The following is a 72,089-nucleotide window of genomic DNA, read 5'->3' as shown; positions in this document are numbered from 1 at the left end:
GCTGCCCCTGCCACGTGAAGGCACTCGGCAAAAGCCTCGGCGTGGTCGTCAACGCCAACGGCATGCTGCGGTGTCGACGTCGTGGCTTCCCGAAGCTACCATGCCGACGTCCCGGCCTCCCGCGCTGACGTCCCTGTCTCCTGCGCCGATGTCCAAGCTGTCCGAGGTGCCCGTCCCGGCGCCTCGTCGCCTAGTCCCCGTCCCGGCGCCTCGCCGTCTGGACTCCGGACAAAGCTGGCGATTTCTTTGGCGATGTTACCACAATAAGAATTGTCACCTTAAAGACTGGCAAACGGAGGGTTAGTTGCGTCACCAGCGTTGATTTCTCTCTCAAGAATATCAGCTGTGCGTCTGTCTCGGGGCAAAACAAAGAAACTCCTGCGCTGTCAAAAATCGTATTTCGAGCATGTTGTCAGATGTAGAAAAAAATGTCGAGTCAAATTTTACGTCGGATGTCGTAAAGATCATGTGTCGAAGCGATCGTGTGTCGAGGTACCACTGTATATGACAAATTCAGAAAATTCATCTGAAAAGTTTGAATAGTATATTGACAATAGACATGGAGTAGGTAGAGATTCAATCACACTTGTCTGTGCCACAGTCAGTCTGAAGTCATGCATATTGCGTCTTTAATTACAGTGTTTGATTCTAATCTCCATTAACCTGTCGAGCAGCTTCAATGTTACACATTTCACAATGTCACATTCCACATGCAATTACACAATAGTGCAATTTAAAACAATCTTTCAACACAGTTTTCCTTGAATTTGTCATCCATAGATACAGTCTATAGTAGGCTGATTTGATTAGAATTGCAAGCTTGTGATGTGTAGCTGCATTGCTATCTTGAAGATATGTCTAGGCTCTTTGCTCCCAGTGAAGAGAGATGATGCCGAGATAAGACATTGAGGAATACGCTCTCTTCACAGGAGCACGCAGAGAATTAAAGGTGTCCTCTCCATCTAAAAAAATGGCCCCTGCACCTGACACCACGCAGCACCTTTACTCAAGATAAGACCTAATCTGGACTTGCTTATATCTTTCTCCATTTGAGTCAAGGTTATAAGCACTCATGGCACAGAACATCCTGTCCTCCTTCAATCATACTGGGCAACACTAAGGTAGGGGTTGAAAAAGGAAGCTTAAATTGTGATACTTTTTAATTACAGTAACATTTCTAAAACTTAAATTTTAGCTTTCGAATTTTAGCAGCATTTTGGGAAATACAGTAATACCTTGTCCGATATTCATGTCTGATACATCATTAGAAAGATTAAAATCTTCATTTTCTGGGGGAAGAAAAATTTTGAACAGGACGACATTTAAAAAAAAAAAAAATCAGCGAAACCCTTTCTGGAGGTGAGAGCACGCGGGAGCAGAATTACAGACGCCATGACTTTAACGAGATATTATCGTGTACCTACCTTGTTTCGATCCCAAAACTCCATGTAGCATGTATCACAGAGTGTCAAGACACAGCTGTGAATGGCCACAGCTGGATTTTTTGGGGGGATTATATGGGTAAAACATGGTAACATAACAAGAGTTGCGATGCAGAAATCACAGACATCGAGGCGTGGTCGAGATTTTCTTTTTCATATATTTGCCCTTGTAAATGTTTTTTTTTTTTAATTATTATTTGTTTGGATTGATTATTTATCATCTAACATATCAGATAAAATGCGACAGTAACAAAAAAAAAAAAAAAAAAATACAATTAAGTGATAGTTATGAGGTAGATATCCGGGACTTTTTTGCAGACGCCATTTTTTTCATTTTTCATTGTGACGTAAAAATTTAAAATATGCGAGTGAATCATTTTTTAGAGTCGTTTTTTCTTTTTTAAGCGAAATATTAGACATCAATTAATGATTCTAAGATAAAAATGACAGACACTTTGAATAATAAATATAATTAATTACCTTCGTTTTATGGCTGGGTTGAAACAAAAGCGGTTGCACAACGTCTGTAAACGGGGGTTTCCAGGGTAAAATGGACAAATTAAAAATAGTCCAGAGGCTTAATGCGTCATGAATCTGCTATGGCAGCATATAGACATATTGTTCTATCAAACACAACAGTTGTTTTGGCTTAAAATACAGCAGTTTCTTTTAAAGAGGAGGGCAAGAGCAGAATATGCTTTTTCAGTCTTGTCTCTGTTTTCCGCCATATATATATATATGTGTGTGTATATATATATATATATGTATATGTGTGTGTGTGTATATATATGTATATATATATGTGTGTGTGTATATATATGTATATATATGTGTGTGTGTGTATATATGTATATATATATATATATAATATATATATATGTGTGTGTGTATATATATGTATGTGTGTATACAACATGTTTTTTCTAGGGCTGTCAAACGATTAAAATTTTTAATCAAGTTAATCACAGCTTAAAAATTAATTAATCGTAATTAATCGCAATTCAAACCATCTCTAAAATATGCCATATTTTTCTGTAAATTATTGTTAGAATGGAAAGATAAGACAAGATGGATGTAAACATTCAACATGCTGTACATAAGTAAACATGTTACTGTCCCACCAAATTATTTTTAACCAAGAGTAAAGTCGAAAAATTTTTGTCTTTTTTAAATGCTTCATTGAGTGAGTCCACTCAAATCCGCTCAGGCTGCTCACAATGAGTTGCCACAGCAACTGCTAAACAAGCTAAGCGATGACTGATGCATGTGGCGCTTTGAAGCTTCGGCTTCCAAGCGTCTCTGACAAGATCAAACCTTAACGTCTGTCACTCATCATTAACTTTAATAAGCAACTCCAGTGCACTGCCAGACGAAGAAAAGCAGCAGGAGGGAGCGGGAGACTACGTGATCTGATCTGTATTTATTTTTTTCAAACTGAAATAAAAAAATCACGATGGACTGAGGGCATGAAGTTTGAAGCGCAAAGTAGCGTGGGATCACTGTATTTGGTTCCAAAGCCAACCAAATTGAATTAAGGACATCAAATGACTGCTGCACACTTCACCAGACCAGGAAAATCAAGCAAGACTGAAGCGACTCTAGCAACTCTCTCTTTGAAAAACCGGTGATGGCTCATCTGTTTGTGAAATTTTTATGGAATTGGAATGTAAATTTACTGTATAGCATTAAGGCAAAGCAAGACAAATTTTTTGGTATAGCACAGTTCAACACAAGGCAACTAAAAGTGCTTAACATCACATGAAGATCCACAAGGATGAAATGATTCGTAAAAATCACATTAAATCAAAAAGTAAGTTAAAAACAGATAATTGAAACAGGAAATAACATAAAAAACACCATTAAATCATCAAGAGAATTAAAAAAAAAAAAAAATTGAAATCGGAAATGGAAATTAAAAGGTTACACATACAGTATGGTACATATTAGTACAACCCAACTCTATACCCTCACTGCTCAGTAAGTAACTACAACATCGGTAAAAAGCCAATATCCATAATAAGATTGATTTTATTTTCTACAGAAAAATTACAATTCAAATTCTGTCAACAGCAGAGATCATCATCACTGAACAATTTTTATGCACTGCATCATACTTTGTGAGTCAAGTTGTTTTGTATCAAAGATGCCCTTCAGCATTCCATAGACTTCTAATTAAGAGCTCTATAGCAATGACAATGCATTTAAAATTCAACATTTTGTAGGAGCCCACATTTCCCATTGAAAGTAATATTCATCAAGCTTTTATCTTCAGGGTGACTGAACAGCATCTGCCAAGCATTTTTAATGACTTTTTCTTCAGAAAACAAATGATCTTGATGTGTTTGGTTTGACACAGTTAATGATGCCAGCTGTCTACAGGAATACATGCATTCCACCAGGTAACGATACGCATTTACCAAAATGGCCGAACCGATGTTTTACCTTCCCTCTCACTGATTTGCTCCTTAGGAAACAATGGCTTGTTACATGTAGCAGTGATGACAGTATATTTAAATTCCCAAGGATTGTTTCTATAACCTTTCTTCTCAACTGAGTCATAACAGAGATGTAATCCCGGCACCACTGCTCTTTCGATTGCTCCCTTGCTGTCACTTGACACAAATAAAATAGTGACGCCTGGGATGTGGCATCACTTACCTCACCAGTGAGTGGGGAAATATGCCATCTTTTGACCTCCTGATGCATTTCAGAAAAGGTCAATCTGACAAACGTCGTTTCATCAAACTGTTGTTGTGATTTTGTCAGTCTTCCAGTGGGACCCTCCTGAGGTGGGGTGGTGGGTGGAATGTGGTTTTAGAAAGAAAAAAGAAAATCAACATTCTGATTCTCCACCACCCACCAATTGCTTGCCTTAGAGGGTTGGACTAAGGAGGGGGGTGACCTTCGCAGCTACCTTATCTTGTGGAAAGGTCACAGTGAGGCCTCTTGAAAACCGGAGGGGTGGGGAGGATCGATCTGGAGGCTTCTTTTATTTATCTCGGTAGACATGCTGCTCCTGGTGTTCTTCCAGGCCAATGGTGAGGAGGCAAGATAACGATCTATTAGTGTTGCAGATATCCTCATCCCTACCGCTCTCCCCTGCAGCTCCCCTTGTCTCTCAGTCTCCCTCCCAGATACCCCAACACTAAGGTGGACCCTGGTCCTAAGCCAGGAGCTCTCAGTGTAAAGAAACTTGGAGGTCATCAGAATGGGGTGGGTTACATCCTGGGGTCAATGCAATCAAGCCGTGTCATAGGTTAATGTGGTGTATATACAGTTGAGAAATAGGGTTGTCTTGATAGAAGGTGCGAAACTATTAGGACTCCAGTAACAAAAGGCAAGAGATAATCAAAAGCACATGTACTTGTCTGTCCCCATTGACTTTTACAATTCAGTGTACAGTACAAAGGCTCACTCTGATCACTATTTATCTTTCAAACTGTGCAATATCTAGGAAGTGATTGGATCAGTTAAGAGATACGCTGATAAAATAGACATCTTATCTGACGAGATGTTGCAGATAATCAGATAATTGAATTACTATAAATACTATTTGTTTTAGACTTAGTTTTGGAACATAAAAAATGTAATAAATTACTCAGTGGCTAAGATGCTGACTCATTCATAGCGCCTTAACACTATTTATATTGGTTCAGTAAAATAGCAGCATATGTACAGTGGGGCAAATAAGTATTCAGTCAACCACCAATTGTGCAAGTTCTCCTACTTGAAAACATTAAAGAGGCCTGTAATTGTCAACATGGGTAACCTCAACCATGAGAGACAGAATGTGGAAAAAAATCACATTGTTTGATTTTTAAAGAATTTATTTCCAAATTAGAGTGGAAAATAAGTATTTGGTCACCTACAAACAAGCTGTCTGGTTGTCAAAGAGGTCTAACTTCTTCTAACGAGGGCTAACGAGGCTCCACTCATTACCTGTATTAATGGCACCTGTTTTAACTCATTATCGGTATAAAAGACACCTGTCCACAACTTCAGTCAGTTACACTCCACTATGGCCAAGACCAAAGAGCTGTCGAAGGTCACCAGAGACAAAATTGTAGACCTGCACCAGGCTGGGAAGACTGAATCTACAATAGGTAAAATGCTTGGTGTAAAGATATCAACTGTGGGAGCAATTATTACAAAATGGAAGGCATACATGACCACTGATAATGTCCCTCGATTTGGGACTCCACGCAAGATCTCACCCCGTGGCGTCAAAATGATAACAAGAACGGTGAGCCAAAATCCCAGAATCACATGGAGGGATATAGTGAATGACCTACAGAGAGCTGGGACCACAGTAACCAAGGCTATTATCAGTAACACAATGCACCGCCAGGGACTCAAATCCTGCACTGCCAGACGTGTCCCCCTGCTGAAGAAAGTACACGTCCAGGCCTGTCTGCGGTTCGCTAGAGAGCATTTGAATGATCCAGAAGAGGACTGGGAGAATGTGTTATGGTCATATGAAACCAAAATATAACTTTTTGGTAGAAACACAGGTTCTCGTGTTTGGAGGAGAAAGAATACTGAATTGCATCCGGAGAACACCATATCCACTGTGAAGCATGGGTGTGGAAACATCATGCTTTGGGGCTGTTTTTATGCAAAGGGACCAGGACGACTGATCTGTGTAAAGGAAAGAATGGCTGGGGCCATGTATCGAGAGATTTTGAGTGAAAATCTCTTTCCATCTTCCTTCAAGGGCATTGAAGATGAGACGTGGCTGGGTCTTTCAGCATGACAATGATACCAAACACACAGCCAGGGCAACAAAGGAGTGGCTTCGTAAGAAGCATTTCAAGGTCCTGGAGTGGCCTAGCCAGTCCCCAGATCTCAACCCCATAGAAAATCTGTGGAGGGAGTTGAAAGTCCATGTTGCCCAACGACAGCTCCAAAACATCACTGCTCTAGAGGAGATCTGCATGGAGGAATGGGCCAAAATACCAGCAACAGTGTGTGAAAAGCTTGTGAAGAGTTACAGAAAACATTTGGCCTCTCTTATTGCCAACAAAGGGTACATAAAAAAGTATTGAGATGAACTTTTGGTACTGACCAAATACTTATTTTCCACCATGATTTGCAAAAAAAATTCTTTAAAAATCAAACAATGTGATTTTCTTGGTTTTTTTTCCACATTCTGTCTCTCATGGTTGAGGTTTACCCATGTTGACAATTACAGGCCTCTCAGTGGGACAACTTGCACAATTAGTGGTTGACTAAATACTTATTTGCCCCACTGTAAATGTGTTCACACAAATAGAATGATAAGTACTGTATATATTACAGACAATAAAAACATGCTTGATACACTTGCAAATATCACTTCCTCATGTTGTAAAATCGCCTGTATGTAGCCCACCCAAACTTATTCCAAATATTTCTCCATTACGCTGCCAACATGGTCAATTAGGCCCCACCTTTTATCTCCTTAACCAGGGTCCTCATCTATTGCTTGTGTCACAGGGCCTACACATAAATAATTCAGGAGAGAGGGGGATAATTTACAGTTCCCGTCTTACACAGTCAGGCTGTAAATTCTCAATGAGGGGAAATGGGAGAATATAGTTGGGGGAAAGGAAGGTAGACGAGGGTGGAGAGGGGTTCTGGGGAAATGCTCCCAGGGGGCCCATAGTCTCGCACAGGCAACATCATAAAGTCACCATTAGAATGCTGTATTTATAACAGAGGGTTTCCCCAAGGCTGTGCCTGTGATGCTAAATTCCCCTTCAAACACATACACACTTACTGTCTCTTCCACTTTGGAGCACACTTATCAAGCTAGTATATTCATACAGTATACACAAGCATGTAGCATGACATTTCCCATGTCCACATAATAATGCTTTTACCGGCAAGTATTAGGAGAGTTTCCACATAAAAACACACACTGTGTTCTACTCCTAGCACTACTGTCCCTATATGGCATTCAGCAGGGCGCCTGCATCAAAGAATATCAATGGCTTAATGAGGCGAGTGCTCTTTCTGATGTACGCAACATTGCCTCTTTGGGGGGAATATGAAGAGTGAAACGGCTTTGCAAAGAGATAACAACGCCCCCCAATGGACTGCTGGTCAGCATGGAGCATGCTCAGGAGTGCCTGACATGCTGCCTGAAATGAAAACAGCTAGCTTTCCAATAATCCTTTAAAGTGCGTACGACAGGAGAAAAAAAGTCTTGAATAGCATTATTATGTGAATCAGAATAATATTTTGAGACGATTCGACTATATACAACAATTTAGCAAAGCGCAGATGACTAGAAATGAGTTTTTTAATCTGCCGGTTAGCCATGCCTACCATTATAGGGCTCTAGCATCCCTAACAGGTGGATGACGTCAGTGGGGTAACGATTTCATCTGATTTAGTATGCAGCCCATTGAGGGGGAATTATTCAGAACGAGGAAAACGCGACGAAGAGAGCCGCAAAATGTCATTGTTTCAGTCTCTCTAATCCAATATTTTCACAGGATATTCTTTTTATCCAAGTATTTTCCCCCAATAGCTAAATAAATGGCATGGTCATGACAAATAACAGTCTTGTGCTAAATGGAATATGAAATAATAAAAATGCATTTATTCAAGACAACATGGAAAAATTACTCCATAATGGTCAAAACTGTCGACTTCACCTTTACTGTCGCACCTCCCGAACGATATTTTATGCCACCTAAATCGGGCGTATGTCATTTCCCTTCCCCGGCTTCAGAGAATGTAAACAAACCAAGAGGCATGACAGCTTGTTCGTGCTGCAACTGTTTTGTAGATACAGGATTATGCTTTTATTGAGATATTAATTTCGAGCGGGGACGTCACTCGTACTTTTTTCTTAGCTAAGATACCGCAGCCAATGGAGCATACCAACTCTCTCAATAACAGAGGGGTGTCCTAACAACTAGCACGAACAGAGCACAAAAAAATTCGGGTCCATTTTGCTGTAAATTGGGGGGCTTGAGATATTAATTTCGAGTGATGACGTCCCTCTAAGCCCCTCATTTACTGCAAAATGGTTCCGGATTGGTGCCATTCGTTTGTGCTAGTTGTTAGGACACCCCTCTGTTATTGTGAGAGTTGGTACGCTTCATTAAAATAACAGAGGGAGAGAGTTGGTACGGCCCATTAACATAACATAACAGAGGCTTTACACTCAATTGGACTTACAACACATCCCAAAGATTCAAAACGAACACGTCACCTCACGGCACAAATGTACAACACGAATATGATGTAAACAATGCTTGCCGACTATGAGTGATGACTACACGTCGTTGCAACAGCAAAGCTACGAAGTGGCCACGCATGTAGTGGCTTCAACCTATCGCGGGAACCCTCCAGAATGAAGTAAAAATACTCACGTTCATTTATGGACACACACAAATCAACATTGCCTCGCCACGCCTTTCTCAGTTCCAAACACTTAGCTCGTGTGACTCAAGACCAAAACAGGAAGCAACTATGAGCGGCTATCATGGAAACGAACATGTAATCGGTACCTTTCTAACATTTTCTCTCCAAAATGCTCTTCGTACATGACTACAATATTCTTGATTCTTCATACATTATAAGGGAATGACAAAATAGTAATGCACAGACACTATTGAAACTAATCAGATTACTGGTTTGGAAAAAATGAAGTTACTGAAAGAAGGTAATCTGATTACAATAACGCATTACTTAGTAATGCGTTAATGTAATAACACTGTTATTGTATTGTGACATTTGTATTGTAACAATTTGAATTGCAACAACAATGGTTAAAAGTAGAGATGTCCCGATCGATCGGGTCTGATCACGTCATTTTCAAAGTATCGGAATCGGCAAAAAAATATCGAACATGCCTTTTTTTAATATATTTTTTAATTAAATCGTTTTCTAATTGTATTTAACGTTACAGACAATGTGTTACAGTCTTCCAGAGTCTTTAGTTTAAGCTTAAGGTAGGGTTATCAAATTTATCGCGTTGACGGCGAGAATTAATATTTTTTACATTTATCACGTTACAATATTTAACACAATTAACGCATGTGCTGCACGACCCACTCACTCATTGTCGCGTTCAATCTATAAAGGCGCCGTTTTACCCATACAGTATATAGAGCTAAAAGGCAGCGTAAAATGAGTAGAGTGAATTTTGGCCGCCTTTGGAGCGTTTTTTTAAATAGTTAAAGCCTTACAATTCCCCTCCCAACAATTAGAATAATCGTGGTAAGCAATGTGGGGAAGAAAGTTAGTAGTTGATCTTTTTCTTAACACCCTCTGTTATTTCCCAACGCAGAGAAGATATATCAATTGGTACCACACCGCACAGTCATGGTTGCACTTCCCATCATTCATTTGGGCAGAAGTTAAATGGCTACAGTATCATTTACTGAAAGCTCAACAAATACAATAGATGGCAATGTTTAGTCACAATTTACAAAGTCACATTTATCCTTTCAGAATTTCAAGTCTTTCAATCCGTGGATCCCTCTCACAGAAAGAATGTTAATAATGTAAATGCCAGCTTGAGGATTTATTGTCATAATAAACAAATACAGTACTTATGTACTGTATGTTGAATGTATATATTTGTCCGAGTTTTATTCATTTTTTTCTTAATGCATTGCCAAAATGTATATGATCGGGAAAAATTATCGGGAATGATTGGAATTGAATCGGGAGCAAAAAAAAAAAGCAATCAGATCGGGAAATATCGGGATCGGCAGATACTCAAACTAAAACGATCAGGATCGGATCGGGAGCAAAAAAACATGATCAGAACAACCCTAGTTAAAAGTTACATTTTCTGCCCTTGGCTAGCATTGCCAAGTCAGTGTTAACACACCTGTCTGGGCCTTTTGCCCCAAGTCCACTCATGTAGGCTCCAGCTCACTCATGACCCTAATGAGTACAAGTAGAATACAAAATGAAGCAGTAGATTGGCGTTTTGCTCTTGTACTGTAACTATGGCAAAACTACACTTTGAAAATCCCAAATTTATACCCACTCCATTGGTGGGTAAAAAAATTAAATGTAAATGTACATTTATCTAACTTGTATAATATGTTGCATCTGTGGTACAATATGTGAGTCATGTAAAAGATATGACAAATATTCAGTTGGTCCAGGAAAAACAAGAACATGCAGAATCTCTAGAGCCTTTTCATACATTGTCAAAAAAGCAATAAGGGGAGCTGCAGTCCCTTTTGTTTATCCGTCCCACTCATGCGTTTATTGTCAAATCTTGTTTGAGAATATAATTTCCCTTTAACTGGCCTTTTGCCTTCCTGGCACTCATGTCAGCCGTCTACAGTGGGGCCCGTGCATTGGAATAAACTCCTTTTATTTAAAGCTAGCCAGAGGGGTCGGAGAGCCTGATCTGTCATTGGCAGTGTAATAAACAGAGAAAGAGAGTTCCACATAAACACCTCCAACCAATATGAACAGCCCACTACAGGAAATGAAAATGTGGCCACGGGAAGTTAACCCTTTACACGGCTGGGGGTTGTTGAAAGGCAGTGAATGCCTCATCTCCTTTGTGTGGGTTATTTTAAGGGGGCATTGCCCGAGGGTGTCTGAACATGCATTAATTGGTTGTCATGGAGAGATACGACTAAATGCGGACAGGGTGGCGGTGTCGAATCCCATTTAATGAGAGAATAAAACGGACTCCCATCGAAGGCAGATAGGGAGAATCATATTGACCCGCGTTGGTGCTCGTGAATAACTAGTTGTCTCCCTCAATCGATCACAGCACAATGAGACACAACAAGGAAGGAAGGGTGTCATGATTTGTGAATAACACGCAAGGTTAGAACATGTGCAAGTTGACATGATTCCTCCTTTGTCATACATCAGTAGTTTTGTTTTTGATCCCCCGCTCACGCCCAACTGGTGTGACAGTGTCCTTTCGGCCACATCATCCCAGCTTCCACCTCTCACCCATGCATGGTCATTAAGCTCAACTGCGCAATTCCCGGAGAGACAGAGCTAGAAAGAGTTGACCCTTCAACGGCGCCACTCTGACTTGTTACTCCATCTCCTTCGTCTTTCCTCTGTTCTCACTCATCTTATTCCCCACAGTATGCCTGTCAAAGGGCCAAAGCTTTGACTGCTTGTTGCGCATGCTAACTTTTAAAAATGTGAAAGATGGTACGGAGAGGAAGAGGAAGACAGACAGAGGCCAACATTGTTAAAGCTACAGTCTTCAACTAGAGACACACTTTCAGAGTTGAGTGAATAAATGCCCTGTCTACTTGGGACTGGGTGCACTCACTCTTAAAACCCGGCACGCATGCATAAAATCCTCAGGGTCGGGGGCTAGGGAGTGGAAAGATTCTGTGCAGAGAGATTGATAACGCCCCCTGCTTCAAACGGCGGACAATCCAAGTGAGCCCATGAGACTTTTAAAAACCCAGATGAATTGTGGCTGTAGATGGGTCAAGGGCAAAATGGGTGATGGGTGGGCGAAGGAGGTTTTCTTATCAATCAGGGAGTCATGAGGAGAATGCGAGAAGACAACGGCCAAGCTGGGATCGTTTGGAAGAAATTATGGGAGCAGGATAAAGCTCCTTCGGTAGTTGTGAAATATACAAACAGATGCAGAGAAGCGAGAGGAACATTTAAGTTTGGTGATGGTAAAAACTCGAGGCTACAGACTACAGAGGCTCATAGATTTATGTCAGGTGCGTCGTGTCAGGCAGGCGTGCCTGCTGTAGCTTTCAAAGCACAAGGATATGAAAATGGTACTTTTCCATCTAAAGCACTGGCTCTATTTATGGGCCTGTAATATATTTCATGGGAGGTATTTTTGCGGTAGTTCAAGAAGCATATTTGCAACCTTTTTAATAAATTTACACATAACAATTTTAATGAGCAAACCTGTACTTAATAAGCAAAATGGTGACGTTTTGATCAGCAAAAAACACTAACAATTGCAGAAATAGGCTTTAAAATTCAGAATTGCAATGAATTGTATGACAGGAATCAGTGTTGTTTTCGTCAACGATGACTATAACGAAAATGTTTCGTCGACAAATAATTTTTTCATGACTATGACGAGACGATAACGAGGTACAAGCATGACTTGGGAGACTAAAATGTAAGGACACAAATGCCAGTTTTCGTCCGACGAGACGAGAATAAGATGAAAATGTGCCATAGTTTTCATTATATGTTCACAATGTGTGACATTGTATGTGTAGTTAGCATGTGACGTAGAAGTGTCTGGCTGTGTCACTCATGTGATGTGCTACATCCCCTCCACTAGTGTCCTCTTCAGTCTCTCCATTGCTTGTTTTGAGACACACACTGTAAGATTGGTCTTCTTATCTTGGCAAGAGAGAATATGCAATGTTGCTTTAGCCTTTAAAGGTCTGTGTTGACTGATTATCACACACTAAATGTTGCATTTGCATAGCATTCACGTTCTTGTTAGCATTAGGCTATTGCTAATGGCAAGCGTCCCCTTAAACCCTGAGTTTTACTCCTGCGTTGCGGTGACGGCGAAGTGATTACGGCGTCAATCAGCATTCGATAGTTCTGTGGTGAGGGAACGCGTTGCTCTGTAATTCGCCGCCAAGCCACTAGAGGGGTGTGGCGTTATGTTTGTACGGTTTTTGGGCATGTTTGTTGACTTCTGCTAGTCTAGTTTAACGGAGAAAAAATAACCAAAGCAAGATGGAACGCTAGAATGTAAGCATTCTGCTCATCAACATTGAATAAATGTTGATAATACAAATGTTGAGGGGCAGGTGACGCAGAAGACGGTTTCAAGGCGGTCTGACCGACTTTTGATGCTGCACAGAGAGTTCTAGACTCGGGTGGTGACAGCTAGCTGTGGCGGCTAGCTTCAAACTGCGTCCAAGGTCTGCAAAGCCCTCCTGCCCGATTTGTTTGCCGTGTCCTACAACCAGCCATAGCAGATTTCTGGCGTCTATGGAACTTCCCAAATTGCGTTGGGAGCCTTGATTTTAACGTGATCATAAAAATCACCGAGGCACTCTCAATCAGTGTTGATGTATCGTGTGTGAACTGTCTGTTATTGAAAATTAAAGATCAAAACAACTCTTTTGACACCAAACCTGTGCTTTATTGCTCATATACTTGAAGTGTGATACGCAAATAAGTCACAGACTCACAGCAAACATATGTACACAATAAATGATGAGGTGCACCAACCAAAAATACGACATAAAGTGATAAAAAGTTGGCAGTTTTTGGCCGACTGGGTCACCGCTTCGTGTGGCCACTCGATTCCGAACACACACGTCTCGGTGGTTCTTCCATTTTTTTTTCAATCTCCGACCTTGCCATTTGGCAATCATAATAATGTCTTGACGAGACTTGCTCTTCCATGATACTCCCGTCGGCTTGGTCCATTTTTGCGTGTAGAAAAATGTTTTACAAAGGCGGTGATTTCACGCATATGCGTTGACATGACGCTAGGCTGATGCTAGGGTTTGAAAAATGAATAGGAGCGCGTCAGGCTACGGCGCAGGGTCGTAAATCGGGTCTACCTTGATGGCGCAGGTCTGACGCGGAAGTATAACTCGGCCTTAAGGCTGAGCTATGCTACTGCAGTAGACCTACGCCGCCAAGGCAGACCCGATTTACGACCCTTCTCTGTAGCCTGACGTGCATCTGCACAATGTTCTGACTCGTTAATGCGTCAACGCTTGGTGACGTGGCGCAAATGGACTGTGATTGGTCCGCTCAGACTGTTGTTTCCGGTTCAGCGCGAAATCACAGCAATTTTCAAACATTGTATTGCTACACGCAAAAAATGGACCAACCTGACAAGAGTATCATCGAAGAGCAAGTACGGCAACTTCTACAATGCCTCATCAAGACATTATAAAGATTGCCAGATGGCAAGGTCAGCGATTGCATAAAAAATGGAAGAACCACCAAGTACAGAGGGGCAGATAAGTATTTAGTCAATCACTAATTGTGCAAGTTCTCCCACTTGAAAATATTAGAGTAATTGTCAACATGGGTAAACCTCAACCATGAGAGACAGAATGTGAAAAAAAAAAAACAACTGAATATCACATTGTTTGATATTTAAATAATTTATTTGCAAATCATGGTGGAAAATAAGTATTTGGTCATTAGCAAAAGTTCATCCCAATACTTTGTTATGTATCCTTTGTTGGCAATAACGGAGGCCAAACGCTTTCTGTAACTCTTCACAAGCTCCTCTAGAGCAGTGATGTTTTGGGGCTGTCGTTGGGCAACACGGACTTTCAACTCCCTCAACAGATTTTTATTGGGTTGAGATCTGGAGACTGGCTAGGCCACTCCAGGACCTTGAAATGCTTCTTACGAAGCCACTCCTTTCTTGCCCTGGCTGTGTGTAACTAGACGAAGACAAACACATTTCGAAATGACTAAAATATTACTGAGACTAATAAATATTATCATCTAAAAGACTACGACTAAAAGGAAAATTAAAAGGGCTGCCAAAAACACCACTGACTGGAATGCAGACTGTTTACGTACATTCACGTAACACCAATGTGTGAGGGATTGAGTTTGCTGTCTAGTGATGGAAGTTTCTGTGTAGAAGTACCAGGGGTTTTGGTGCTCCCTAATCTTACCAAGGGTGTCCCAAAACCCTGGGATCCACCCCCAAGCCTAGCCTAGCCTTTGTTTTGTAAATGAGGCCATTACTTATGCACCGCCGGCCACATCCCATTTCTATTTTTCTACTCCTACCCCTTGGCCCTTCAAACGGCGCGATAAGGGGTAGGGCTTGAAACATCAGCCCTACCAATTGGGACACCCCTTCACACTCACGTACGTCAGAAGTCCGTTCGGCCAGTTGTTACGTAACCAAAAGTGACGATAAAAAGTGCACTAAGTGCACTTGTGCGTTTAGCAAAACTGAAAAACAAAACAAACATTACAAATGAAGAAACACAATGAACAATGAACAAACATTACAATTAGTGGTGTCCTTTTTTATTTATTACACCCCTAATTAGTGCACTTTTTATTGTGATGAATCTTTTTTAACTATTACTTTTCTGACTGAAGAAAACACATTGAGAGTCGATAATGCTGGTCATCAGCTGTTAGAATATTATTTGGATGTATCGAGCTTGTTTCATTTAATTTAAGCAAAGCAGATAAAACAAACACTTGCAACTAATGGAAGGGTCCACAACACATGCACATAGATGTGGAGCAGTAGTTCAGTTTAATTTAATTTGGTTTCAAATTAAATGTAATATTACACCATTGTATGAAACCTGAATGATAGTTTGTTTCTGAACCAAGAGTGGTACTTCCAATTCTTGCATATTTTTTTCCAGCAATTTCATGTGAGGTGCTTTTCTTTTTACCACTGTTGCTTGGTATGCATAGTTGTAGTATTTCTAAATATCCATGTATAACAATGTATATCCACAACAAATTGTTAATTGATCTTTTCAAAAATCTTTTTTCAACATGTAGAAGGTATTCAAACAAATACATTCGAATAAATTAGAATTATTAAAATAATATTATTAAAATATCCTCAGAAGTTTAGCAGTTTAGTGTCAAGTAATAAGTAACAGTGTCTGAAAGTAGTCTGACTGAGGAAGGTTTTGCCCAACCCCCTCCTGAGCTAATGGCTGAATTTGCAAGTAAAGAGAAAGTAGCTTGACTTAGGATTTTAGAGTTGTCATTTTTAGTACTGAGTTTACAGAAGCAAAACGCAGACTGGCCCTGATCACTTGCTTGGTTGTGGCTGTGGTAACATGCTTCATTTTGACAACAATAATAAATTATTTTGCTTCAATGCTGATAGGATAAGACTCATGACCTAAACAATAATGATGCTGTATTTTACATTCTTCACTGGACATCCAAAAGATGAATTACTCAAAGTGTGAAAAGTGACCTGAATCAACTTGATTGGAAATGATGTCTTCTATTCAAAGAACAGCCGAGAAGAATAACAGGTGGGAAGGTCCTTCATAATGGCAAATCAATATAAAGAATTTACAGCAGAGATCAGCCTAAATGCCACCCCACCCTTTGGCCTCTTATCAGTACGCAATCACAGGCAATCAAGCTCTTTTGAAGATAGATTTAACCCTGATGAGCCCCAAACTAGATAAACCTCATAAACAGGCACACATACACTCGCACACACCAAACACTTTCTGCAATACCGCACCAGAGATTAAAGCCACATGAAAGGTTAGAGACAAAGGTGACGTCTCCTCTTTTCAAATGGCAAGAGCGTAGTTTGACATGAAGCGAGTGGGTGAGTGCCTGGGTGAACAAAAGGCTGGCTCCATGTGAGAGAAAGGGCAGAGGCGGCAGTGGTGGGGGGCATGCCTTTAATTAAAAGGATTATATTGAGGTGCACTGTGCTGCAAAGGAGCTGTCCACTGGGTCCAGATTGACTACAGTAATGAAAACGATCCCTGTCAGAGGAGAAGGAATTTGAGAGTGATGGGCTTGGAAAGTAACACTGGTACCTTATCCAGAAATGATTCAATAATTTATATAGAAAACATTAACTTGAAGAATAAATGCTCATCAAGCAGATTTGGACGCTTAAAGTAATAAATAAATATACAAGGTCATAAAGAATAATAACAACGGATGAACTATGGCATTAAATTAGAAGTTCTTGTAGATTAAAGCCATTACTGATATGCTTCTAGCCAAGTGAGTTTCCCTCTTTAATGTAAATGAATGCTAAGTTTGGCATATCCATCCAGTGCCTCTGCTTCTCATTAATTTTTATCACTGCAGTTATAATGAAGTCATAATAGCAGGGGGTCTGATGAGTTGTCAATTAGAAACTTGAACGATCCCTGTCCTGAAGAAGAAAAAAAAAGCCTCAGAGGGACGGTCATTGATTCTGACCCATCTTTACCACAGTGGTAAACATCACCTGTCATCTCGTACTTGTTTATGTATCCGTGTTTGTCCTTCATTCACACCAGGAAGCCGTCAATGACATGTTTATGTGATGCAAGCGAATGACCTTTTAAAGGCAAATTATATTTACATGATGCCTTATAAATCAGATGGTTTCCGAGTTCGATCTACTGTATTTAGTGTCTGATACGGTGTTCAATAGAGACAGCATTGCAGACAAGAAATGTACTTTCACACATAGCCACTTGCAAACTTTCCTCAGTGGAGATAAATCCACTGTGTCTGCTTCTGACTATATTTATGTTATCATCCCAATCCGTTGTGTTGTGTGGAACTGCATGGCTTCCCACCGCTGCTGACCAAGATTAACATTATCTCTGTCCAGCCTGCCAGAAAACCCGACTCTGCAGTAAATGAATTAGATAGAGGGAGGACAGAAATGCTCTAACTTTTGCCACCTACTGTCTGCTCATTCCATATTGGTTCGGTATTTTCATTAAGTACGTATGTGTCTATTATGTGCAATACTGTATCTTTAAGTATATGCCTGGAATACCTTTACATAAACAGCACATTTTTGATGAAAAACATTGTATTGATATCAAATACAACGTCTCAATCAAAACGTCACACTTCACACAAAGCAAACATTTACTTTTTTAGAGATATAGATCTCAATATTTTTGTTCACATTGTTGTACAATGGCTCAACCTTACAGTATACCTAAAAGAACCAAACAATCTTCCTCCTGTTGTATATTCGCTGCCATTGAATCTAAGTTGTGCATCATAGCTGGCCTTACTTCTGTTTTAGAATTTTTCCCCTTCATCCCATTAGCAAACCCAACACATTATGACCCTCTCTCTCACCTGTTATAAACTGCTTGGAGCTCAATAACACACTCAGCATTTGACCAGAGTACTGTTGACCGTAAGTATTCAATTCTCTCTTTCTTTTTCAAGGCATCCAAACTAGGGCTGTCAAAATTATTGCGTTAACGGGCGGTAATTTAAAAAAAACAAATAATCACGTTAAAATATTTGACGCATTTAACGCACATGCCCCGTTAAAACAGATTAAAATGACAGCACAGTGTAATGGCCACTTGTTACTTGTGTTTTTTTGGTGTTTTGTCACCCTCTGCTGGCGCTTGGGTGTGACTGATTTTATGGGTTTCAGCACCATGAGCATTGTGTAATTATTGACATCAACAATGGCGAGCTACTAGTTTATTTTTTGATTGAAAATTTTACAAATTTTATTGAAACGAAAACATTAAGAGGGGTTTTAATATAAAATTTCCATAAAATGTACTAACATTTATCTTTTAAGAACTACAACTCTTGTCTTGCCATCTTGTTGATTTATTGTTATGATAAACAAATACAGTACTTATGTACCGTATCTTGAATGTATATATCCGTTTTGTGTCTTACCTTTCCATTCCAACAATAATTTACAGAAAATTAGGCATATTTTATAGATGTTTTAAATTGCGAATAATTACAATTAATTAATTTTTAAGCTGTAATTTACTCGATTAAAAATTTTAATCGTTTGACAGCCCTAGTCCAAACCTATTATGTCATCTTTTTTTACAACAGCAGATTGGCAGATTTTTCAAAACCCACAGAGTATTGCTTTTCATGAATATTTACACACCAAATCTACAAATAGGGTGATAGACACTTCTAGTTCAACAGCTCCCCCCAAAAATGTTTGATTCTCCTGTCTTCCATTTTTAACTCATTTGATCGCAAAAACGTATAAATATGTTCAATTTTAAATTGTTTCAGTGTCCCAAAGACGTATTTCTTTTACGTTTTTTTTTTTTTTTTTTTTTTCAAAAAAGACATCTCTGGGTTCTGATTCAATTTAGCTCCAAAGCACAAAGCTGAAAATCCATTTTAAAGCAATAAAACTGGCCACTGGAGGGCATTTGGTAAGACCTGAACCCGATTCAACGGCAATGAACGGCCAAGCCACATGGCCGGGCGCCGGCAGAAGACGACCGAATGGATGCCAGGTGGCGGACGACAGAGCAGAACAACCTGTAGGACGCCCGGGATGCCAGGCGCTGGACGACCGAGCAGAACGACCAGGACCACTAGTGCAGCGGACGATGCCTTTGAGTCCGTGCTGCTCGCGAGCAGAGCCCGCAGAGACTCCAAAAAATTCATCCTTATGAGACAGACAGCGATGAGGAAAAAGTTTAACCGGCTGTCGCAGCCAGAACAGCGTCATCTTTCAGTTAGTTACGTCCGATATTCAGTGGATGACGATCTTGACGAAAAGTATAGCCTAAGCAGCATGAATTTAGAATTCCGCTCAAGAATGATGGGAAATAAAATAACGGTCATTTTCAACTTATAATCATAAATAGTCTTAAAAGTTAATTTTATTGCTGACAATGCATTTTGGGGTGATCAACATATTGCAAAATGCACTTTGGAATTGGGGCTGGAAAATATTGTCAAAGTTGTACTTGGACGGTGATAAATATTGACAAACATTTTTTGACGTTTAATAATGAATAGATACGCAGTTAATTATTATTTATTGTTTTTGTTGAAATGAAAATAAAATAGTTTGAGAACTACATCTCTCATGATGCTTATTGGCGAAACAGCATTAATTCCACTACAATTTGTACTCTACTGCTGACATATTTTTCCTGGTTATAATACAAAATATACATCGAGTTGGAAGGTTATAATCTGGGCTGGTTTTTGTTGAAATGGGCGGATTTTACTGTATGGATGTGCTTAGACTGTCTTTTCCATTAGGCAATCCTGTTAGCTATTGTATATTCTGTGTGACTTCGGCTAATTTTGAATTCCTCTCCTCTCCAGTGCATGCCTCCAACCTTCAAAATCTTCTTCCACCTGCTCCATGATTTTACTGCAAACCAAAAACCATGTGAATATCATGGTCCTTGGGGATTCCACTCTTTCTTCATCTGTCAACCTTTCCATCAATACTGCAGAGACGAAGGGGGTCAAAGCTGATTCCAATTGCTGTCTCACTTCCACGTTAATCTCATCTGCTACACCCACAGCACACCTCAATACTGTTTTGCTGCTCTCATACAAGTCCTGTACTTCTAGGCCAGTCCAGATTTCCTTATGCAGTACAAATGGCTCTTTCTGAGAATGTTACTCTAAATCTAAAAACTATAATTGAAAACAAATAGTATATTCCTGTGATTGACATTGACAGTCATAGAATTAAAAAAAAAAATCTCCCATGGAGGATTTTTTTTCTTCAAGTATGTGGATAGAATTACATCATACTAATCATGCTTTGTCTGAGATAATATCACTTCATATCATTTGAATTTATAAAGGTCAGCTGGAGAAAGGCAAAGCTGTCACAGACAATTTCATATTTCCTAATAAAAAGCATGACTACATTTCAAGGTGCACTGTACTCAAGGACATAGAATTTGTTAACACATACTTTTTACAGATTTACTGTTGCTCGGCTGTCAACTTTTTGTTACCGCTAAATGGCTTGCAATGAGACGTCTGACTTTGATGCTGCGTGAGTGTCAAACTAACCCAAATCTACTAAACATGTTCAGTGTTATGGATGGCTGGATATTAAATGTCTATTTAAATGTTAATTTAGCTCCACATTAAGACAGACTTCAAATAAATCATTCAAGAACCCTTCTAAATATTTGTAGATGCACAGAGTAGGCGAGACAACTCTTGATCATAAGTTATATTTTTCAAGTAGGCTACATTTAAAAAAAAAAAAAAAAAAAAGAAGATAGATTAATTGGATGAACTTTTGGGCAGGATTTCCATCCATTAAATTCATGTAGCCCCAACTTTTACTAAACACCTCCTTGTCCTATAATATTATTGAGTTGCCTGAATGTGTCTTTATCAAAAGATTTGATAAGTGTAGCACGAACCTAAACTACACAAATCATAGCAACATTATGTAACTGAGCTGGTCAAATTAAACTTTATCAAATACAGGCAAAATAAAATAAGTACTTCAAATTAATGGTTTTAAAGGTATGGCCAGTGTGCCAGAAGCGGCCTGTCAAGGGCATAAGCGGATTTTAAGGGGGGGGCCAGGCCCCCCCTGGTGGCCGAAAAGCATCATTGCATGAAATTGACTTTCCTATATATATAAAAGTTGTAAAGCAATAAAACTGCAACAAAAATGAATTAAATGTACAAAAAAAATATTTTTACAATGCGTCAAAATTATTTTTCAAACAGATCATGTGACTCACACCTTAGATGGTCATTTGCTTTGCATATACTCCCCCCCCCCCCAAAAAAAAAAAAAAAAATAGAACAATTATTTATTTTTCAAATGATTTTTTTCTTTGCCTAAAAATATATATTTTTTAAAATACCTTTTTTGGGGGATTTAATGATTTAGACACAAATGTCCTACCTATAATATGGCCCAAATATAAAAAGGATTGCTTCAATCAAATAAAAATTTTTCAATGAAAAATTAAGTGTTCAAATGCAAATTTTTCAATCTTAAAATATTTTTTTGCATTCAAAAACGTTTTATATGATTGATTTTTTTTCTTTCTTTGATTGAAGTGATTTTTCTTTTTGAAAATATATATTTTTTGAAGCAACTTATTTTTTGATTGAATAATAAAGACAAAAACGTCCTAGCCAAAATGTGGCCCAAACACAAATCAACATTACTTCAATTAAAAAAAAGTTGCTTTAATCCCCCCCCCAAAAAAAAATCAAAGAAAAATAGCTTTCACATGCATTTTTTTAGTTCCAAATTTATGTTTGCATTCAAACACATTTTTGATTGAAAATATATATTTTGATTGAAGCAACGTTTTTATTGAAGAAATTTTTTTTTCGGATTGAATAATAAAGACACAAATCTTCCTCCATATGGCTCCGCCCAGGGGATACAATTTTTGACTGGGGTATCTACATCTACCATATTCAATAGTTGACGATCTTGGCGAAAAGTATTGCCTAAGAAGCCTGATTTAGAATGCTCCTCAAGAATGGCGGGAAACAAAAAAACGCTCATTGTCAACTTATTATTATAAATATTCTTGTAAGTTAATTTTATTGCTGACACTGCGTTTCGGGGTCTTCAACATGTTGTGCCCCCCCTGCCCCAAAAGTTAAACTCCGCCTATGGTCAAGGGCTTCAGTCTGGCCTTCTGGATAGTTCTTTCTGACTGGGAGGCTCATTCATACTGTACATAATAATTTACACGCTTTTATCAGGTGAGTTTTGCCTCAATTTAGCAAATCCAAACTGCCAAATTTAAGTAGATTTTTTGGATCAATTTAAATCTTCACAAACGCTAAAGTGTCAATCGATCAACCCTGTCCTTTAAAACTTGCTTCTGTGTTGCCTTCAATTTACGTAAAGCCATTGAGTGTGGTTGAAGAGGTATGAAATGAATTTCATACCTCCTTCCCTCCCTCATTTCGCTGACATTTTGGCTGGTGACCTCTATTCAAGCTATGTGTCTCACTATTACAGAGCTAATCCATCCATGACAATGTTCAATTTCCTCTGGGGAATATTCACTGTGTGGTCCATCCACGAAGTGTTAATGACACTAACCTCATCTCCAAGAGCCACAGCTTTGTCTGACATGAAAAATCTTGTGGAAAGTGATAGCTCTTGGAGAAAACACATTTGATAGAGAACAAAAAGGAAAACCAAGGCCAGAGTGATGCAGATACAGTGAGGAGCAAAAGTATGTGCACCCTTTGTTATTTTGCATGTTCAACTACTTAGAAAATAGGTAGAGATGTGAACTTTCAATCATAGATTCATTTCTACTTATAAAGAAATGATTTTTAAAAAATCCGGGACTCACATTGTATGATTTTTCAATATTAATTTGTAATTTACTTGGGTTCATAAGTATTTGTACCCCTGAGAAAATCAGTGCTAATATTTAGTGCATAAGTCTTTGCAAATACAGAGGTCAGACGCTTCATGTACAGTGCCCTCCGTAAATATTGGCACCCCTGAAAAAGATGTGTTTTTTAGCTTCTAATATATATGTTTTAATTCAAATAGTATGGGACCTTAATGGAAAAAAAGAGAAAAATCCAACCTTCAATACAAGTGCATTCATTCAGTGGGGAAAAAATCCCACATAAAATATATATATATATATATATATATATATATATTTGACATCAAATAATGCGTGTCACAATTATTAGCACCCCTGGTGTTAATACTTTGTACAACCACCTTTTGCCAACAAAACAAAGTCTGGCGACTGAGATGGCCATTGGAGGAGCTTGAGTTTGTGTCTGGTGAACCATTTCTGTGTAGATTTGGCCATATGTTCAGGGTCATTGTCTTGCTGAAAGACCCAGTGACGACCCATCTTAAGCTTTCGGGTAGAGGGCAACAGATTTTTATTTAAAATGTCCTGGTATTTCAAAGCATTCATGATGTCATGCACCCTAACAAGGTTCCCAGGGCTTCTGGAAGCGAAACAGCCCCACAGCATCACTGACCCACCCCCATACTTCACAGTGGGTATGAGGTGGTTTTCAGCATGTGCATCTTTCGTGGCACGCCAGACCCACTTAGAGTGTTTGTTGCCAAAAAGCTCAATCTTGGTCTCATCTGACAAGCACAAATTTTCACATATGGAAACAGGGATTTTGGCCCATTCCTCACCCAAATCTTCTCTAGATCTGTAAGGTTTCGGGGCTGTCGTTGAGGAACACGGAGTTTCAGCTCCATCCAAAGATTTTCAATTAGATTGAGGTCTGGAGAGTGGCTAGGCCACTCCAGAACCTTGATATGTTTTTTAAACAGCCACTCCTTTGTCAGCTTGGCTACGCGCTTCGCATCATTGTCGTGTTGGATCCAGCCAAGATTCATCTTAAAATCTCTGACTGAGGGAAGGAGGTTGTGTCTCAAAATCTGATGTTACAGTTCAGCATTCATCCTCTGCCTTATACAGTACAGTTGTCGTGTCCCCTTTGCCAAAAAGCAGCCCAAAACATGGTTTCCACCACCATACTACACAGTGGGGATGGTGTTCTTGGGATTGTACTCATCCTTCTTTTTCCTCCACACACGACGAGTAAAGTTTGCACCAAAAAGTTCTACTTTAGTCTCATCTGAACACATTATTTTCTCACATGACCCCTCTGCATTATTTAGATGCTCCCTGGCAAACTTCTGATGGGCCTTCACATGTACTGGCTTTAACAGGGGAACCTTCTGAGCAAAGCATGATTTTTAACCATTGCACCATAGTGTTCTGCTGACAGTAGCCTTTGAAACCATGCATCCAGCTCTCTTCAGGTCATTGAACAGCTCATGCCGTGTAGTTCTAGGCTGAGCTCTCACTTTTCTCATCATGAGTGATGCCCCACGAGGAGATATTTTACATGGAGCCCCAGTCTAAGGTAGATTAGCAGTCATGTTTAGCCTTTTCCATTTTATAACAATTGCTGCAACTGTTGATTTATTCTCACCAAGCTGCTTTGCAATTGTCCCATAGCCTTTTCCAGCTTTGTGCTACTCACCATTTTTTTCTCTGGTGTCTTTGAAAAGCTTTCTGGTCTTGCCCATGGTAGCAGTTGGATTATGACTGACTGTGGGGTGCACAGGTGACAACATTGAGCTCAAATAGGTGGTGGGTGGGAGGTTACTCATGGGGTAAAGGTGAACTTTTTTTAAGATAGACTGACATCTCTTTGAATGTCACAATTATTGCTAAGTCTCAGATGTACAAATACTTATGAACCCCAGTAAATTACAAATAAACTATTTTAAAAATCATACAATGTGATTTCTGGATTTCTTTTTAGATTATGTCTCTATGATTGGAAATGCATGTATGATTGAAATTTCAGACCTCTACCTATGTGCAAAATTACAACGGGTGCAAATACTTCTATTCCTCACTTGTCTTTTTTTTTTTTTTTTTTTTTTAAGTTTTGACTCATGTTCTTGAATAATCATCACAAACTTTTACACCAAACAGGTTTGTTTTAAATAAAATATATTGCAGTCATCTCAGTTTTTTCCAATTAAAGTCTTGATGTAATAATATAATTAATTTTAATTGCTGCCTTTATTACTTCAAAGATGGTATAAAAAAGGATGCTGTTCCTACTGATCCATTTTTAGCAAATTAGGCTCGCTCAAATCTGCCATACCCTATTAGCAAGTAAAACCACTATTCTAGTTTTTGGTCTGCAGCGGAAGACATCGTGTAACTTCTAAATTTGAGGGATAATTCTCTCTAATTCTTATTCAACAAATGCAAAATAGTATTAATAATTACACTGGCAGATAAGGTTTTTGTCTTTTTTTGTAAAGAAAAAATGATAATAATAAATGGGGGTTTAGTCCCCCTTGAAGCTGTTAAGTGATTCGAGAATATATTTTTTTTGAGTACCTCATTGCTTTTGAGGTAAAATAAAATAGCAAATAAAAAGTGCACCAAATTACAGGGTAGCTATTTTTTATGTAAAAAAATGATTTGAAAAAAAAAAAGAAAAAAAAAAATCAAACAAATGTTTAATTTATACTAAAAATGTTGCCTAAAATTGCCAGTAATTCAGAGAATGACCCAAAGCTTCAGTTCACTTTTTAACAGACTATTGCTCTGACGAGACTTGTTCAAGTTGTTGAAGCATATGAGATGAAAAAATGTCATTCACACAAAAACATGGCATGCACTATACAATATAGGATTATCTGTCGGACACTTTAAACACATCCTGGTACGTTTCTGACTTTGGCTGACTTGGGGGAATCACAATCCAAATTGCCTTTTTACTTTACATTTATTGGGTTTAGCTGAACTAACAAGAAAATATCATTCTGATTCAACCACCTATAGTATGTTTCAAATTTTGGACAGTGGTACCTCTACTTACAAAATTAATTGGTTCTTGAAATAGTTTCATAACTTGAAAATTCTATAAGTAGAGACGTGTTTTCCATGAAAATGCCCTAATCCGTTCCAAGCCCCCCAAAATTCAGACATAAATCTTTTATAATGCATAAAAATGCATCAAAACATGGAACAAAAACATGTTACAATTAGATTATTGCACAATAAACATAAAGTAAGAGTTGTGCATAATTTAAAAATCCAACAATAAAGCAAATAATAAAAGTTAATACAGTCATGTAAAGCTGTCGGAACACAAGGACCAGATGAAGAGGATGCTGAGATACACACATACACATACAGTAGGCAATAGCCAATGGCAGAGCAGCTATAAGTATGTTACGTTCAGTAAACTCTGGAGCTGCGAGTACCAGCTATATTGTATTTTTGCCGTCTTCTTAACAAGAGGCAATATTTTCCCATTGAGGCTTGTCTTAACCTGAAAATTATGTATGTAGAGACGTTCCTAAGTAGAGGTACCACTGTACTGCATAATGCATCAAACAAAAGCTAATGTCATGAATTTAAGACAAAAATATCATTAGCCAGTTGGACAGTGTAACGATACATTTGTTTCCTATAGGTACAATATGTCTGTATTTTTGTTGCTTTTCTGTTCGGCTTCCAACCTTGGCAACTGTGATTCATGTGCTAAGTACAATATTGACAGAACAATCATTCTACAATCACGCCCAGCAGCATCTTTAATACTTATCATTGACCCCATCATCACTACCTCCTGGCCACCACACAAAGACATCAGCTGTCATGAGAGAGAGAGAAAAAGAAAGAATCTTGTGTGAGAGAGCGGCTGCAAATCTGTCAGCTCTCTAATGAGCTGATCTACTGCTACGTTTGGGACGGCTAAGTCGGTGACCTACAGGTGGCAATTAAATGTCAAGACATTTGGATTCCAATTCTGATCTGTTGCTCAGATACATAAATCAGATGGTAAATTCAGACTTGTCAGGCTGGATTGGCCTCATATTGCACCACCTAAGGTATTCGTCACTCAGCATCTGTACTGTATGTTAAACTGACATTTCACCAAGTTTAAACATGTTATTTTGGACTATGAATACCATAACTCTCCAACAATTTAGCTAGTGATGAGTAAATATAGCAGTTTTTAGCCACTTGCTCCATTCAAAATCAGTGGACAGAAATACTTGAGTGCTTAACTGAGAAAAAAAAAAATTAAATCAACATTATTGGAAGGGATTCTTTTAAGATCCATAAAATAGTGGGCGGCTTAAAGCATTGGTGTATAACCTTTTCCATCGGATCAAGTTCCTCTAATAGCGATTAAATTTCAGTTTTCTTAAAGCCCCGTGCAATCATTTCTCGCCCATCTGACAACTGCTCACTTTCATTTAAACACAAGTTTTGATATTGTTTCTCATTCATTGTTAAAATATATCGTCATGACCTGTACTAATTCAAAATTAAGTAATGAAATATTTTATTCATAATGCTGATTCTTTAGGATGTTGTAAGTACAAGGGACTGTAATTATTTGAACATATTAATTACACTTTATTAAGTATTGTTACATGGTCTTTGTAAATACAGTGGTATGACAAAGTATCTGAACCTTTTGGAATTTTTCACATTTCTGCATAAAATCACCATCAAATGTGATCTGATCTTTGTCAAAATCACACAGATGAAAAACAATGTCTGCTTTAACTAAAACCACCTAACATTTAACATTTATAGGTTTTCATACTTTAATGAGGACAGTATACAAACAAGGAGAGAAGGGGAAAAAATAAGTGTAAGTGAACCATCACATTTGATATTTTGTGGAACCCCCCCCCCTTTAGCAGCAATAACTTCAACCAGACGCTTCCTGTAGCTGCAGATCAGTCTAGCACATCGATCAGGAATAATCTTGTCCCATTCTTCACTACAAAACTGCTGAAGTTCAGTCAGATTCCTGGGATGTCTGCCATGAATCGCTGTCTTTAGGTTATGCCACAGCATCTCAATGGGGTTCAAGTCTGGACTTTGACATGGCCACTTCAGAACACGTATTTTGTTCTTCTGAAACCATTCTGAAGTTAATTTAGTTCTGTGTTTTGGATTATTGTCTTGTTGCAGCATCCAACCTCTTTTTAGCTTCAGCTGTTTAACAGACAGCCTCAGGTTTTCCTGCCAAACATCATGATAAACTTTTGAATTTATTCTTCCATTAATAATAGCAAGTTTTCCAGGCCCTGAGGCAGAAAAACAGCTCCTAATCATGATCCTCCCTGCACCATGCTTCACGGGGGGCAAGAGGTGTTGATGTTGGTGAGCTGTTCCATTTTTCCTCCACACATGACGTTGTGTGTTACTCCCAAACAATTCAACTTTAGTTTTATCAGTCCACAAAATATTTTGCCAAAGCTTCTGTGGCATGTCCAAGTGCCTTATTATGAAAGTTATACGAGCAACAATGTTTTTTTTTAGACAGCAGTGGCTTCCTCCGTGGAGTCCTCCCATGAACACCATTCTTCGCCATAGTTTTACATATAGTTGATGTGTGATATTGGACAGTGCCAGTGATTTTTGTAAGTCTTTAACAAACACTCTAGGGTTCTGCACCGAACTCTTGGGGTCATCTTTGGTGGAGGTCTACTCCTTGGGAGAGAAGCAAAAATGCCAAACTCTCTCCATTTGTAGACAACTTCTCTGACTGTCGATTGATGAACATCCAGACTTTTAGAGATGGTTTTGTATCCTTTCCCAGCTTTATATAAATCAACAATCCTTGATCGCAGGTCTGCAGACAGCTCTTTTGACTGAGCCATGATGCACATCAGACAATGCTTCTGATCAAGACAATTCTTACCAGGTGTGCGTTTTATAGTCGGCAGGGCAGCTTTAAACCAGTCATCTGTGATTAGGTACACACCAGACTTAAAATGTTTGGTAAAAAATTGGTTTCAATTGCTGTTTCAGTCTCTTTAGGCCAGTGGTGTCCAAACTATTCAACATAGGGCCGCTTTGGGTGTGGGTTTTTGTTCAAACCGATCATGAAGATGGCCTTTCACCAATCTGGTGTCTCACAAGTGTAATCAGTTGATTGCAGTCAGGTGCTGCATGTTTTAGCGCAAACTTCATCGGTTAAACTGTCTGTGCTCGATTGGTAAGAACAAAAACCAGGACCCACAGCGGCCCTTGAGGACAGGTTTGGACACCCATGCCTTAGGCAGAGTGTTCATTTGCTTATTTTTCCCCCTTCTGACATTGTTAGCATGCTATCCTCATTAAAATATGAAAACCTATAAATGTTTGGGTGGTTTTAGTTCAAGCAGACACTGTTTTTATTTTATCGGTGGGATTTTCACCAAGATCAGATCACATTTGATGGTGGTTTTTATGCAGAAATGTGAGAAATTCCAAAAGGTTCAGATACTTTTTCATACCACTGTAAATACTATTCCTGGATATTAGGAGTTGTTTATTTTAGGTACTGCAGTGTATCATCATTAATTCAATCTCCTCCCATTAAAGTGATAGCAGTGCATAGAAATGGATGCATAGAAACATCATTCAGATATCGATATTGTGTATTCCTCCATTCTCGTCACATTTCATATGTATGATGTTGGAGTTACATGCGGAATGTCAATGAGCATGTGGGAGACATACTGACATCCAAAGCATCTCCAAGGTCAGCCCCACATTTCAGTCAGTCCAAATCAAGCCCCTTCTTGCCCATTTGTTTCTTTGTTGCTGTTGTTGTTCCTGTCAAGCAAATCACCTCTCAATCAATAGCATTTGTTATTCAAACCTCACCTTAAGGTACCTTGTTTCAAGAAGAATTATTTTCAATACTTTGTAGAGAGTGGTGTGGCCAATACTAAAAATACTGTTGTGGACACTGTAACAACTCACTTGTGCAATTAATTGGGCATGGTTTCAATACCTCTGGTACCCAGAGCAGAACTATTAACAACAATCAGTGAAAAACAACCTCTTAATGAAGGCTTTACGGTTTCTCTTATCAACTCAAAATAAATTCCCACTGCTGCTTAAATCAAAAGTGGATGAGATTTCCCACTAAGATGTTTTAATTCCAACCTATTTCTTTATACAGTACGTCTGTTCAAATGGTCTACTGATAAATTGGAATATTTAAAGTCAATGTGGAAACCATTAGCCATAATGATGATTTACAAATTGAAAATAATGCTTTTCGTGTTTCGGAATAACATCATCAAACACTAATGTTTTTTCAAGAAAAGTTAAAAGCCGAGGTGGCCAATTAAGCCAGCACGAAATAAATATATTCAGAAACAAGTGAAACATGATATCCTCACATATACAACAGTAAATCATGATACTGGACCCTAATCTAGATATAGTTAACATTCTTGACATCCCATCAAGCTTCATCAGAGAGTAAAAAATATTGGGTAGTTCTAGGTAGTTCAGTTGCAGTACAGTTTGACAGTTTGAGCTTTCTTGTGGCAGAATCTTTGACTCAGCTCTTGAATTTAAACTAATAAAATGTTCACATACACTCCTTGTGAAAGTGTTACATCAGCGAGTCCAAGTCCTTTGTTTTAGCTAAACTGTACACTCAAAACATTTGGGTATAATACCAATGAATAATTAAAATGGCATAGCTCCTGGGGCCTGGCCTCCTGCCCATCTCGGCAGCTGGTTGCAGCGGAGGTCTGCTCCCCGGGTTCTGCGTTGGCCCGTTTCTCCCCGTCTTAGTCGCTTTTCACCTGGCACCTTAGCTTGCTCCTGACAGTGCTTGTTGATATGTGGTGCACTCTTGCAGGTGAGGGGCTGTTACTCTCCAGGGCAGGGGCAATTCCTGGGATAATTCCTTATGATCATGTGATTTTCTAGGTGCTCCTGGGCCGATGGCGAGTGGGGCGGTGGTGGGTTGCGTGGATTGGCTTGTGGCAGTACGGGTGGCCCGGGGGTAGTTTCCTCAGCTCACTTGTGGGGGCTCGTCAGGATGACTTGGTTGAGATGGAGGATTGTCCTGGGTCTTTGGATACGAATGGTATACCTTCGGAAAGTTGGTACCCACAAGCTCTCCACATGGATGACTGGTGTGAGGCCTATCCCCTCTTACGTTGCCTGTGTTGCATTTGTCTTCTTGTGCCTGAGTGGCACAGTAAAACTCCTCCAGGAAAGGAATATGTAAGATGTTGCTGTCAGCTGCTCGACTTTTCACCTTGAGTGACATCACAACATTGGATGTCCTATTTGTTTCGCACGACAATAGTTTTTCTTTTTGTTTTTAAACCAGTGTATGCAGCTTGATGTTTGTTGCTATTCAGAAGTTTAGAAATTGTTTAGGGAATTGAAAACAAACAAACAAACACACAAACACCGGAGGAGGAACACTTAAAAGTCTTTAAATAATCAATTCTTGTTAAGGCAAGGCAAATGTATTTTCAGTATATAGCACAATTCAACACAAGGCAATTCAAAGTGCTTTACATCACATGAAGATCATAAAAATCACATTAAAATCAATAGAACGTAAAAACAAGGACAATCGAAATAGGAAATAAAATTATATATAAAATCACATTTAATCATGAATAGAATAAAAATAATAAAAATCAATGAATAAATACTACTACTAATAATTGAAATCAGCAATGGAGATAAGCAAAAGAGGAATAGAAAGCAAATAGATTGCAATACATAGACAGTTATGGATATGCAGTGCTAAACAAAAGTGTTTTTAGCCCTGATTTAAAGGAGCTAACAGTTTGAGCATACTTCAAACCTTCAGACCTTGTTCCAGAGGTGTCAAGCATAATAACTATATGCTCCCTCACCCTGCTTGGTTCTTGTTCTTGGAACATACAGGAGACCAGTTCCAGACGACCTTAGGGGTCTAGATCAGGGGTTCCCAACCTATTCCACTAAGGCACACTGTGGGTGCAGGATTTCATTCTTACCAAACAAGATGACAACACTTTTTCCCCAATCTGGTGTTTTACAAGTGCAATCAGTTGATTGCAGTCAGGTGTGGCTTGTTTTAGCAGAAGCCTCATTGGTTCAACTGTCTCTGCTGGATCGGCTGGAACAAAAACCAGGACCCACAGTGTGCCTTGAGGACTGGGTTGAAAACCCCTGGTCTAGATGTTTCATAGGAATCTCATAAATCAAGCATGTATTTTGGTCCAAGGCCATTAAGTGTTTTGTAGAGGAGCAGTAGTATTTTATAGTCTATCCTTTGACTCACTGGAAGCCAGTGTAAAGATTTCAAAACCGGTGTAATGTTGTGCAGTTTCCTTGTTTTAGTGAGGAGTCTGGCTGCAGCATTTTGTACTAGCTGCAGCTTCCTGACTGATTTTTTTTAATCAAGACCTGTAAGTATACCGTTGCAATAGTCCAATCTGCTGAAAATGAATGCCTGCATATGTTTCCCCATGTCTTGTTGAGTCATAAGCCACTTAATTCTGGCTATATTTTTTAGGTGGTAATAAGCAGATTTAGTGACGGACTTTAGATGGCTATCAAATTTTAGGTCTGCGTCAATAATTACGCCAAGGTTTCTGACTTGATTTGTAGCTGTAAGTGACATTGTGCTAAGGTGCTTGCTTATCTTTGACCTTTCCTTTTTTGGCCCAATAATGATCACTTCTGTCTTCTCCACATTTCACTGGAGAAAATTCTGGCACATCAATTCATTGATTTGATGAATGCATTTACTCTGGGAGACTAAGGGACTATAATCATGTGGGGACACAGAAATGTAGAGTTGTGTGTCATCTACATAGGTGTGATAGGAAATCATACTGTTCCATAATCTGAGCTAGGGGAAGCATGTATATGTTAAATAAGAGTGGTCCAAAAACTGACCCTTGAGGGACTCCACACGTGAATTTGGTTCGTTCTGACTGATGGTTTCCGATTGACACAAAGAAATCCCTATCATGTAAATAAGATGTGAACCACTGAAGAACAGTGTCAGTAAGCCCTACCCACTGTTCCAATCTGTTGAGTTGTATGTTGTGATCAACGAATGTTAAGTTCCAAAGGGCTTCACAGATATGTACCAGTTAACAAACATGATTTTTTAAAATATCAAAGAAATAATGAAAAGTAAATCAAATAACTTAAGAAAAGAAAAACAGTATTAAAAAGCAAATCATCCAATTAATGGTGACCTTCCCTGATCGAATCCCTCACAGCGGGCAAGGAATTTTATTATTATTATTTTTTAATTGGCGAACAAAATAAGAAACCTTGAGAAGGGGCCACAGAAGGAAGGACTAGACCGTGATAGAGTCTAGCCATTTCACTGATCTAATCAACGTAACAACCAACTTAACAGTCTAGCCAAATAGAGCAGGGGTTCCCAACCTATTCCACTAAGGCACACTGTGGGTGCAGGATTTCATTCTTACCAAACAAGATGACAACACTTTTTCCCCAATCTGGTGTTTTACAAGTGTAATCAGTTGATTGCAGTCAGGTGTGGCTTGTTTTAGCAGAAGCCTCATTGGTTCAACTGTCTCTGCTGGATCGGCTGGAACAAAAACCAGGACCCACAGTGTGCCTTGAGGACTGGGTTGAAAACCCCTGAAATAGAGCAACGCATGAAGACACGAACATATCTTTCTATATAAGAAATTGTTTTATTCATGTATCAAATATGGTATATATGGCATAAAAAGGGTTAGGAATTTAAAACTGGGAATTTGATAATTATTTGACTAATATCTTTAATGATGGTTAAAAAAAAAGTTCTAATCACTTTTACTCTTGTTACATTCAAGTTCTTCTGTGTGAGGCTTACTATCTTGAGTTCAACCTCTCTTACCGTCTTCACAGTATAAAACACTACAAGAATAGAGTTTATAAACTAGTCAGATATCAAATCAAATCAAATTTATTCATGTTGCCCGTCACAAAAGCCCAAAAGGTCATCAAAACAAGGGATTTTTTTTTATACAAGGACATTGAGAAAAAAAACAAAAACAACACATAGCGGTAAAAGTCAAAACAGCAAATTAAACAATAAAACAGATAAAAATCCGAAAACATTAAAACCCTTAAGAAATACAAATAGGCTATCCAAGTAGACATTACCAGTTTCAAGGTATACCGAGGTATGAAAACGTCACGGTTTCAAAACTGCAAAAATGTTCCTTCATACTGTCCCTAAAGTATTAGCTATTTTTTTATGTACCAAAAAATGCAGGAAGAAATCCCTCGCTTGCAGCTGCAAGGCTCAACCCTCCCCCACCAGTTGTTGCTTAGTGTCAGTGTGTCAGTTGTGCTACACAATGGGTGGAGGAGGAGAAAGTCCTGAACATTTTCCCTCATGGAAGAAAACAAAATCGCGTGTATGGGAATACTTCGGCTATAGCGACATCACGACTCTGAAGACAGCTGTCCATTGTCCACAGGTTTATTGACATTGTGTAAAGAGTAAAACTGAAACACACAATAAATGAAATGAATATCTTTTTTCCCATACAATGTAAATATACTGAATTTGTGAATGAAATAAACCAACCTGCTTTTTAACTGCTATTTAAACATGTATTTATACTATTAATCGTCTTTGTTAATTATTATCACTTGTATTTATTCTCTTTAACTGGCTAATTAGAACGCTACAACCATCAGGCACAATGACAAAATAAATTCTCACATAATATTCCACAATAACTAAATTTACCAAAAATAATGATCTATATATGCAAAATGACATCTTAGAAATCAAATACGTACCGACGATGCTATCAAAAGCATAAGATGGTTGCAGATTCAACTAGATTGACAGAGGAGACAATAACAAATCCTGCTGCCATGCTTGTTATACTTCCTGACTTTTTCTGGTCACATGACACTTAACTTCCTGACTTTGTGGTCACATGGCAAGTCAGAGGCCATGTCTGGTACTACAACCTGTCTTCATTTAAAGTGACAGTAACACAAAACAAAACAATGACGATTCACGTGCAAAGTAAAAGTCATTTTAACATTTTTAACAGTGGTAACGGCACACTCCCCGCCTGGCGTGATTACATGCCACTTAATACTAACATATTCTGGCTATGCATCTGAAGGAACAAGAAGCACGATCTCAGTGACAGGCCTGAGGAAAAGCGTTGATCCTACAGACATCCGTGGCTTAGAGGAGGAGGCCCAACCAACATGTAAAACATGTTTGCAGAGGGTGGCTGCCGAAGAGGCAATACCTTCAATATGATTTTGCATTTATACAAAATTAAAGGTTAGTAGACCTAAAAGGCTAGTTGACTTTGCTCCTTGTAGGTGCCCGCCGAGGGGCAATAACCCCTAAAATATATCCACGAAATATTAGCGTGTAGTTCAGCGAGAACCTGTCAAAGATGGAGACGCTTTACCACTAGACAAATAAGCAAATCCAGCAGGTGCAGTCGCTTATGGGCAACCTGGAGAGAACGGAGCGCCAGTCAGTTCATTTATTAGAGAATGAACTCCAGGCTCGAATCGAGCAGATCTTCAACCAATTGGAGCGACTGGAGAACCTGGCCAGCAAGGAGCCGCCCAACCGCCGCCAGAATGCCAAACTGCGCGTGGACCAGCTCAAGTATGACGTCCAAAACCTGTGCACTGCCTTGCAGAACTTCCAGTACAGACGCTACAACCAAGAGGCCCAGGAACGAGAGCGTGGAAAGCTCATGAGCCGGACCTCCACCACCAACGATGCAGACAGGTCCGTCCCCATTGACGAGACGCTGCAGCTCAATTCCAACCTGCACAATGCACACCAAGGCATGGACGACCTGCTGGGCAGCGGTAGCAGCATCCTCAATGGGCTCAGAGATCAAAGATCTTCCCTCAAGGGGACCTACAAGAAGATGCTGGATGTGGCCAACATGCTGGGTCTTTCCAACACTGTGATGAGGTTCATCGAGAGGCGTGCCACTCAGGACAAGTTGATCATGATCGGAGGGATGCTCCTCACGTGCGTCTTTATGTTCCTGGTAATACGATACCTGGGCTGAACCCGGACGGACTCATGGGTGCTTTGAGGAAGTGCAATTTTTTTTTTTTTTTTTTTTTTTTACACAGAAGTATTTTATTACTTGTGCCATCGCAGTTGCTAACTGTCCTACAAAACAGTCTTTTTCCCATATCATGATGGACCTTCTACTTTGAAATGCAAGCTTATCTAAAATATTTAAAAGTTGTTTTTGGAGAAAAATATCAGTACACAATTGGGTAGGCAAGTAACTCATTGGCTGCCACTGGCAGCGACGGACATCCGACCCACTTCAAATGGATGTGACGTCCAATCATCCTTCCACTGTGTATTGAAATGTATGCGCATGTTCGTTCATTTTCTAGCCCTCCCACTTCAAATGGATCGGACCACAATCGCCATCAATGAGTCAAGAGATAGATGATAAAACAACTGTAATTGTACAGCGCATTGTCATGATTTACAGTTTACCCTAGTCTCACTATGTGAGTGATTTAATTCTGTTGAATAAAACATGTATTTAAAAAAATAATAATAATAATAATTAATTAAAGGTTAGTAAACACTGTCATGAACGTTTCTCACTAGCTACGAGAGTTAACACCAGCATGTTTAGTGTGTCTTGCGGTTGTAAAACATGTGTTTTTTTTCTTTCTGGGAACTTTCTGTGTTGGGAAAGACAGTGTGTGTATAATGTCAACATGAGTCATACACACTTTTTTTTTTTTTTTTTTTAATGGAAAATACCGTAATTCAATTGTTTTTGTTCTGATCGTAATAATGTAACACATCTTAGATCTGTAATTGCAATATCGTAATGCCGTGAAAGCATGATATTTTGGCTTAAGGTTATGATATCGTCAAAATCTCATGTCGACACATGCTTAAACCCTAGTCTGAAGAAAAGGCGAGTCTAAAAAAGTGGGTCTTTAACCGCGATTTAAAAAGGCCTAGATTCGTAATGGTGCGGATTTCAGAGGGCAGGCTATTCCACAACCTGGGAGCAGTAACTGCAAAAGATCGATCACCCCATTGTTTAAGTCACCATCTTAGAGCTTGCAGAACAAGGTAACTAGTAGAACGAAGAGCCAGAGTTACGTAGGGTTAAAATCTCCAACAAATAAAGACCCTTGCCGTTAATAGGATTAAAAACAAACAGTAAAAGTTTGAAATCAATTCTAAAATAAACTGGAAGCCAGTGGAGCGATGAGAGCACGGGGGTAAGTCAAGAGCTACAAAAGGTGCTTTATTCACCAAAATAATGAAGGGAATTTTGCTTCCTGGCATCTCCATCTCATTAGAGTACAACACCAGGATTATGTGTGATATAAAACACATTAGGCGTCAGCATAGTCATTTGTGATGTACAGTAAGTTAGTGAGCAACTTTAAGGCCTGCCTATCGGGACCTAGTTGAGAATAAATCGAATTCATGTTTGCATACATTACTGTTGTAAAGTTTTAATGGCCAAGAGCTGAGCTGATTACACACCAGCTCCCTACAGGAGAGCAGCTATTAGCATTGTTGTGCAGCTGTCAGGAACTCTTATCCAAAAGCCAGTCGTCATGGCAAACGTTGGGCCCTAGGAGAGCCATCAGCAACAACATTACTGTCTACTGGAAGCCACTGAACGAGTGGCACGTAGCTTATAGTGCTTGGCCTTGACATATGGTTTGGATTCAATTGGCTAATCTTTTGAAAAAGAAGTTATTGTAAACGCAATGTTCTGAGAAAAGACATTCAACAACACTGCTGCTGCGTAACGATAAAAATATTATATCAATACTGTTGACAAATAATTTCTCAATTTCCAATGTTTGTATGAAGCAAAGATGAAAATAGCTATGACCTTGATTCACACTGTCCTGCTCTGGAGAGATTTCTTGTTTTTGTTTCGAACACTCAACTCAAGGATTTACTGCAGGGGCACAGAGTAACTGTGCATATAATGTCAAGGACTGTTGTCAGTATTCATACATCATGCCCATGTATGTAATACAGAGTTGTTAAATATACATGCTCCCATGAAATAAACATGACCATTATTTATACAACACTCGTAGCGATGGTAGGAGTGGTAAGAAACCCCAGCATGAAATGCATATCTCCCACAGGTGCTTCCGCATCTGTTGTCCTCTCTCTTTTATTCAGTACTGGCCAACATTAACATGTTGGACATTACTTAAAAAACACAAATGTTATGCGATGAATGGTTGTGCAACAAAATGCTAGAACGGTAACCATGATTCATTTGCAGGGGACTGAATTCAAATCCAAAATTAGTCTACAACACAACGAGAGGGATTATGGATCCAGGGTTCCTTACTATCAGGGGATGAGAGTTTAATAAAACAAAGAGGCTGCCAGGTCCAGAGGTCAGATACACATGTAATGAAATTTAACTCAAGGCATACTCTCAATATCCTATACTGTTACTTTCAGATAGCATGAATGCAAAACTAATGATGTTAAGCTATAGTTATAGCTAAGTTAACTCATTCACTCCCAACCATTTTCACTGGTGCAACCCCCTTCGCTCCCGGCCGTTTTACTGATTTTGACTGATTTTGCAAGGCCCACAGAAAATTCTGTTCTATTGCTATATAAACATGGACCACCAAAAAAAAAGATTAAACTCTCTTCTATTAGCAGGAAAAAGTTTGAGCAATTTTCCAATTTCTGATGAAAAAACAGAAATTGAACTTTTTGTAAAAGCATACATTTCAAACATAACTTCGACTTTAACACAGCTATTTTTTGCTTTTGTGACCATCTCGAACATCTGAATAATGTTTTCCTTCTACAAAATAACATTAACAACAAGACAAATAGATAATAGAGCTTTTGATAGCAAAGTGACAATTTATTTACACATAACTAAACTATTGAACTGAGAGAAGACGCTGTTGTGGCGGCAACAGCCGGGGTAACTTTTCCCTCATCGCCGCCTGTCTCATCAAGATGGATTTTTTTTAGTCTTTCTTTTGTGGTGACCCCTGCCTCGTGGAGGAGTTCGCATGGGGAACTTGTGTGGGGCATGTTGTGTTCCTGGGGGGGAACTAGTTTGGCCATACGCATTTCCAGCTGAGTCGCAGGACACTGGAAGATCGCGGGGGACGCGAGCGGCCGAGCACTGCGGCGTAGGTTCTGCTCGGCGAGCAGCACGGACTTAACAGTCGTCCAGCGCCTGGCATCCCGGGTGTCCTCCCGGTTGTTTTGCTCGGACTTCCCATGCCTGGCATCCTGGACGTCCTGCTGGTCGCCCATTCGGTCGTCTTCCGCCGGCGCCCCGACCGTGTGGCCTGGCCATTCATTCCATTGAATCAGATTGCGGGTCTTACCATATGCGCTACTGCCCTCCAGTGGCCAGTTTTATTGCTTTAAAATGCATTTTCAGCATTGTGCTTTGGAGCGAAGTTGCATCAGAACCTAGAGATGTCTTGTGAAAAAAAACATAAAACACGTATAAATACGTTTTTGGGACACTGAAACAATCAAAACTAGAATGTATTTATACGTTTTGGGAAGCAAATTGGTTAAAATACTGTGGAAAATTCTAGCTGTATTTTAACAACATCATTTTTGACATAGTAAATTGTAGAAGAAATTCTTTTAACATGATTATGCTAAAAATACTGTACATACCAGTATGTCATTAGAGGTGTGAAAAGAGATGTTAGTACAGTATATAACCAATGGCAACCTGTCTGCCTGCCATGCTCAATGTATGCATGACTCCTAATAAACAATGAGATGTACAGATGAAAACAGATGGACCCTTAAACCCAAATGCAAAAAAAAATGATCGTGGCTCCCGGGGCGTGGCCTCCTTTCTACCTGGCCTGCCGGCCTGGGGGGGATGCCTGGGGTAGATGTCCGGGCTCCGATCTCGATCTGCCCCGTGGCGGCTTCTCGGCCCTCTCCTGCTTCTGCCGTCCACCCTCATCTCCACTTGGTTATCAGCCCTGCACTCCGGCACAGGACTCTTGCTGGATGCCGGTGGGTTGGCTGGGTATCGGCTGCTCTGGCAGGGGGTCCGGCCCTGCTTTTAGGCTCGTTGAGCTGTTGGGGGTCCTGCGATGTGCTGTGCCGGTTGGGAGACTGCGGCTGTGGCTCGTGGTCCACGTGGGCAGGCAGTGGTTGGGGTGGTCGTGGGGGGTGTTGGTGCACCCCCTTATCCCATCCCAGAAGGCCAGTTGATGGGGACCCTTGATACCTGGGGGGTGACATTCCCCTTTGCTGGGCTGTGGGAGAAGGGATGGAATGCGCTGGCTTATGGCACTTATCTCTCAGACCAACCCCCCCCCCCCTTTCCTTGTTTACCAGGCCCCCATATGGTGTCAACCGGAAATAAAACCAGCTAACGATGGCACCAGTATATTCATAGTTAGTTCAAGTAGGCGTTTAATGTATTTCTTGTTGTTGTTTGTGCTTCTTCTGTCTCTCTCTCCCTCTTTTCTTCTGTCCCCCCACAACCCCTTCCTGTTCGCTGCTTTCTCCTAATAAACGAGGTTCAATGAATGTTCACAATGGGTGTATGTCATACTACCATGTGGTACATTAAAACTGTTCAGATCAATCAGACACTAAATTCTCCATTCTCAGTGTCCAGCAGGTGAACTGGACAGTTTACAGAAAAAACAAAAAACTATGACTCCCCCCATCATTTTTAATAACAGTCCCACCTTGGTGGAGGTTGTGCTTTAATCAGAAGCATTCTGGTTGTACCGTACATGCTCACTACACTGTAGGATTTTTAAATCAAGAAATGTAATCAAGTCCCAATTAATTTCCTTTGCACAACATTGTGTTGTGTTCTATTTGTGGTTAACAATTTCTTTGTCCTAACACACCTACAGTTGATAGCAATCATTTTTTTAAACTCTGTTTAATTTAAATGGCTGATCACAGCAAGATGTTATAAAATAAGTATGTCATCTTAATCTTTTCCTTGATTGAAAACACAACATAAATAGAGGCATTCCTAGATGTGTCCACTTTTAATGAAAAAAAGACAAGCTTCTTAATGAGAAAAGCCTTAATTTGTTAGAATTATTGCACAATTTAATATTTTTGTTTTAACAAGAAGAGAGGTAGATCAAAGGATTAAAATCATAATCTGATCTATTTTGCTCATTTTTATTTTGATTTGTTCTCAAATTGGGAGCCATTCTCCCTTGGAGGCAAAGTCATTAGGCTTTATACATAACCATTGCTGCCACATTAAAATCACATTACACAACACTGATAATCATTGCATTCAATTACACATGGTAATAAATACCCAACACCATCTCCACTAAATCCATTAGCCTGGGAGACAAACACAAATGTGCATACACAGATGCAAACACAAGATCTGAGTGTATGGACCCCTGGTTTCATAGATACTGTCATCCCCTGAAAGAAGTGGAAGGAGGCGTGTGGGTATATGTAACATTTTACATTAGGCATTCATAGCACACACATAGCTGAATCAAAAATTGAGGGAAAAAAAGTTAAGTCCAGACTCCACAAAGCTCCACAGTTGGAGTTAAGAAAATACAATAGCCTTCAAAAAGAAATATGTATAAGAGCTTTTGCATCAGACTGTCAATGGATATTTTCTATATACTAGTACAGTACACCAGAAAAGCACCAATAACAATCATCAATCTTTTTGAGTCCATTGGAGGTGGTTGGGTTGTAATAAATTGAAGTGTTTAGCACATCCATTTCGCAGTCCTGTTGTTGGACATTCCAATCTGGGCTGTAGCCTTTACATTTTGAGTTTGCGTGTTCTCTCAATGCTTTATTGGATTATTTTCTGAACACACTGAAGTTTCCTAAGTTAATTGGAGGCTCCTAACTGTGAATGAGTGTTTATCCATAAGTGTCCTGAGCAATCTGCCTCTAAAGTTGAACAAAAGTCCAGACAGTGATGTGTGGGTCAACTAGATATAACGTCATTACGGAATGTAATTGATTGTTTAAAAAAAAAAAAAAAAACATTTAGAAGGTACAATCCACACAACCCTCTCAATAAATAGTGTTCATGTTAATCATTTCATAATGGCCAGTAAGTGAACTACCCTAGTTTTTGGACAATAGACCACAGCAAGACTATAAGCCACACCTATAAAAATGGACAAGAATCTGCATTAGTCAGAAAATTACAGTGTAAAACAAAAAAGGCTTTGTGTTTTCAAGACGACATACTTAACTTTGTCTAACGTAGCTCACATCATTCCTGTGGCCGCTGTCCAAACATAACTTTGACATTAGTTTAAGATTAGCTCGTAAAACTTTCCTTTATATTTTCGGTTGTCCTGTTCAGCCTACAATAAGTAGACTTACTTGGTTTTCATATAGAATAAGCAATTAAAATTTCCAAATTGAAATGTGCAGTCCGTAATACTAAATTTACATTGAGATCACCTCATCACAAATATACGGTGGCCCTGAAGTGCAAAACACAACAGCAATTTCAAAAGCACTACGGCAAATAACATTAAAAAAAAAAAAAAAAATGCGAAATCACATAAAAAACAAAATTAAAACACATCGCCAAAATTAAAAAACCACGGCAAATCACATTACAAAAAAAAAACAAAAAAAAAACACATCGCCAAATTATAAAACGCAACGGCAAATCACATTAGAAAAAAACTATAGAAAACACAACGGCAAATCACATATAAAAAAAATCCAAAAATGAAATTACTTTAAGGAACCGGAAGAGGTAGGTGCCAGTCAAAATTACACTCATCGCTGATTGGACGAATCTACCATCAACGGTAGGTACTGACAAACTAGGAATTTATTCCACGTCTGGTGTGGTATTTGAAAATGAGCATTACCAAACACGCAAACGTGGCTTCTGCTAGAAATCCATCCATACATCTTCAGCCGCTTTGAATATTTTTATTTGGGACATACGTATGAAGTAAAATATGCCGGTGCCGCAATGGTGTGTCAGCGCAACTTTCCTGTTGGTGCATTTGATGTGCCAACTGCACTTTGCACTTCAGGGCCACCGTACAAATACCATGAAAAGCTAACAACAATGTAAGCAACATATTTTACAGCCCCAATCCTTCCTTTCCTACAGGGCATTAGACTGTGAGCAAATTTTGCAAAACTAAACTTAGAGCCAGTGCGAGTATTTTTTTTTTTTTATCAACTCACACATGTGCAACCAGCGTTTTGTTTTTATTGTTTTTGCTGGCAAACTCCTTCTCAGTTAAATCCACTAGTTGGCAGTAATGTAACAAGCTGGTTTGCCAAGGGAAAATACAATGGAAGAAAAAGAAGTTGGAGTCGAGCTATGTGTGGAGAGGGTTATAATTTGGGGAGAGGATAACTTGACAGCACTTGCGAACAATGGCAATAAGGACAATAAAGTGGGGCAAATAATTATTTAGTCAACCACCAATTGTGCAAGTTCTCCTACTTGAAAAGATTAGAGAGGCCTGTAATTGTCAACATGGGTAAACCTCAACCATGAGAGACAGAATGTGGGGAAAAAAAAAAACAGAAAATCACATTGTTTGATTTTTAAAGAATTTCTTTCAAAATTAGAGTGGAAAATACGTATTTGGTCAACTAAAAACAACCAAGATTTCTGGCTGTCAAAGAGGTCTAACTTCTTCTAACGAGGCTCCACTCGTTACCTGTATTAATGACACCTGTTTTAACACTAGAAAACCCAACATTTTTTTAGCCTACTGGAAAGCCCAGAAGGGGATCAGATGATCCCCACAACTCTGGGTATCCACAATTAGCATCTGTATATGTGCAAATGAGTGTGTCATTGTCTCTCAAATAGGCCACTCAAGCACACAAGCAAACAACCTTACTCTAACCCACAAGGGTTGGTCAGTTTACACTGACTCTTGCCATGATAGTTTCAGTTATTATTTGAGAGTTTTATTTTTGAATATGGTTTTATTTTATTCATTCACTGCTCTGCCCATTTTTTCTTCTTCTCCTATAGCACACACAGGCAACTTTATGTATAAATTACTGCAATGAAATAAACAAACGCACAGACCATTGCAACGTGTATAAAATTATAATGAATGAAATAATCAATACATTTGTGACGACAAACAAATCTCAAATGTTTTGGTCTCACAACCCAACCCAAGTGTGATCAGCTCTGCCATGTGGCTTTCTGAATGCAAAGTGCTAACTACGTCAAGGGGCGGGGGATGTGCTTATCTTGATGACCGAGTTCGTGTGAGCGAATGACAGTCGACTGGCGGGGTGGATTTGAACAGGAGCAGGAAATTATGGTGGCTGAGAGGTGTCAGGCGAAATGCAAAGTCTCAACACTTTGCAAATAAAAAAAAAAGCATGAACCCCAATTGCAAACGCTTTGCAAAGGAAAAAAAGCATGAATGCAAACCGCCACAACACGATCCCCAGTTCCTAAAGCGCGATTGCAAATTGGCAAAAGCACGAACCCTAATTGCCACAACACAACAGCAAATGGTTCGCAGCACGAATGGCTCAGAAGGCAAATGCAAAGACACAGCAGCAAAAATCCCGCAACAGAACAGCAAAATCCCACAACACGACGGCAAGAGGATGACCTGGAAGTACAAAAAAATTAAGAAAAAAAAAAAAAAGGACGACATATTGTATATTGCTGTATGTGCTATCTGACCATCTCTACGGACCTCTGTGAAGTTGGCCCCCTCCCCCCATCAGACATATTTATATAAAAATGATGTCAATTGTTTGTACTGTAAAAGCTTTGTTAGTGCTGCTTTCGTTCTAGAGATATTTACAATTCTTTTTGGGTAAATCTGAGGTCAGCTAGCCCCCCATTTCAATTCAGAATTGTGTCTGTCATTTGTGCTAGTTTGTGCTGCAACGGTTTTGTAGATTAGTATTATGCTTTTATTGAGATATTAATTTTAAGTGATGACTTCACTCATAGCTTTTCCTTAGCTTAGCTCCCGTGGCTAATAGAGCATACCAACTCTCTCAATAACAGAGGTGTGTCCTAACAACTAACACGAACGTAGCACAAACGAATGGCAGCACTTCAGGACCATTTTGCAGTAAATGAGGGGCTTAGAGTGACATCATCACTCAAAATTAATATCTAAAGCCCCCAATTTACTGCGAAACGGACCCGAATTTGTTTGTGTTATGATCGTGCTTGTTAGGTAGGTAGCTAGGACACCCCTGTGTTATTGGGAGTTGGTATGCTGCATTAGCCGCGGGAGCTAAGCTAAGGAAAAGCTACGAGTGACGTAACCACTCGAAATTAATATCTGAATAAAAGCATAATACTGATCTACAAAACCATTGCAGCACAAACGATTGACACAACTGTTAATTGAAATGGGGGGCTAGCTGACCTCAGATTTACCTATATAAGAATTGTAAGTATCTCTACAACGAAAGCAGCTCAAACAAAACTTTTACAGCACAAACGATTGACATCATTTCTATATAAATTTGCGTCTGATGGGGGAGGGGGGGGGGGACTTCACAGAGGTCCGTACAGATAGTCACAAAGCACATATAGCAATTTAAAAAGTGTCGTTCTTTTTTTTTTTTTTAACTTCCGGTCATCCTTTTGCCGAGTCCTTGCTGAGTGAGGCTGCTTTCTCTTTCGCTACTACTACTAGTCAGGCTACTTTCAGACACTTATTTCTTACTTGCCTACTGTAGGTTGATAAATTTGTAGGTAGATTTGTTTATTTCTTGGTCAAGCCAAAAAATGTTCTTTCAATCAAAATATATATTTTCAAACGAGAAAAAAAAGTCACTTGAATGAAAGCAAAATGTGTTTGAACAAGTCAGGCTGCTGTTTCTTTACTTGCAACCAGCCATTAGCTGTGGAAGGGGGTTGGGCGTCAGGCTACTCTCAGACACTTTTTACTTGACAATAAACTGCTAAACCTCTGAGGATATTTTGACAGTATTTTAATACTTCTAATTTATTCGGATGTATTTGTTTGAATACCCTCTACATGTTAAAAAACAATTTTGAAAAGATCAGTTAACAATTTACTGTCGATATACATTGATATACATAGATATTCAGAAATACTACAACAAAGCACACCAAGCAACAGTGGTAACAAGAAAAACACCTCACATGAAATGGCTGGAAAAAAATATGCAAAACTAGTAAATACCACTCTTGGTTCAGAAACAAGCTATCATTCAGGCAACTTTTGCATTCAAACACATTTTGCTTTCATTCAAGTGACTTTTATTTTCTATTGAAAATATATACTTTGATTGAAGGAACCTTTTTTTGGGATTGACTAAGACATACACAAATCTACCTACAAATTTATCAACCTACAGTAGGCAAGTAAGAAATAAGTGTCTGAAAGTAGCCTGACTAGTAGTAGTAGCGAAAGAGAAAGCAGCCTCACTCAGCAAGGTTTTGCCCAACCCCCCCTCAGGTAAAGTAGCCTGACTGAGCCTGTTTCGCCCATCACCCTCCTCAGCTAAAGTAGCCTGACTGAGCCTGTTTCGCCCCAACCCCCTCTTCAGCTAAAGTAGCCTATCAGACATTTATTTCTTACTTGACACTAAACTGCTAAACATCTGAGAATATTTTGATAAAAGTATTTTAATAATTCTAATTCATTCGGATGTATTTGTTTGAATACCCTCTACATGTTAAAAAACATTTTTGAAAAGATCAGTTAACAATTTACTGTGGATATACGTTTATATTCATAGATATTTAGAAATACTACAACTAAGCACACCAAGCAACAGTGGTAACAAGAAAAGCACCTCACATGAAATGGCTGGGAAGAAAATAGGCAAGACTAGTAAATACCACTCTTGGTTCAGAAACAAACTATCATTCAGGTTTCATACAATGGTGTAAATATTACATTGAATTTGAAACCATATTTGAATTTGAAACAAAACTAAATTAAACTGAACGAGTTCTCCACATCTGTGTGCATGTGTTGTGGACCCTTCCGTTTGTTACAAGTGTTTGTTTTGTTTGCTTTGCTTAAATTCAATGAAACAAGCTTGATACATCCAAATAATACTCTAACAGCTGATGACCAGTATTATCTACTCTCAATGTGTTTTCTTCAGTCAGAAAAGTGATAGTTAAAAAAAATTAATCACGATAAAAAGTGCACTATTTAGGGGTGTACTAAATAAAAAATCGACACCACTTATTGTAATGCTTGTTCATTGTGTTTCTTCATTTGTAATGTTTGTTTTGTTTTTCAGTTTTGCTAAATGCACAAGTGCACTTAGTGCACTTTTTATCGTCGCTTTTGGTTACGTAACAACTGTTCGAACGGACTTATGACGTACGCGAGTGTAAAGAGGTGTCCCAATTCTTAGGGCTGATGTTTCAAGCCCTACACCTTACCCCTACTCCTTACCCCTACCCCTTATTGCTTCGTTTGAAGGGCCAAGGTGTGGGCCGAGGGGTAGAAATGAGATGGGCTCGGCTTGGGGGCGGATCCCAGGGTGTCCCAAAATGGGACACCCTTGGTAGTTTTAGGAAGCACCAAAACCCCTGGTGGTTCTAGTGTAAAGCAACATAGGATAACAATGACAAAACAACCCAAATTTAATTTCTGAAAGATTTATTTGTTCCCATGACACACAGTCCACCAGCAAAAACGAGGCGCTGCCAAATAAAGAAGTGTACGGGGGGGAAAAAATGTCTCATGTCTGTCAGAAACGTGGCCGATTGACTTGTGGCTCATGCTGTACGCCTTACCCAGTGATGTGTCAGGATTGTATACAGTACACTGTACAGTTTTTTGTTTTGCTCTAATTAAATCTTTCAGAGATTGAAATTCGGTTATTTTGTCTTTGTTATCCTACTTTGGTTTAGGCTTAGAGTCTACATTATAAGCCTGCTGGAAATTGATTCAAGATGAAAAAAAAAAAAAGGATTGCTAAAATATAGTTCAATATACGATGAAAGTCAACCTGTTCAGCTACACATCCACATTAGGTCTGTGGCATATTTACTGTAGCTAAATGCTTCATTCCCACATACATACACATTTGCTTTTTTTTCCCTTTCTTTTTCTATGTAGAGATAGAAAAACACTCCGGTTTCCTCCCACATTCCTAAGACGTGCATGCTAGGCTGATTGATCATTCCAAATTGTCCGTAGGCGTGAGTACCAACGACCACCATCAACGACCACAATAGATGTGCAAATTAGGATCAGATGATCCCTCTCTGGGCACAAAAGGTATATTCATCAACTGATCCCTCCTTGGGTTTTCTAGTGTTAACTCATTATCGGTATAAAAGTCACTTGTCCACAATCTCAGTCAGTCACACTCCAAATTCCACTATGGCCAAGACTAAAGAGCTGTCGAAGGACACAGGACACAAAATTGTAGACCTGCACCAGGCTGGGAAGACTGAATCTGCAATATGTAAAACGTCCAGGCCTGTCTGCGGTTCGCTAGAGAGCATTTGGATGATCCAGAAGAGGACTGGGAGAATGTGTTATGGTCAGATGAAACCAAAATAGAACTTTTTGGTAGAAACACAGGTTCTCGTGTTTGGAGGAGAAAGAATACTGAATTGCATCCGAAGAACACCATACCCACTGTGAAGCATGGGGGTGGAAAAATCATGCTTCGGGGCTGTTTTTCTGCAAAGGGACCAGGACAACTGATCTGTGTAAAGGAAAGAATGAATGGGGCCGTGTATCGAGAGATTTTGAGTGAAAATCTCCTTCCATCAGCAAGGGCATTGAAGATGAGACGTGGCTGGGTCTTTCAGCATGACAATGATCCCAAACACACAGCCAAGGCAACAAAGGAGTGGCTTCGTGAGAAGCATTTCAAGGTCCTGGAGTGGCCAAGCCAGTCTCCAGATCTCAACCCCATAGAAAATCTGTGGAGGGAGTTAAATGACAGCCCCAAAACATCACTGCTCTAGAGGAGATCTGCATGGAGGAATGGGCCAAAATACCAGCAACAGTGAGTGAAAAGCTTGTGAAGAGTTACAGAAAACGTTTGGCCTCCGTTATTGCCAACAAAGGGTACATAACAAAGTATTGTAATGAACTTTTGGTTTTGACCAAATACTTATTTTCCGCCATGATTTGCAAATAAATTCTTTAAAAATAAAACAACCTCATTAGAAGAAGTTAGACCTCTTTGACAGCCAGAAATCTTGCTTGTTTGGAGGTGACCAAATACTTATATTCCACTCCAATTTGGAAATAAATTCTTTAAAAATCAAACAATGTGATTTTCTGTTTTTTTTTTTTTCACATTGTCTCTAATGGTTGAGGTTTACCCATGTTGACAATTACAGGCCTCTCCAATATTTTCAAGTGGGAGAACTTACACAATTAGTGGTTGACTAAATACTTAATTGCCCCACTGTAAGTGACTGCTTTCTTTCCGAAAAAACCCGCCACTCAAGGGCTCGACACATGGAAGGCGATGGCGAAATGTGAAAGTAATCGTCGTTGAGCTGAAAGCCAACACTTGAGATGCAATGCGACTGCAGCGACAAGCGAAGGCGACACACATCGCCCTCTGTCTGTGAGTCATCGCTCCTTTCTGATTAGCTATCAATTTGGAAGGCATTTTTAAAATTTGCAGTCTTTTCTGAGCACCAACAACTTCCCATACTGCTGCTGTTTTTATATATGTCCCGGAAATCATGCCAAGAGGTCTCAAAGTATTTGGTAGTTGCACACTGCTAGAATGATATGCTCCTTCATGTTGACAAAATGTGGCGTATGGATATCAATTTCTGGGTTGACCAATGTCCTCGCAGGTGATAGGTCGATCAATAAATCCATTGCTGAGTAATTGTAGTGCCAGGTGACAGGGACAGAAATACAACAAAATTCCCATGTTAATCTAATTTCCATGCAGTATCAGTGGTGTTATCAGGATGCCAGGTGTGGGTGGGCATTAGTCTTACCTGGGCGGGGGCAAAAAAAAAAAAAAAGCTACGATGCTCAAGTAGGTGGAAATCCAGCGTAGGGCTACTGCACCTTAAAACATGTTTTTTTTTTTTTTTTAATTTATTTTTATTTATTTTCCTTTCAGGCATGATCCAAAATCCAAACAAACATACAGCATTTATATGTGTTTACAATTAATTCAACCCGAAAAGAAAAGGGCTAACGGGAGAAGCCGAAGCTTATTGAAACCCGTCCCCAGTATACCATAAAGGACGCAGAAAATATCAAATATCACATTTTTGACATTCAGATTTTGTAATGATCACAAGTTTTTTTTTTTTTTTTTTTTAAATAATAACCATCCCCTCTGATTGTTCATTTTCCCAATAGTCCATAGTCGATCGATGTGCTCGTTATGTTGATTAGATCCAGTAGACTAGTTCATAATTTAGTACTTAGTTTATTCAGTTGATTCGATCCAGAAGATAGGAAATAGCTGAGGACCGATGGTAGGCCGTGTCCGCCACACTCCTTTTGTTGACTTAATCCTCGTAGCAGTTTTTTTTCCTAGCTTACTCCCGACAAACATTCATGTCAAGGTTGTGCAGCTTCGTCGTAGGTTGCATCGTTTTGTTATCTCCTTCAGATAACTGTTGTTGTGATTTGGTCCAAACAAATAAAAGTTGATTTTATTTGACTTCGAACACATCCGTAACTGAACAGTATGGACATGCAGGTGACAATGTTTTTTTTTTAGGTAACCAATTGTGGTTCCTCGGTTTTATTATTATTATCATTATAGTTATTCTTTGTTCTGCAGCCCCTTTGAGCTCAATTTGACCCCCTTAGAATGCTTCAAAATGCACCAAAATCGGCAGGCAGGTCAAGACAGGTGCAATCTTTGATACCGTGTAAAGACAAATTCCAAATACACTACGTAGCGCCCCCTAGCCCTCATTCTTTGTCCCGCCGACGCTTTCAGCCCTACTTTGACCCCCTCAGAATGCTTCAAAACTCACCAAACTCAATAGCCAGGTAAACACTGGTGAAAACTTTGATAAAATGTAAAAAAAGAAAAATAATTAAAATATGCGTAAATGTGTGCAGCGCCCTCAGGAACAAAACCAACATTTCATTTCATTATTTATTCATTTATTTATTTTTTTAAGGTGAAAGAGGAGGTAACAACGCAAAGGTTAAAACTTAGAACACATCAGTACTATATGAATAGGATACCATTCGCGGTGCCCAGACTGCCCTTACATCCAGTTTTCTTTGGGTGGGCAGAGCTTGTCCGTGGGTGGGCACTGCCCCCCCCCCCCGTAACGCCCCTGTGCAGTATACTGGTTGATGTTTAAACTGATAGAGAATAAAATATAGATTCATAAGTGTGTAGTTTAATGCATTAATTATAAAAGCATTTGTCGGTTAAACTGTGAAAATTAGTGAAAACTTTGCACGTCAATTTACAGTGTGCGCCCCTGAATCTTCTGCTTATGCCCCTAAAATTTTAAGTTTGGGGCCACAGTGCTCCTCGTAAACATGTTATTCTGGAGCCCTGGCCTGTATTTTCCTTTATTAGTCTCAAGTGTTACATTAGCAGCCTTTGTCCATTTTCTGCCAAGCTATACATGCCTAGTTTACTAATGTATCTCGGGAGATTTCATGTGTATATAAGTAGTATGGATGATTGATGAATGAAGGTATTTTTCAACAGTCTTCAGAGACACTTATGGGTGTTGGGGGTCATCTCAAAGCAGCTTTGAATCAACTTTCTGTTGTATTGTTTAGGTTCTACCCTCCCGTAGAGGCACACTTTTTGGGTGCAAACCTTTTGTTTTGAACTACAAAATATATTCACCTCTTCCTCTAAATACAGCTCTGCTAAGAGCAGCTCTCTTTCCTTCGCCTTCGACTGCTTCTCTACCCCCTTTTACTTGATGGCCGCCTCACTTGTAATTAACTGTTATGTGGGGGATTGATTGCGTACAGCTTAGCATTGACCAGCTTCATTATGGAGTCCCTTCAAAGTGAGATTCTGGTGCTGCCAATACTCCTGAGTTTATTTCAGTGAAGGGATCAATACCCAGCGCATTAAAAGCTTTATATGGGCTTTGTCCGCCCCTTGAGTACCGTCGTGCTGGTTGCTCTGTGGATCTTAATGGTAACGTCACTATGGCAGTTTAAACCTTTCAGAGTTGGGTGGTCAACAGTTTATGTTGGCTCCTGATCAGGTTTTCCAGGCAGGTATATTTTAGTACTTTTTGTCTGTTTGTTTTTTTATTATGTATTTTGTGATACATGGATCAACAAAAAAATTACTTTATGATGAATGCTAGATGGAATGAGTAATTTTATTTATTCATTTAGGAAATGTAAAAAATAAATAAAAGGGAAAAAATGATGTCTTGCTTTTTACTTGTTGTATTACACCCTAATCATACAGTATACCCTAGCAGACTAAAATCAACACAGCATTGCTGAATGAAATAAAAATAAAAAAGTATATAAAAAATCTATAACTACTAAATAAATCCACACACACAAACCTACCCCCTACACACCCACACACAAAAAAAAAAATCAATTTCATTACAATGTCAGTTCTTTATGACAATTTGTGGTCTCTATGAGCCACCAAATGTATTAAAAGGCTTTTTTTATTTCACAAAAGCAAGACGACTGTTTTGTTATGTTAATTTCCCAAACTCATTTTCAAAGGTCTCAAAGCCATGAGTGATGCAATAGATTGATAACCTCTTGTTTGACAGGCTTCCTTCTACAGCAAGGCATTACAGTGATCAGTTTTAACAAAAATTGCATGAATAGATTTGTCCTTAATCTTTTTTTCCATGCATAAAATAACAGACCAAACATTATTTGGGTAAAAATATGACATTGACCAATTTTGGCATGGATGGATAACAGTGTTGTTTTCGTCAACGATGACTATAACAAAAATATTTTGTCGACAAATAAATTTTTTCATGACGATGACAAGACAATAACGAGCTAAAAACGTATCTTGGGAGACTAAAACATAACATGAATAATAATAATATAATATCTAGTTGTCTAGTCTCTTCATCACTAGTCACCCGGTGTCCCCTTTCCCCCCTCCCCTCTGGGGAGGGGCTATTTTTCAGCTGCAGCCTCCTGACTGTCCGGACCCCTGGCTGGATAGACGTCCTCGCTGCTACCCCCGTCTCATCTGACTAGAGGGACCTCTTCTTGCTCCTTTACTCCACTGTATTTTTACGGACTATAACTTCGCTTGCTAATTCCCATTAGCAGTTCTGGGGTTCCTGTCTATCCGTCCTGGGAGTGGATCTCTCCTGACTGTGGTACTCCCCAAGGTTTCTCATTTTTCTTCCAATTGACTCTGGAGTTTTTCCTTGCCGGCATGGAGGGTCTTAAGGATAGGGGATACCCAGGACTTGAACTGTATCTATTCATCTTTGTTGCTTCATTTCTAATTGTGTATCATATTGCCTCTGTAAAGCCCTTTGAGACTTCTGTTGTGATTGAGGGCTATACAAATAAAATTGAATTGAAAATTGAACATGACTAATGTTGGTTTTCATCTGACGAGACGGGAACGAGAAGAAAATGCACCATAGTTTCCGTCACATGTTCACAATTTGTAACATTTTTATGTGTCATAGCAGTGTCTAGTTGTGTCACTCATGTGACGTGCTGCTCCCCCCCCCCAACTCACCAGTGTCCTTTCCATCTCCCCATTGCTTGTTTTGAAACACACTCGGTAAGATTTGTTCTCTTATTTATCTTCTTATCTTTAAAGGTCAGTGCTGAGTAATCATAACAAACCAAATGTAACTCATAGTGTTAGCATAGTATTTACATTCGCGTTAGCATTAGGCTAATGCTAACGTCGAGCATCCTCTTAACTCATTTGCTCCCAGAAACGTATAAAGACGTTCTATTTTTAAATGCTTAACTGTCCCACAAACGTATTTATACGTCTTTTGCGTTTTTTTGTACAAGAAGCATCTAGAGCTTCCGATCTATAGCCGAAACAAAAAAACAACCCTCAAAATCAATTTTAAAGCAATAAAACTGGCCACTGGAGGGCAGTAGCGCATTTGTTAAGACCGCAAAACCCAATTCAAACAGTACAACTTTATTAGGGAAGTTAGCAGAGCCCCTCCGCAGCTTGCTGCTCAGGTCCACCGCACGCTCGAGTGTGCTGCACGGAAACACGCACGGCCAAACCAGTTCCCCCCCAGGAACATAAGTTCCCCAGGCGAACGAGACAGTGGTCACCACAAAAAAAAAAAAAGACTAAAAAAATCCATCTTTACGAGACAGTCGGCAATGAGGGAAAAGTTTAACCGCTGTCGCAGCCACCAAACGTTATCTCTCAGTTAGGTAAGTGTGAATAAATTGTTACTTTGCTATCAAAAGCTCTATTTGGCTGGTTGTTCATGTTATTTTGTAAAAGGAAAACATTATTCAGATGTTTGGGATGTCACTGAAGCAAAAAATAGCCGTGTTAAAGTCAAAGTTATGTTTGAAATTTTTGCGTTTACAAAAAGCTCATTTTCTCCGTTTTTTTCATCAGAAATTGGAAAATTGCTCAAACTAAGCTATTTTCTAATGCTGATTTCTAAAGAATGGAAAAAGATATGAACTTATTTTTTTTCTGCTGAAAGAAGAGAGTGTAATCTTTCTTTTGGTGGGTTCCATGTTTATATAGCAAAAGAACAGAATTTTTTGTGGACCTTGCAAAATCAGTCAAAATCCAGTAAAATGGCCGGGAGCGAAGGGCCTTGCTCCGGTGAAAATGGCTGGGAGTGAATGAGTTAAACACTTGGACAACTATTTACATTCAGTTCGTGGCGTCCAGGTGGATATAATTCATTGAAAATGTTCTGTTTTCCTGCTGAGTGTATACTATCACTAAGTTGACGTTGTTCTAGATGCTAAAGTATGGGCTCGTCTGTCAATGTTCATTGTTACAAGCCGCCGTCTGCGGCTTTGATTTAGTGCTTTCACATCCTGTTTTATTTTGGTGGGTTGTTTTGTGTTCACTTGAGTCAGCTTTGTATTTCCCTCTCTAATCACCTGAGTGTCTACACCTGTTTGCCATTAGCCCTAGTCCTTATATACTCCTGTTTGTTGTAGTTTGCCAGTGCGTTTTCAATGTTTTTAGAAATCAGTAGGCCATTACGTCACCACCGTCATTCATGACAAGTTTTTGCCATTGCCTGTTTTGTGTTGTACTTTGAATCCTGTTTTTACATTTCCTTTTGTGAATTAAACACTTTTTGGACATTGCAATTCTCTCTTCTCGTGCATTTGAGTTTTGCCGTGTGTGCCCCGTTGTGACAGTTCATTCAAAATAGTTCTAAACCTTTATTTTTTTATTCATTTTTGGAATTAAACTTTTGAATTTCACAGATGAAAACATTTTTAGTACCTAAACGTCGACTAAAACTCTTGGGTTTTCGTCAACAAAAACTAGACAAAGACAAACACATTTTGAAATTACTAAAGTACGACTAAGACTAATAAGTATTATCATCCAAAAGACTAAGACGAAAATTAAGAGGGCTGCCAAAAACAATACTGATGGATACTGGGTAGCCCATTCGCCTCACAGGTCTTATATCAATGTATCAATTCCGGGTTCTGGCCTTTGCATGTCCTTGCCAGTGTGTTTTTTTTTTTTTTTCAGAGGACTCTGGTTTCCTCACACTTCCCAAAAACATGCATTTTAGGCCAGTGAAACAATATAAATTGTTCATAGGTGTTGTGATAATTAATATTTTTCTAATAGTATAAATCAACACTAAGGATTTGTGATACAGCTTGTCTTGAATCTTGTTGATGTACAGTGATGATATCTGGAGTCATGAAAACTTTGGATTTGACAGTCGGAGAATTCCCTTCACTTTTCTACAGATGTGTCTACATCCTGAACAGTTCTCCACTCTACCAATAGACTTATGCGCTCCCTTGGCAGCAGTTTAGAACTCAGTTTTGAAGCTCATGCTACACTCAGCGTGCTGCTCCATGGTACTATGTAGACATGTGCGTACCCAGGGAATTTCCTTCAGTTTCTCACACGCACACTGGAACATGCACACAGGTGGGGCTGCCCTCTGATGAGCTATCATTTTGTCATTTAGCATGCTGTGTTACAAGATCTATCTTCTCCAGGAAAGCGTTAGCAGCTAACCCAGCTCTGTCCTTGTCTGCTGTTACCCTCAAGGCGATACACACCGCAGAGGAGCCGCACAACCTGGGAGATGGAGTGAGCATGGCAGACACATTATAAATGACTATGAGATTCCTTCTCACTCGCTCTCCTATATTCTTCTGTTGCTCTCGCTCTATTTTTTTTTTTTTTGTTATTTTTTTTTTTTAGCTTTCCCAGCTATCCCATACACACCTGCATGAGCACACCAGTTGCCATCTGAGACCATTACAAAGATATTCCCTGCAGGAGCCCCATGGATACAAATGATGACCTTGCCCCAAAGCATTTCTTCTTTGATTCTCTTGTCTGTCTGAAATGGGGTTAGCATAGGAGATACCAGAGCAGAGTTCCTGGTCTTAGATTAAAAAATAAAATTTACAAGGCCAACTAAAGGCATATTTCACTTACTCCTTAATTATTATTAATTGAGACATCCTCAGCATAAGCGGATTTTCGGGGGGGGGGGCAGGGATGCTAGGCCCCCTGGTGGGCGAAAAGTGCCATTGCATGTAATTGACTTTCCAATACAGTACTGTACATGATTTTAAAATTAAGACTTTTCCGGGAAAATATTGTCTATAAAAGTTGTAAAGCAATAAAACAAACAACAAAAATTAATTTAATGAACAAAAATATATATTTTTATAATGGGTCAAAATGATTTTTCGAACAGATCATGTGACTATCACCTTAGACCGTCATTTGCTTTGCCAAAACCACCCGAGGACCGAAGAGGCAAGATGGATATACATAATTTTTTTCAACCCTAAGCTTTAAAAAGCAACAACATCTACTGAGCATGAACCACGGATTGAAAATGTGGACCATGAAACGCTAGAGACCACCGTCAAAATGGTGAGCGGCGTTTCAATTTGCCCCACTAAAGACGCTAATTGTACAACAGAGCCACCAGCGGTGTCTAGCCAATGTAGTTACCCCCGTCAAAAATTGTGTCCACTGGCCGTGGGAGCGCACACACACACATTAATTATGAGTTAGGTCGACTTAAACAAAGAATTGAAGCCAGAAAAGAACCACAGATATATATTTTGGACATCGATGTTTATTAAACTGGAGAAACTCTATACAGGGCTTGAATTACAGTAATAACAGTTATAGGTCAATCTATGTGTAAAACTGTTTTATTTTTTATTTTTATTTTTTTTAAATTATTATTATTATTTTTTTTATGTATGTGCCATTTTTTAAAACCTCATGGATAACTACATCACCAAAACACTGAAATTAAGCAAATCAGTGCAAGGCAGTGGCTCCACCCAGGGGATACAAATTTTGACTGGGGTAACTACATTGGCACAACACCGGTGGGCGTACCATATTCAATGGATGATGATCTTGTCAAAAAGTATAGCCAAAGCAGCCTGATTTGGAATTCCCCTCTAGAATGATGGGTAACAAAATGTTCTTTATTTCTTCTGAGTTATTTTATTTTTTTATGACACTACGTTTCGGGGTCATCAACATGTTGTGCCCCCCGCCCAAAAGTTAAACTCCGCCTATGATCCTCAGTCAACAGAATGTATCACCTGCCAAGTCAATCCTGAGATAACAAAAATGTGGAATAAACTAAAATCCTCAAACCCTTTGAACATTTCCAACTCATTACCTAAACAGTGGTGGTGACACTCAAATAATAAGCAGTTGTAAGTATCTGTACATTGACTGTATTGCTTTTGAAGTTGCTTTTGTTTTATATGAATATGGTACAGCAGAGGCTCTGGAAGTCACTCACAGTGAGGGTGCGGAGGATCTTATTTTGTTTTTCCCCAACCAAAAACAGCCGTTTCGGTCCAAATTTGTCATCCTCGCGTTTTTCATACAAGGCGTGCACAATGGCAGCACACACGCATGCTTGATAGTTTACACACTACTACTAGGCTACTACAAAGACAGTGTTCTATTTCACCAACAGTGTGAAGGAATTCGCGCCCCCCCCCCCACCCCCCCAAGCTGCGGAAATGGCGACAGCCAAACGAAGTGCCACTCTGCTGATGCCGCCCCCGTGAGTCAACCGGTGGGGGCCAACATTCCGAGCGTTCCCTTCCTGTGTTAACCCTTTGTATTGACTCCGTGTTGCAAAAGTTTGAAGAAGGCTCACCGAAAACAGATTGACAATTTATTGGTCAACAATGGTCAAAAATTAAGGCAAAAACAGACGACGGAGGAACAATGCTGGATCCAAGGTCGTCAAAACAACGGCCACATAGCAATGATCCCGAGGAGCGAAACGTTTGTTATCTCAGTGTCCAGTCTTTTTGAAAGCTGCGGTGGAGTGGGCCGGGACGAAGGTGCAGCTGGGTGTTGTCTTGGGATAATCCCTCTGTGGCCGGTTTTGGGCGGTTAGGTTCGTGCGTGGCTGGGACGTGGTTGCCACAGCGACCGACACTGGTCTTGACGTCCCAAGCGCCCGCTATCAACTTTGTTATCCTGGCTGGGCGAGACGCTACTTGTTTTAGGACAGAGCGCCCTGCTCTTTGTCCTTGGAGTGGCCGGAAGAACTGATTGCAAGAGTTGGTGCGTCAATCTTGCTCGTGACGCACACGTTGGGCTTCTGTGATATGATGGCGTTGTGTATCTATTCTGCTTCTTTTCATTAAATTATGGTGTGTTATTTATTTTATATTAGGTATGTTAGAGTAGTACAAACATTCCTACAGTACATATGAGAAACGGTACTATTCCCTGATTGATTATATTAAGTGTGTTAGAGTGATGCAGTTATATGGTGTGTGCGAAAGAGGTAACTATTCCCTTCAAGTGTGTGTTGGAGTTTTTGTATTGGAAATAAAGGCACCCGTATATTATAATGCAATTCCCCGCAGTTAGACAGCGCAATAACACACGAACACATTTGAAAACCAAAAGGTCAAATAAGACCCAGATTAACACCCCCTTTTCACAACACCAAAATACATTGCACACGACTATCCAACAGCGCTCTGCATAACGGTAACTCAACGGGCAACAACAAACAATACAATGCAAGCATGTCTTACCTAATTGAAGACACCAAAGGTAGATAGCCCTATCATCATAATCATCTTCATTTTTGACCTTGAATTGAATTTTAGAAAATGTTATCAGTTTTTGTAAAGGAAAAAAAATAGCTAATTCGTTTTAGCACCATATTAACTCATCCTCTGTCAACAGTTAACTTTTCCAAAAGTGCCTTATTCAATGTTACTCGATAGCAAGAAAGCTGTCAGGTAGTGACCATGTTATTAATAAAAAAATCAACATATATATTTAATCCTCAAAGTTATATACTCTATTGTTTCAATATGTTGTATGTATGTATGTAAACACATTTTTTCTCCTCAACACCAGGGAGTGCTGCAGCACCCACATCACCCCACTTCCCATGCCACTTTCGTACAGAATGCTCATCAAACAAACATTAAAATTATCTTATTGTCTCATTTTACATGAAGAAAAAAATGTTTTAATGTATTTTGTACATGGTTGAGCTCGTGTGTAACTATGTGCAACGTGCATGGATGTAAAAAGCCTCTTAATTAATATTAATATTATTATTTTAAGCATTATCTGCTTTAGAGTGACAGTAATATTGGCATAGAGAACAATCTAAGAGTCAGGTTGGATTAGAAATTAATTAAAACATGCCTTCATAACACAGAATAAATTTGGTTTGGCTACCAGAGGGCACTGATGGATTGTACAGGAAGAGAAAATGTAAAAGAATAGCAGATTCAAAAACCTTAACCCACTTTAGCTCCTTTTCATTTGGAGCTGTATAAGCAAGAAAAAAAAACCTGTAGATGGAATTTGATGAGAACCATCTGTCATTTGCTAATCAGTGGGCATTCCCTGCACAGTTCACTGAAGCTTGAAAAATGTTAAATTATAGATCATATACAGTATATGTGGTTGGGGGGGTGTCTGAATTTGACTTCGTTAAAGAAGGTTATGTTTGATCACATATCTGAATATGTGCTTGTAAGTTGATGAATCTTTAAAGTTTGTTTAATCAATCCTGAAACTATATGTACTTGATATGCTGAAATAATTCAACACCGGTCACATTTTCAGGATTTGGCAAATGTCAATATTCAGAGGCAGTCTTTTCTTTTCCCTATAAGATCTCTAGATGAGAGAGCGAGAGTGTGGGGACTGTCAAAACACCCACGTCAAGATGAAACAGAGGAAAGATAGCTGTTAAATTCTGACATTTCATTAATGAATAATTTTCCCCTTGCATAAATATTAATAGATAAAATTAATTAGTTAATTCATTGATGTGGGACAAAATCAACAGGGATGTTCTCGAGTTCAACTTTGTGCATTCTGAGCTCATTTAATTACATTTTGAATTTGCAAATTCAATATTCATTAATATTCTGAATAAGTGGCCGGATCATTAGATATATCTGCAGAATATAATTTGACTTTAATAAAAGAACAAAATATTTTGTATCAACTCATTCTGTGGCTCTTTTCAGAGTTTGAACAACTGTTCATTCACTGTCAACCCTCCCAGTTCAAATGAAGAATGTCAATTGACGTCAATGGCAGTCAATGAGTTAAGTGACATTTTCAAAATGCCATTGATTTAAGTAGCTAAAATTTTAGTTATATTTTGTTTTGAAACACATTCGGATGCATTTGAAATGATTGTATTTTGAAATATTATCAGAAAAATATATTTTTGAGCTTACACAGTATATTTTGAGTCATAGCTGTATCCAACAAAATGCCCTCCAAAGTTTCAAATAAACATTTTTTTCTTTTTTTGCTGGCATTGGAAAGTCAGCAGTCTTTGCCGCTCTCGCCTGTCATTTTATTTTACATAAATGAGTTCAGACGTACCAAATGAGCCGTCCCCGCCCTTAAAACAGCTAATAGGGTAATCATTAAAGACTACTCTGTTGACCTTTTAAAATGCTGGCTCCCAACTCCTCACTCTAAACCCTCTGCTTATTGACTTGGCAGCTTCTTCAAATGCTCCTCTTAAAGGGGCCGCGCATAGATTTTTTTTTTCTTTTTCTCATACACTTTCTCGTCTCCTTCCCTAGGCAGTACTGCTCACCTCTGACCCTGCCTGCAATGCCCTGGGAAATGAGTGGAGTATTAATGATGTCCACAAATGAGCTGCTATTGCCTGACAAGAGTGCACTGTACAATTAATAAACATGCATACAGTATACTGTATGTTCTCCAGTGGATATTGAAACAAAGCAGATGTTAACGAGCACTATGACTTCCCTTACTTTTCAAGATCATCCTTTGACTTAATTTTCATAACATAACATTTACTGTCACTCTCCTACTGCCACCTCCTGTTCTATGGTGTGCAGGCTCCACATAGCCTGAAGGCTGCAATGACACTGAGAACAATTCCTCCATTTATGACACCTGTGAAATGAGTGTGGAGAGGGTTGGATGTGCAATTTGACAAAATAATGGAAGAAGTTGAGACAAATGGCTTCAACAGCTACTTTACATGGTGCATCTTCTCCTCAAATAAAACGTGTGTGGTTGTGTTTATTCACATGCATCAGCATCCTTTACTAATAATGCTCATAACGTATATTTGTACAGCGCTTTTCAAGGGCTCCAAGGACGCTTAAATATTCATGCAGGTACCTCACACAGACCAACTACAGTGTGGCATGTACTGTTCATGTTTAGAATTTATTCTATGAATGTTTGTAAAGTGGATGAAACATTTGAATTATCGTCAGTTTTATGATTTCAGTATGTTGGTAGTGAAAGTTAGTGCTTTCTTTCATTAAGAGGGCGAATGATAACTTCCTGCACCATTGGTTGACCGTTACACTAATGATGCCAATTTAATTGAAAACAAAGATTAACAATCCCTAGCCACACATTGAAAGGAGAACCTGTGAGAAGGTTTGCTAAAGTGAGGATATCAAAGCCTAAACTAAAGCTCACTGATGCATTGTTTTGCTTCTCCTGATTAATAGGCAACAAAGGTTAAACAGAGGGATGAACCAATGATCCCCAGCAGTGTGATTACAGACATCAGATATCTTGGTACTGGAGAATGGAAAAAATTGCGGGTTGAAAACAGCTGTGATCAGCAGAGGATATTTGTCACATTTGTTGTGGATGTCACAATAATGGCAGTTGACACAATAAATACCTCAGTGAGTACAATGTTGAGTGAGAAACCTGTTCTCATTTTTGAGTGCTGCTAGTGGAGCTGCGTAGGCGGGCCTAAATGTACACATGGATATATTACCTTGCCAGCTCCAGATGCCACCCCCGTACAGATAGAATATTTTCCCTTAAGAAAATCGTTTTTTTATACTGAAAATGTATGTCCACTCATTTAGTTTAACTAAATATTTTAAACTGAGTATTTACTGCAGTACCCAACCTATTCCCAAAAATCAATTTTATTTTAGAGTAACATTGTTTTAAATGAGAAATGAGCACTTGTCTCCGCCATTTTCAAAGAGCAAAAAAAAAGCAAAGAGTGCGTGCTAAACCTCATGATTTGATTTTAATGGGTAAAGTTTCGCCCAGTCATTTCCCAGAAGTGGCAAAACAACAAAATTCAGTGTATTTATGAAATTATAGACGCGAACGTGTCATGTCCTTCAGCAGCATGCTCAGATCTGAAGGGGTTAAATTGAAACTGGTTATTTTATATATATATATGTGTATGTATGTATGTATATATATGGAGTATATGCGCGATACTCTGAATCCAAACGAAACATCTCTATTCTTTTGCTTTTCTGTTCTTATGGCTATAAATACAGTTGACTTAAAATGTTGCCATGTTACAACATTATTTCTGAACTCATTGTAGGTAGAAAATGTGACAACCATGTGTTCACTGCATTATGTGGATATCTTTCTGTAGGCTACTATTCAGTTTGTGCAGTTTTCTCTGTGCTTTGCTGAGCAGCCGAGTATTTGTTTTCTTCTAACCGCTGCATCGTGACGTACTGTATACAGCACATATTCACCCAGAGCTGTTTTGATTTTCTCCAGAGTGGAGTTTGCAAGTCAAGACATTACTTTCCAATGATATGCATGCCCGCACTCACAGTGGATGCACTCGGCATCATAGAGACAGAGTGAGATGGCAGACTAGCTCACAGTCTTGGCAGGCAAGCAGAGTGCCACATGCCTGGCAGACATTGATGATGACAGTAGAGAGATGAGTCCAGGCTCCAAGCCTCAGTATCAGCCAGGTGTCCATGCACCCAAAATGGGGAGGGTGAGAATAGATGAGGGAGCCAGAAAAGAGTAGCAGCTGCTACCCGGTCCAGCCGGACCTGCTGGAAAACAATATTTTAAGGATTGACCTTATACAGATAATTGTAATCAATTACTGTATTTTTCGGACAACAAGTCGCAGTTTTTTTCATAGTTTGGCTGGGGGTGCGACTTATGTATGAAATTATTAACACATTATGATATAATTTCACATGTTATTTTGTTTTTTTTGGAGTGACACTGATGGTTTGGTAAACTTGTTAGCATGTTCTTTATGCTATAGTCATCTGAATAATTGCTATGGCCACGTTCGCGTTCTGCCTTTGGCAATGTGTGTTCAATTGTATTATTGACTTTTTTATATGGAAATGCATGCTTTTAGTTTGTGGCGCTTTCACGCCCACGTGGGGGCGCACCTGCACTTGTTTAAGTGAAGAAGAGCGCTCACACGCCAGAAGAAGACCAACAGCTACGTAGCTCTGAGTGAGAGGGCGAGTTAGCAAGAGAGAAACACGGCTAGGCTTGCCACCCGTCCCTTGAAATGCGGAATCGTTCTGTAATTGGGAATTAAAAGTTGCGTTCCGTATTGAACCAACGCAGTTTATTCCGTATTTCACAATTGTCCCATGGGGCATCCCCGCGCGACCCGTGGCTCCGGTGGCGGGGAGTGGCGGGCGGCGGTGCGCCCAGCCCGTGCACGTCTGTCACACACTAACACACACCTCCTGCGCTCATGAGTGACCACTGAGCCAACAATAATGAACAAAAAGGGCAGGAGATATTAAAGACAGCAAGACAGTTATGTGCCTGCCCGCTGCTGTCTGCCCTGCACTGCGCTCCACTTCCAGGTTCGTTGCCTAGTTAACTCGCTCGCTGAGTGTTTTCAAAACAAAAATGTCTTCGTCAACAGCAGAAGCTCAGGACACCTCACCTCATCCTCAAAAGGGGGAACGTCTCCAAAAAATAGAGTGGAGTGGGAAGAGGGGAACCCGTGGCTCGATAGAGTCACTGATGATGATGATTATAAAGCGAACTTCAAGGCAGGTAGGAAAGTTTTCGCAGCGTCTCACGGAGGTGTAAAACAGCATGCTGCAGGGGACCTCCACAAACGGAATATAAGATCCCACAATTCTTTGTACCTGAAACATCCCCTGAGCTTGATTTGGTATGTTATTATGCTCTTGTATATTGATAACATACAGGTTATATTTATATTTACCTTCATACATCTTGCATAGCTAGGCTATTTCAGTTGCTACTATGGTTGATTATTTTCAGGAATGTTGATTTTTTTTTTTTTTTTAAGCATGCATTTATTATCAATCAATATGGAATGAATTTATGTAAAATAAAGAACATCTTATTTTGTTACGCTAAGTAATGCTCCTCTTTTGGAATTATTCCTAATAGATTAACAGCAAATAAACACTGAATAAATAGTCCTACTGCGGATATATACTATCTATTGATTGATTGATAGTGAATTTGACATCATCCCACTCCTACCCTCTAAATTACTGCAGCTGAGGTGACACAGGTATACCGCACAGTAAAACGTAGCCAGCCAGAGCTACAATAGTGCTGACTGTGGACACAGGCTCAATCAGAAGATTTTTATGTGATGCCAAAATGGTGAAGAAAATGACTTTGGGGAGAACAAAGCAAGAGGCACTGTTGAAACAACTCCTGGGTCCAAAGGCAGTGGGTGATGTGCTCAAGATCTTAACGTCACCCATCCCATTCTCCATACAGACCGATGCCTCGAATAAATTGAGCAGGAAGATGCTTCCCCTTGCTGTCCACTACTTCATTCCAGAGTCTGGGCTCACCAACAAAGTGCTGGACTTCATAAAGAATGCAGACGAGTCAGCTGCTGGAATTGTAGCCCTCCTGGAACATTCCATTAATAAATTTGGCTTGTCAATGGATCACGTGACCGGATTCAGTGCCGAAAACACAAATGTTAATTACGATATTCACAACTTCGTTTTCACTAACCTGCAGAAAACAAACAAACAAACAAAAAAATTTGCTGCAAGGAAACTGCCATGCCCACATAGTGCAAAATACAGTTTTCTCATCTAAAAATAGATACATTTCTATGCATTTTAGGAGTTTTGGGGATGCCCCTTTTTTTTGCCCATAAGGTTTTGGGCACGAGGGGGGCGTCCCTTATTTCTATTTCTGAAAGGCGGCAACCCTAAACATGGCTGCGAACCTACGTTCATTGTTTATGCTTGTAAAATATCTCTACAGAGGCAATGCCTGTGTCTATCATCTTTTCTGGTGTTGTTGTGTGTTTTCCACCCACGATCAGACACTTAGAGCCAGTTGTGTGCTTGTTTGAACGATGCGCTAATGCTAGCGAATGCATGCTAACCGTTTGTGTCATGTCATTGCTGTAAAAGCACCTAATTATCATTTATTTACGTCGATGTGAACCTGTTTGGTATCGGGGACAAAATTGATTCAGCAAATTATACGGACGTCCAGCATCGTCATTTGGGAGTTTAGCCCGCTGAATAGACAGAACCGAGCCTTAGCGTCCTGGTGAGGAAAGTATATTCGCATTTCGTTGTTCATGCACTATACACTGTACACTTACTCAGCATGTTGTTCTCTATTGTATTTATTGCCTTTCAAGATGACATGTCTGTTCTATGTGTTGGATTTTATCAAGTAAATTTCCCCAAAAATGCGATTTATACTCCTGTGCGACTTGTATGTTTTTTCTCTTCGTTGGGCATTTTATGGCTGGTGCGACTTATACTCAGGTGCGACTTGTAGTCTGAAAAATACAGTAGAATGATATAAAAAATAAATGAACACAATTTATTAATTTTAAAATGCAACCATGCTTTTCCACAAAATATTAAACATGCATAATATGTAATTGCCGGCATTGGTTAAACTTCAATTGTCAACACGCTTTGTCAGTGGAAAATACTGGACACAAAACATTAATAAATGATAAAAAAGAAATGTCTGTACTGTTGGAAGTTTAATTGGTAATGTGAGACAGTGTACTTTGGAAGTGTGCGTATAAATATAGAATGGTGGATTCTGACAGTGTTCCAATGTGCAGCATTGTTTACAGTCTTTCATTGCCCAGCTTGCCAGCTGCTCCGAGCTGCCTAATTATGGAGCAAAACCCTGGCTTGATCTTCCCACAGCCTTGCACTGTATCCCGCATCCATCTCGGGCTCCTGAGAGCTCCCCTTCAACTCTCCACCACTGGCGTTTACACCTCCCAAACCACCATGACTTAGGTTTCTTCCGACTGCTATTTAATGCAAGCTACAGCCCCCCTGCTGCTCAGGAACCTAGCACACAACCAAAATCGTCTTCTTGGAAAATGAAGACAGTGAATGTGACGCAGCACGACATCTCATTACAGCAGTGGAAATTTTTCTACTGGTGTTTGCCCAGGCTTAGATCATCAGACGTGGGGAGCGATTGCTTGAGCTTGGTTCTGTCGTTTGCTGAACAGGAGGAGGGACAGAAAAATGAAAAGAGAAGAGGAGGGAAAAAGAAAGAAAGTAGGGAAGCAGGCAGTGGAACTGAGCGGAAGCTGTGGCAGATCGAATGCAGAGGAGCGAAGGTTCGAAGCCTGTGGGAAACAGTGGGTGCGAAGTGCTATAATGCAGAGGAGTCTGTGTACCCACGAAAGCAATGGGGGCCCGATACATTCCCTTCCCCCTCCAGGCTATCACAAATTAAGTATTATTTTGTGTAATGTTATAAACAATTTACATGAATTCCCACAATAGGAGATCATTTTGTGTAAATTAACAATCTTGAAAACAAACAGCTATGCCATTTTGTGTAAGCTTAGGGACAATAACATTACAATGTTATACATATTGATACTAGTGATGAATAGTGCTGGAATACTTTGTCACTAGGGGGCAGCCGTGGCAGAGTGGTCAAGAAGAAAGACACAATAAATACTTGGAATGTAGCCAACTGCTTCCTCCAACTGCTTAGTATGACTGTGTGTTCACAGCGAGGTGTTAGATGCATAGACCTAAAAAAGGTGATTTAATAATGTCTAACCGCTTGCAATATTTATTTGTATTCTTTTTTTTAAAGATGAATCTGTGATCTCTGGACCTCTGCAGCGTTTGCTATGACAATCTACTTAATGGAATTGTTGGGAGTTGTTGGACCATGTAATGACCAGTGAAGTTCTTCAATTATTCATTTAGCCTTGCCCTAATGTTGTCAAGACCCCCCTCAATGTGGTTGCTCTACAGGAAATGAAGTTGCACCTGGATCAAGGAAAGAAATAGGCAACGTGTAGATGGGTAAGATGTGAGAGCAGGCAAGAGGTGACAAAGCCATTGAAGCTGAGCAGAGGTTGAGTGGGGTTGGAGCCACACTGTAAGCCCTCCTTTCCCCCCGAGACAGACAGAGTTAGAGGGCCAGGATGATACTGGGTTACATGGAAGAACCTGGGGCCATTTCATTACAGAAAGTGTCTGTCCAGGAGATGGGAAAAGGATTATCCTCCAAACAGGATTTATTGGAGGGGATAATTCCTTGGCTGAACCCAAAGTGGTAAAGTGCCAAATAGGTTGAGGTTACAATATCGCTTCATTCACAGCTCCCAGCTGCCTGATTTTGTGCTGTAAATGTATGTGAGACTGCTTGCGTCCATGGGTTTGGAATAAGAAAAGCAAGCAAGAAAAGGCATTTTTAGACAAACTGATACATTTATGCAAGCATGCTCATGTAGTTTCATGCTTTCTCTCTCTCTGCTTCAAAATGTGCCATATATTCGTACTAATGGTGTGTATAAAAATGTATTGGCTACATTTTACACAGGACAGCAAGACTATTTTTTAGATTTAATGAAATGCATTGATCCCTCGCTACTTCGCGCTTCAAACTTTGCGCCCTCAGTCCATCGCGGATTTTTTTTTTTCAATTAAAAAAAGAAAGAAAAATACAGATGAGCTGTCCCGAGCCGATCGCATAGTCTCATGCTCGGTCCCTCCCTCTCCTTGCTCCTTGTTCATCAGAGAGTGAACTGGAATTGCTTATTAAAGTAAACGATGATTGACAGACGGTTAAGCTTTGATCTTGCCAAAGACTCAACCTTCAAAGGGCCGCATGTGTCAATCATCGTTTAACTTGTAAAGCAGTTGCTGTGGCAACTCATTGTGTGCAAATAAGCAGCTGGAGCGGATTTAAGTGGACACTCAATGAAGCATTTAATAAAGACAAGCATTATTTTTTTTCCATTTTTTTCTTGATTAAAAATAATTTACATTTAAGTGCTCAAACATACATATATATATATTTTAAATTATACTTTGGGGAAAAAGGTAAAAATAAAAAACATGTTTTATATGTATCTCTTTACAATGACATATGAATGAATACATTGAACAATTTGTTTTTTTTGTTTGTTTGTTGTGGTTTTTTTTGGGGGGGAGGGGGTGCTACCTCGTGGTTTTTCACTTATTGCAGCGGGTATGGTCCCCATTAACCGCGAAAAATGGGGGATGACTATAATTTTCCAATAAAAAATAAATAAATATATCACCATCATCAAACGAACACAAAGAATACATTTAGTTTGTAAGAAAACAGCTGAGTGATGAGACAAAATAGACAATAAAACTACGATTTGGGACTCATCTGTATTCTTAGGGCCTGTAGTGTACTTAACAAAACAATAATGGAGACAGAGCGGAATTTGCATTTAACAAGCTAGTGTCTCCTGGTCTGTCTTGTTACATTAATGCTGCATAAATATTGCTGCTCTTTTTATTTTTTGTCATTATTATTATTTGTATTTATTTATTTATTTATTTTATTAATGTAGTAATAAGATAACTGTGTTCACAGAAGTTTCTATTATAGCTTTTGTTTGCTACAGTTTGACAACTGGTATTATTTGTTTTTTTCAAAGACTTATTTTATGTGATGCCCAGTTCAATCATAAAAATGTGCAGCGCTAACTTTGCTCACGCGCAAACATGACCATCATGTGTTGGCAGAGAATCCCATTACAGTCCATGTGACTTTGCATCCACTACTTGTCCATTAATATTTTTCCAAGGGTTGGAAAAAAGAGCCCGAAATGATTCCCTCAAAAGGCCGTTGATTGGGGTGCTGGGGTCTATAATTTGCAATTAACGACTGGGCTCTGGAATTTGATTTGGGTCAAGGTCCTCATTTCCATACTCCTTCCTGACTAGTAGCGAGACTCCAGGGGTGCTCTGTCTTGATGACGGTGTCTCGTTGTCTGATTTATGTTCGGTGGTCACGGTGCGGAGAAAAAGCAGCGCGGCGCTGCCCTGTGCCACCTCACTGCACTCCTTGTGACTCGTCACTCTCTTGCATTTAATGAATTCTGAGCGCAAGCAGTGCTTTCTATTGGTTCACCTCAATTGCCTCCTAATGGCAGACTCGTGAGGCCGAGGAAATGTCAAACTCCACTTCCAGTAGTTGCGTCAGACTGACATCTTTTTGAGCTGTGAGCGCTTAGACTTTGATGAAATTGGCAAATGAAGTATAGCTGCACCTTTGAATCAAAATTTTGCACACGATTGGTGGGTAACAAGACCAACACAACAAACCCTACTTTTAAATCCTTGACAATCTTCTGGAGTTTCCTAGCACCCACTTCTCTCATTGTCCCTCTCAACACATAATGATTATAATGTCAACATAAGCTAATATTGTCCTCTGGCTTGCTAGCCTGGCAGCTCCATCTTCATCCTCCTTCTACAAATATAATTATAATCATAGGCGTAGTTTGACTTTTGGGGCAGGGGGGGCACAACATGTTGACAACCCCAAAAAGCAGTGTCAGCAATAAAATTAACTGACAAGAATATTTATAATAATAAGTTGAGATTGAGCGTTTTTTGTTTCCCATCATTCTTGAGGGGAATTCTCAATCAGGCAGCTTAGGCAATACCTTTTGCCAAGATCGTCATCTATTGAATATGATACGCCCGCCGGTGACGTGCCAATGTAGTTACCCCAGTCAAAAATTGTATCCCCTGGGCGGAGCCAGATGCCATATGCAGGTAGATTTGTGTCAATCAAAAAAAGTTGCTTCAATGAAAAAAAAAAAAGTTGCTTCAACCAAAATATATTTTTTCAACCGGAAAAATGTCGCTTCATGTAAAAAATAAAATAAAATAAAAATAGTTTGAATGCAAAAATAAATTTGAAACTCAAAAAAAAAATGCATGTGGAAGCTATTTTTCTTTAATTGATTTTTTGTTTTTGATTTTTTTTCATTGAAGAAACTTTTTTGATTGAAGTAATGTTGATTTGTGTTTGTCTTTATTATTCAATCAAAAAATAAGTTGCGTCAAAGAAATATAGATTTCCAAAAAGAAAATCCCTTCAATCAAAAGGAAACATTTCAACCAATCAGATTGAAAATTTTGCATTTGAACACTTAATTTTTCATTGAAAAAGTTTTCTTTGATTGAAGCAATCCTTTTTGTGTTAAGGCCATATTATGATTAGGATATTTGTGTCTAAATATTTTGTTATATTTGCTAAATAAGATGCTTCAATCAAAAAAATATTTTCAATCAAACAAACAAAAAAAAAATGTTTTTAATATTTTTTATAATATACGTATATAGTATATATGTACGCACTTCCAGGAGTTCACACAACCACGCCCGGCACAGAAAATCCCGTCGTCTCATCTATATCGTCCTGAATCCATTTTTGGAGATTCCGTGGGTTCCTGTGGTTTGATTTGGCATTTTAAAACTTTGTCTACTCTAACCGCAACTTAAGTGCTCTGTCTAAAACGGAAGTCTGTAGCAGAAATTGTCAAAGATGGCGCCGCCCAATTTTTGCTCAGGAGACTTGTCTATAGGAGCCGATTTCCTCGTAATGAGAACCTCAGAATCCTTATCCTTGCCACCACACATCTGCCTCCTGTCATCTTTTTAGTTACATTTTCTCCAAGGTGTACATTATAGCTGGCCTCACCACCATCATACTGTATGAGTGTTCCCCTTCATCCGAGAAAACACACTGTTCTATCACATAACACAGCTGACACTTTACTCCACCCGGTCCAATCTGCTTGGATCTGTTCCTTAACCTCTTTACTTCACTGACTTTTGGGCTGGACTGTTGACCCAAAGGGCTCTATTTTTGAAGGCGGCACATCTGCGCTCGAGCATGAAATGCAGCTCATCATTATCTTTGGTAAGATCAAAGCTTTGGAAATTTGGCAGACCGCTCAATGCCAAGTCGAGGGTTTCAGCATAGTATGTGTCCTTGGAGACACGCCTGCTGCACGAGAATTCTGTGGACGAAAGTTACCTTCTTGAGAATTGGTGTATATTTCGACACAATGTTGACAGCTCTCTAACACGATTTGGGTGGTCTGTGACAGAGGTGCAAACTCTTGATATAGTTATTGTTGAAACCAGTCATTAAAGTTATTAAAAGCAATTGTGTTACTACAGTATCATCTGTCAGGCCGAGACGACGAGGCAGACTCAGTTGCGGAGGTTCAGGCAAAAACTTGTGAATTTTTGAATTGAATTTGAATTGAAAATTTTGAAAACAGAG

At 39.3% G+C, this 72,089-nt stretch overlaps 1 pseudogene; it reads left to right on the top strand.

Moving 5' to 3' along the window:
* The first annotated feature begins 35,559 nt into the window (after positions 1–35,559).
* LOC130922247 (Golgi SNAP receptor complex member 2-like) lies at positions 35,560–36,198 on the top strand (annotated as a pseudogene).
* The last annotated feature ends 35,891 nt before the right edge of the window (positions 36,199–72,089 follow it).

The sequence above is a fragment of the Corythoichthys intestinalis genome, chromosome 9 (assembly GCF_030265065.1).
Source record: "Corythoichthys intestinalis isolate RoL2023-P3 chromosome 9, ASM3026506v1, whole genome shotgun sequence".
Lineage (NCBI taxonomy): Eukaryota > Metazoa > Chordata > Actinopteri > Syngnathiformes > Syngnathidae > Corythoichthys > Corythoichthys intestinalis.
The sequence above is the reverse complement of the archived record's forward strand: the minus strand, read 5'-3'. Positions and strand labels throughout refer to the sequence as shown.